The sequence below is a fragment of the Bos indicus genome, chromosome 19 (genome assembly GCF_029378745.1).
Source record: "Bos indicus isolate NIAB-ARS_2022 breed Sahiwal x Tharparkar chromosome 19, NIAB-ARS_B.indTharparkar_mat_pri_1.0, whole genome shotgun sequence".
Taxonomy (NCBI): Eukaryota; Metazoa; Chordata; class Mammalia; order Artiodactyla; family Bovidae; genus Bos; species Bos indicus.
This window is the reverse complement of record NC_091778.1, coordinates 852,359-924,447: the sequence shown is the minus strand read 5'-3', so window position 1 is coordinate 924,447 and position 72,089 is coordinate 852,359. Positions and strand designations below refer to the sequence as shown.

The following is a 72,089-nucleotide window of genomic DNA, read 5'->3' as shown; positions in this document are numbered from 1 at the left end:
AAAAAGAGGAAAACAATAGAATGGGAAAGGCTAGAGATCTCTTGAAGAAAATTAGGGATACCAAGGGACTAATTCATGCAAAGATTGGCAAAATAAAGGGCAGAAATGGTATGGACCTATCAGAAGCAAAAGATATTAAGAAGACGTGGCAGGAATACACAAAAGACCAAGACAAAAAATATATTAATGACCCAGATAATCACAATTGTGTCATCACTCATGTAGAGCCAGATATCCTGGAATGGGTAGTAAGTGGGCCTTAGGAAGCATCACTATGAACGAAGCTGGTGGAGGTGATAGAATTCGAGTTGAGTTATTTCAAATCCTAAAACATGATGCTGTGAAAGTGCTGCACTCAATATGCCAACAAATTTAGAAAACTCAGCAGTAGCCATAGGACTGGAAAAGATCAGTTTTCCTTCCAATCCCAAAGAAAGGTAATGCCAAAGAATGCTCAAACTACCGCACAATTGCACCCATCTCATACGCTAGCAAAGTAATGCTCAAAATTCTCCAAGCCAGACTTCAACAGTTCATGAACTATGAACTTCCAGATGTTCAAGCTGGATTTAGAAAAGGTGGAGGAACCAGAGATCAAATTGTCAACATCCGTTGGCTCATCAAAAAAGTTAGAGTTCCAGAAAAGCATATGCTTCTGCTTTATTGACTATGTCAAAGGCTTTGACTGTGTGGATCACAATATATTTTGGAAAATTCTGAAAGAAATGGGAATGCCAGACTACCTGACCTGCCTCCTGAGAAATCTGCATGCAGGTCAGGCAGCAACAGTTAGAACTGGACATGGAACAACAGACTGGTTCCAAATCAGGAAAGGAGTATGTCAAGCCGGTATATTTTCAACCTGCTTATTTAACTTATATGCAGAGTACATCATGATAAATGCTGGACTGGATGAAGCACAAACTGGAATCAAGATTGCTGGGAGAAATATCAATAACCTCAGATATGCAGATGACACCACACTTATGGCAGAAAGTGAAGAAAAGCTAAAGAGTCTCTTGATGAAAGTGAGAGTAGAGTGAAAAAGTTGGCTTAAAGCTCAACATTCAGAAAACGAAGATCATGGCATCCGGTCCCATCATTTCATGGCAAATAGATGGGGAAACAGTGGAAACAGTGGCTGATTTACTTTCTTGGGCTTCGAAATCACTGCAGATGGTGACTGCAGCCATGAAATTAAAATACACTTCCTACTTGGAAGAAAAGTTATGACCAACCTAGACAGCATATTAGAAAGGCAAGGCATCACTTTGCCAACAAAGGTCCATCGAGTCAAAGCTATAGTTTTTCCAGTAGTCATGTATGGATGTGATAGTTGGAGTATAAGGAAAGCTGAGTGCCGAAGAATTGATGCTTTTGAACTGTGGTGTTGGAGAAGACTCTTGAGAGTCCCATGGACTGCAGTGAGATCCAGTCAGCCCATCCTAAAGGTGATCAGTCCTGAGTGTTTATTGAAAGGACTGATGTTGAAGCTGGAATTCCAATACTTTGGCCGCCTGATGCGAAGACCTGACTCATTGGAAAAGACCCTGATGCTGAGAGAAGTTGAAGATGTGAGGAGAAGTGGATGACAGAGGTTGAGATGATTGTATGGCATCACTGACTCAATGGACATGAGTTTCGATAAACTCCAGGAGCTGGTGATGGACAGGTGGGCTGTTGTCCTGCAGTCAATGGGGTTGCAAAGTATCCGACATGACTGAGTGACTGAACTGAACTGAAGACATTCAGGGAAAAAAAAAAAAGTTTGTCCTTTCCTTCATGAAAGCCCCAGACCCATTTCTCCTTGGGTATTCTGGATTTCTTATCTACCTACCTAGGAATTGACTCTCTCAGTGGTTACTACTAGCATTTTTATGCTCATTTTAAACATTGGGAGCAGGTCCCTACCCCAATACAGGCAGCTAAAAAGGGCAGAGCTGAGATTAGTTTAGATTATGCTTTTGTTTTGTTTTGTTTTGTTTTGCTTCAAATTCTTAATTCAAGCTCTATGTCATTATTAGACAATGTTGAATTAGTATTTTTTTTAAATAGGACTGGAATGCTCATATTTATTTTAATATTACTTCACAGACAGTTATATATATAAAGCTATTTCAGCATCCTATGAACAGACTCTGAGACATTCACACACAGTACAACTTACCAGAATCCCCAAATATTAGTAACTATGTGGTACTGCTTTCTAGAGAAGGAAATGGCAACCCATTACAGTATTCTTGCTGGGATAATCCCATGGACAGAAGAGACTGGCAGGATACAGTGCATGGGGTTGCAAAGAGTCAAACATGACTGATCCACTAAGCATGGATGCACTGCTTTCACTGAGGGTCCATTTTATCTTTCTCTCTTCACACATTTTTCTTCCATCCACAATTTCCCTATCATGGCCCCACAGACTCTTCTGAAACATGTTGAAATGATGATCCCAGTGGTTGAGCATATTAGTTTGGGAATCAGAAAAATCAGGTTAGAATCTTGCCGTTTCCTACTTGCAACGTTTTAATCTGAAATGTATTTCTTATCAACTTACATTCTTATTTCTTCTACAATCGACTGAGAAAAGTGATCCACCTCACAGGCTGTTATGATATCTGATCGAATAAACATTCAGGAAACAGCACACTGCTGTGGATATGCACAAGACCCTCACCTATTTTTATGATTATTTATACACTAAGGATTAGGAAGAATTGACATTTTTTAAATAATACAGAAAAACATGTAATCATGCATAAAACAGAGAAAGAATCATCTCGTTTCAGGGAAGGCTGATATTCTGCAGTCCATGGGGTCACAAAGAGTCCGACATGACTTAGCAATTGAACAAAAACAACAACTCTTTACTGACATCACTTGCAGAAAAGTTTATTCAAGTCCTATGGAATGGTACTGACAAGCTTATAAAAACACAACTGAAAAAAATATATATATGCTTACTTCTGGACTTTATATTTTTTGGTCTATGTTTGTCTTATTTTAGTACCCTTTGGAGCCTATTATACAGAGTGAAGTAAGCCAGGAAGGAAAACACCAATACAGTATACTAACGCATATATATGGAATTTAGAAAGATGGTAACAATAACCCTGTATACGAGACAGCAAAAGAGACACTGATGTATAGAACAGTCTTTTGGACTCTGTGGGAGAGGGAGAGGGTGGGATGATTTGGGAGAATGGCATTGAAACATGCATAATATCATATGAAACGAGTCACCAGTCCAGGTTCGATGCACAATACTGGATGCTTGGGGCTGGTGCACTGGGACAACCCAGAGGGATGGTATGGGGAGGGAGGAGGGAGGAGGTTTCAGGATGGGGAACACGTGTATACCTGTGGTGGATTCATGTTAATATATGGCAAAACGAATACAATATTGTAAAGTTAAAAAATAAAATAAAAAAATATATAAAAACTTTAAAAATAGAAAAAAAATATGGTAGCTTTTGTTAAATTCAGTTTAGAAATATGAGTTTTCCAAATGTGTTCTTAATTTGCCATTACTGGATCTTTGGTGTTCTTTACAGAGTATATGAATTTTAGGTTCACTTTCTTTTTTTGCAAAAAAAAAAAAAAAAAAAGCTATTTGTATCTTAACAGGAATTGCTTTGAATCTGTAGGTCCTTCTGGGCAGTGTTGTTAATTTTTGCTTAGTCACTAAGTCATGTCTGGCTCTTTTGTGACTCCATGGAGTGTAGCCCTCTTGGCTCCTCTTTCCATGGATTTCCCGAGCAAGAATATTGGAGTGGGCTGCCATTTCCTCCTCTAGGGAATATTCCTGACTCAAGGATTGAACCCGCACCTCCTATACTGGCAGACAGATTCTTTAACACTGAGCCACCAGGGAATCTTTTAACCCATAAATATGGGGTATCTTTCTGTTTATAAATCTTTAACTTCCTTAAAAATATTTCATAGTTTTCAGTGTAAAAATCTTCATACGTATGGTTAAATTCTTTTTTTTTTTTTTTTTTTTTTGAGCATATGAAAATGATCACTTTTTGGAGTACAATATTTTTTTTTTTAAACTTGCTATTTTATATTGGAACATAGTTGATTAACAGTGTTGCTCATTTTAGGTATACCACTAAGTTGCTCAGTTACACATAAGCATGTACCCTTTATTAAATCCTTTTCCCATTTAGGCTATTAAGGAATATTGAGCAGAGTTCCCTTTGAAATAGAGAAGGTCCTTGTTGATTACCCATTTTAAGTATAGAATTACATGCATCTTTCAGCGTTTACACTAGAACCAAGGACTTTCCATAGTATTATTACAGAAGTGTTCTGTATCTGTCTTGATATGTGACCACATAAAACAAGTGTTAGAGCTTCATTGTATTCACATTGCTGTCTACTGTCCTTTTAACTAGAAAAAACTGCTTTAGCATTTGTTATAAGGCAGATGTGAAAAGTTAAAGTGTTGTTCACCCAGTGGTATCTGACTCTTTGTGAACCCATGGACTGTATCTGGATAGGCTTCTTTGTCCATGAAATTCTCCAGGCAAGAATACTGGAAGGAGGATCCATTCCTTTCTCCAGGGGATCTTCCTGACCCAGGGATCAAACCCTGGTCTCCCACATTGCAGGTAGATTTTTCACCACTGAGCCACCAGGGAAGCTCAAAGCAGATGTGGTGGTGAGTTACAAATTCCATCAACTTATGATTGTGTCGAAATATCTTTATATCCTCACCATTAAAAATATATATATTGAAGTATAATTGATGTACAATATTATATGTTTCCAGTGTACAAAAGAGTGATATAATTTAAAATATTATATTCTATTTATAGCTATTATAGAATATTGACTATACTCCCTGTATATGAAAATTGAAGAGACTGTACCTATTTGAATTAGTGTTCTCATCTTTTTGGGACAAGTACTAGAGTGCAATTTCTGAGCCATGTATGTGTGTGCTTAGTCACTCAGTCATGCTTGACTCTCTGCATCCCCATGGACACCCACCAGGCTCCTCTGTCCATGGAATTTTCCAGGCAAGAATACTGGCATGGGTTGCCATTTCTTCCTCCAGGAGATATTCCTGACCCAGGGATCAGAACCCATCCATAGTCCTATGTCTCCCACATTGGCAGGTGGATTCTTTACTGCTATTCCCTTCTGAGCTGTTTTCCATAGTGATGGCACCAATTTAACTTCCCATCAGTGTACAAAGGTTCCTTCTTCTCCACATCCTTGCCTACACTTTTTGTCTGTGTTCTTTTTAATGATAGCCATTTCTAGATGTGTGAGATAATACCTTGCTGTGGTTTAATTTGCCAAAAACAATCTTGAGAAATAACAGAACTGAAAGTTCCAACTTTCAAGATTTCAGGCTATTTCAAACTACAGTGATCAAAACAAGGAACAATAGCAGACACATAGGTCAATGTAACAAAACAGGGAACCCAGAAATAAGGCCACATACTATGGTCCACTAATCTGTGATCTTAAAAGTGGCAAGAATATGCAGTGGAGAAGACATCCTTTTCATTAAATGATGCTAAAAGAATTAAAAAGCTACATGCAAAAGAATGAAATTAAAACATTTTCTAACTCCAGTTACTTTTAAAGATATACTCAGAATGGATTAAAGACCTGAATATAAGACTGAAAGCCATAAAACTCCTAAAAGGAAGTATAGGCAGAACACTCTATGCCATAAATCATAGCACTATTTTTAAATCAGATTTATTCTGGTTCCTAAAGCAAAGAAAACAAAAATAAAGAAATAGATCATAATTATAATTATTTTCACAGCAATGGAAGCTATCAACAAGATGAAAAGATCACCTGAGCAGGTGAATATATTTGCCAATAATATGTTTGATAAGGAGTTAATATCTAAAATACATGCATAGCTTAAACAACTAAAAAAAAAAAAAAAAGATTCAAATTGAAAGAAGACCTAATAGAACTTTTTCCAAAGAAGACATGAGGTTGGTCAAAAGGCACTTAAAAAGATGCTTAAAGTTGTTAATCTTTAAAGTCATGCAAATTATATCCTCTTCTTTTTTAAAATACACTGCTTTATGTATTAAATTATTGCTTGGAATTTTTTTTCATTTAATAATTTGACTATATTGTTGTTGTTAAGTCAGTCACATTAGACTCTTTGCAACCCCATTGACTACAGCACACCATGCTTCCTTGTCCATTATCTCCCAGAGTTTGCTCAAATTCATGTCCATTTGGACTGAGATGCTATCTAACTACCTCGTCTCACTGACTATATTACACCACACTTTTCTGTTCTGCTAAGTTTCTAACACCAGGGAGAATAATTTAGGTTCTAGTTGGTAGAAGAGTTGTTTCTGGATGACACACTTTCTTTTTACTGAATAACTGTTTTTATTCTTTTTTTTTTTTTTTAACCTGCTCTCTCTACCATTCATTTGCTTTATTTGTCTTCTTCCTTGTTAATGTTCAATGTGAAGGACCTAAGAATTCCAAAGCCTTGTTTCTATGGGATTAATGAAATTGAGAAAAGTTGACTTGTTTTCCTAATAAGCTAAATAGACAAATGAAAGCTGCTTATTACACATGAGATGTTTCTGACTAGCATAGTAGGGAAAACTTTAGGTAGAACACTCTCTATGATGCCAATAACTTATGCCACTATTTCTTAAAATATTCCCCCTGGAATTCAGACAAGAGAGTTTTTGTTTTTGTTTTATTTTTCACTGCTCTCTGACAAGATTATTATCAAAAAGATGGTCAGAATTGACACTTATGCAGTATCTTCTAACAGGTAAGTGAAAAACATTTTCTATCTTTTACTCAGAGAGGCATCATTACAAAATTAGCCATCATTTTTCTAATATATATCTAAGGAGTGATGATTCTATATTGTGAATATATCTAAATCACTCCATCAATTTTCTAATATAATTCCATATTTATTTTGAATGCACTTTTTACCACATAACTCTGAGAAATAGAAGGTTGTTTTTTTTTTTTTTTAAGATTTATTCTTAATATAAGAAATAAAATGAAAACAAATGTTGAGGAAAAATGATGTTATGAACTCAATAAATCTTGACGTGTTAAAACTCATTATTGTAATGAAATAATAGAGGAATGTATTTCATGTGTTATTGTTTTTATTACAGATTCTAGAGATAGCAGAGTGAAAGAAAGTTCATATATAATGTTAATGTAAGGTAGTGTAACAAGATTCATCCTCACTAGGAGCTAGAGATGCTAGAAAGTTTGAAGAGATTCTGTAAGAGGGCAGACAAAAGGTTTATGGAGACAGTGACCTTCACATAGCCTTGGGAGAATAGCAACTTTGCCATCTCCATGTGACAACTTTGCACAGAATATTGTGTATTATAATATAGAATCATCACTCCTTATATTCTCCCAAAATAACATCATAGGTTTATAATTGCAAAGTTCCACATTTCAAAGGTTTAATTTGGAAAGGTGAATACCTGTCTCTCAGAAAACTTTTGGAGGAAACATGGCAATGAAGAGCCTGAAAACTATAATTAAGGTGAAAGATAATGTGTCATTTATGTGGGACAAGCACTCCTGAAAAATACTGGGTAGAAATATTTCCTTTTCATCAATATTTGTACCTGTCAGTGTTCTTCCACATTTGGTCTCATTTATCCTTACCCCTCCACCAGGCACCAGTTCCATGTCTAATAAGATTTGAACAGAAAATAAATATTAATTTATCTGTATATATGGAAAACATATATATATATGTATATGTGTGTGTGTGTGTATATATGTATATGTGTGTGTGTGTGTGTGTGTGTGTGTGTGTGTGTGTGTGTGTGTATATATATATATATATATATATATATGTATGTATGTATGTATATATCTCAAGCATGAATAATGAGCACTTTTGGGACCAATCTGATTCAAAGCCAGGCTGTTTACTAAGGTGTCTGTGGGTTGGATAATCAGAAATCATGGGGACAGAGTGAGGAGCTCAACGAGGGTAAATTATATTCTCTTTTACTTGGACTGTCAAATGATAAATAATCTTGGGACAATCTGTTAAACTTTACACAAAGAATGATAAATTCTGCAAAGAAATAAAATGATTGCAGAATTTCCTCTAAAGATGGACATCTAGGGTAACTGAGTCAGGGGGAAGTGGACAAAGAGCCTCCTTAAATTAAGCAATGCTTCTCCATGTGGCCTCTGCCATAAGACAGCTCTTTAAGAACAGAAGAATCTGCCTAACACTAAAGAGATAATTTTCCACCCTTATCTATTTTTCAGCTTGGCCTGCCAGCTTTTCTTTTAGCTCTGCTCTCCTAGCCCCACATCAAAAGATTATCTGTTTGTTTTTGACAAATCTAGTCATTTTAAATTTGTGACATCGGTTTAAAGAGTAGATGTGAACACAGTATCTATTGAAAATTAGCATTGGTTCTTTTTATTTTATTTTATTTTTTTAGATCTATCTAAACTTTTGTGACTCAAAATCCCCAAGTCATAAATTATTTTATTGGTAAATTTGGACATACAAGATTTTTTTTTTAATTAGAAGGAAAAAATTATGAACAAAATTTTATTTTTTTTTTATTTTTTAACTTTACAATATTGTATTGGTATTGCCATATATCAACATGAATCCACCACAGGTAAACATGTGTTCCCCATCCTGAACCCTCCTCCCTCCGCATACCATCCCTCTGGGTCGTCCCAGTGCACAAGCCCCAAACATCCTGTATCATGCATCGAACCTGGACTGGCGACTCGTTTCATATATGATATTATACATGTTTCAATGCCATTCTCCCAAATCATCCCACCCTCTTCCTCTCCCACAGAGTCCAAAAGACTGTTCTATACATATGTGTCTCTTTTGCTGTCTCATATACAGGGTTATTGATACCATCTTTCTAAATTCCATATATATATGTGTGTGTTAGTATACTTATTGGTGTTTTTCTTTCTGGCTTACTTCACTCTGTATAATCGGCTCCAGTTTCATCCATCTCATTAGAACTGATTCAAATATATTCTTTTTAATGGCGGAGTAATACTCCATTGTGTATATGTACCACAGCTTTCTTATCCATTCATCTGCTGATGGACATCTAGGTTGCTTCCATGTCCTGGCTATTATAAACAGTGCTGCGATGAACACTGGGGTACACGTGTCTCTTTCCCTTCTGGTTTCCTCAGTGTGTATGCCCAGCAGTGGGATTGCTGGGTCATAAGGCAATTCTATTTCCAGTATTTTAAGGAATCTCCACACTGTTCTCCATAGTGGCTATACTAGTTTGCATTCCCACCAGCAGTGTAGGAGGGTTCCCTTTTCTCCACACCCTCTCCAGTACTTATTGCTTGTAGACTTTTGGATGTCAGCCATTCTGACTGGCGTGAAATGGTACCTCATTGTGGTTTTGATTTGCATTTCTCTGATAATGAGTGATGCTGAGCATCTTTTCTTGTGTTTGTTAGCCATCTGTATATCTTATTTGGAGAGATGTCTATTTAGTTCTTTGGCCCATTTTTTGATTGGGTCATTTACTTTTCTGGAGTTGAGCTGTAGGAGTTGCTTGTATATTTTTGAGATTAGTTGTTTGTCAGTTGCTTCATTTGCTATTATTTTCTCCCATTCTGAAGGCTGTCTTTTCACCTTGCTTATCGCTTCCTTTGTTGTGCAGAAGGTTTTAATTTTAATTAGGTCCCATTTGTTTATTTGTGCTTTTATTTCCAATATTCTGGGAGGTGGGCCATACATTGAGGATCCTGCTGTGATGTATGTCAGAGAGTGTTTTGCCTATGTTCTCCTCTAGGGGTTTTATAGTTTCTGGTCTTATGTTTAGATCTTTAATCCGTTTTGAGTTTATTTTTGTGTATGGTGTTAGAAAGTGTTCTAGTTTCATTCTTTTACAAGTGGTTGACCAGTTTTTCCAGCACCACTTGTTAAAGAGATTGTCTTCAATCCATTGCATATTCTTTCCTCCTTTGTCAAAGATAAGGTGCCCAGAGGTGTGTGGATTTATCCCTAGGCTTTCTATTTTGTTCCATTGATCAATATTTCTGTCTTTGTGCCAGTACCATACTGTCTTGATGACTGTGGCTTTGTCGTAGAGCCTGAAGTCAGGCAGGTTGATTCCTCCAGTTCCATTCTTCTTTCTCAAGATTGCTTTGGCTATAAGAGGTTTTTTTGAATTTTCATACAAATTGTGAAATTATTTGTTCTAGCTCTGTGAAGAATACCGTTGGTAGCTTGATAGGGATTTCATTGAATATATATATTGCTTTGGGTAGTATACTCATTTTCACTATATTGACTGTTCCAATCCATGAACATGGTATATTTCTCCATCGATTAGTGTACTCTTTGATTTCTTTCACAAGTCGTTTATAGCTTCCTATATATGCATAGGAACCTGGAATGTCAGGTCCATGAATCAAGGAAAATTGGAAGTGGTCAAACAAGAGTTGGCAAGAGTGAATGTCGACATACTAGGAATCAGCGAACTGAAATGGACTGGAATGGGTGAATTTAACTCAAATGACCATTATATCTACTACTGAGGGCAGGATCCCTCAGAAGAAATGGAGTGTCCATCATGATCAACAAAAGAGTCTGAAATGCAGTACTTGGATGCAATCTCAAAACCGACAGAATGATCTCTGTTCGTTTCCAAGGCAAACCATTCAATATCACAGTAATGCAAGTCTCTGCCCCAACCAGTAATGCTGAAGAAGCTGAATTTGAATGGTTCTATGAAGACCTACAAGACCCTTTAGAACTAACACCCAAAAAAGATGTCCTTTTCATTATAGGGGACTGGAAAGCAAAAGTAGGAAGTCAGGAAACACCTGGAGTGACAAGCAAATTTGGCCTCGGAAGACGGAATGAAGCAGGACAAAGACTGATAGAGTTTTGCAAAGAAAATACACTGGTCATAACAAACACCCTATTCCAACAACATAAGAGAAGACTATATATGGACATTACCAGATGGTCAACACCAAAATCAGATTATATTGTTTGCAGCCAAAGATGGAGAAGCTCTATACAGTCAGCAAAAACAAGACCAGGAGCTGACTGTGGCTCAGATCATGAGCTCCTTATTGCAAAATTCAGACTTAAATTGAAGGAAGTAGGGAAAACCACTAGACCATTAAGGTATGACCTAAATAAAATCCCTTATGATTATACAGTGGAAGTGAGAAATAGATTTAAGGGACTAGATCTGATAGATAGAGTGCCTGATGAACTATGGAATGAGGCTCGTGACATTTTGCAGGAGACAGGGATCAAACCATTTCCATAGAACAGAAATGCAAAAAAGCAAAATGGCTGTCTGAGGAGGCCTTACAAATAGCTGTGAAAAGAAGAGAAGAGAAAAGCAAAGGAGAAAAGGAAAGATATCAACATCTGAATGCAGAGTTCCAAAAAATAGCAAGAAGAGATAAAAAAGCCTTTCTTAGTGATCAATGCAAAGAAATAGAGGAAAACAACAGAATGGGAAAGACTAGGGATCTCTTCAAGAAAATCAGAGATACCAAAGGAACATTTCATGCAAACATGAGCTCGATAAAGGACAGAAATGGTATGGACCTAAAAGAAGCACAAGATATTAAGAAGAGATGGCAAGAATACACAGAAGAACTGTACAAAAAAGATATTCACGACCCAGATAATCACAACTGTGTGATCACTGACCTAGAGCCAGACATCCTGGAATGTGAAGTCAAGTGGGCCTTAGAAAGCATCACTACGAACAAAGCTAGTGGAGGTGATGGAATTCCAGTTGAGCTATTCCAAATCCTGAAAGATGATGCTGTGCAAGTGCTGCACTCAATATGCCAGCAAATTTTGAAAATCAGCAGTGGCCACAGGACTGGAAAAGGTCAGTTTTCATTCCAATCCCAAAGAAAGGCAATGCCAAAGAATGCTCAAACTACCGCACAATTGCAATCATCTCACACGCTACTAAGGTAATGCTCAAAATTCTCCAAGCCAGGCTTCAGCAATATGTGAACCGTGAACTTCCTGATGTTCAAGCTGGTTTTAGAAAAGGCAGAGGAACCAGAGATCAAACTGCCAACATCCGCTGGATCATGAAAAAAGCAAGAGAGTTCCAGGAAAACATCTATTTCTGCTTTATTAACTATGCCAAAGCCTTTGACTGTGTGGATCACAATAAACTGTGGAAAATTCTTCAAGAGATGGGAATACCAGACCACCTGACTTGCCTCTTGAGAAATTTGTATGTAGGTCAGGAAGCAACAGTTAGAACTGGACATGGAACAACAGACTGGTTCCAAATAGGAAAAGGAGTTTGTCAACGCTGTATATTGCCACCCTGTTTATTTAACTTATATGCAGAGTACATCATGAGGAACGCTGGACTGGTAGAAACACAAACTGTAATCAAAATTGCCGGGAGAAATATCAATAAGCTCAGATATGCAGATGACACCACCCTTATGGCAGAAAGTGAAGAGGAACTAAAAAGCCTCTTGATGCAAGTGAAAGTGGAGAGTGAAAAAGTTGGCTTAAAGCTCAACATTCAGAAAACGAAGATCAAGGCATCTGGTCCCACTACTTCATGGGAAATAGATGAGGAAACAGTGGAAACAATGTCAGGCTTTATTTTTCTGGGCTCCAAAATCACTGCAGATGGTGACTGCATCCATGATATTAAAAGGCGTTTACTCCTTGGAAGGATAGTTATGACCAATCTAGATAGCATATTCAAAAGCAGAGACATTACTTTGCCAACAAAGTTTCATCTAGTCAAGGCTATGGTTTTTCCTGTGGTCATGTATGGATGTGAGAGTTGGACTGTGAAGAAAGCTGAGCACCGAAGAATTGATGCTTTTGAACTGTGGTGTTGGAGAAGACTCTTGAGAGTCCCTTGGACAGCAAGGAGATGCAACCAGTCCATTCTGAAGGAGATCAGCCCTGGGATTTCTTTGGAAGGAATGATGCTAAAGCTGAAACTCCAATACTTTGGCCACCTCATGCGAAGAGTTGACTCATTCGAAATGACTATGATGCTGGGAGGGACTGGGGACAGGAGGGGAAGGGGACGACAGAGGATGAGACGGCTGGATGGTACCAGTGACTCAATGGACATGAGTCTCAGTGAACTCCAGAATTCGGTGATGGACAGGAAGGCCTGGAGTGCTGCGATTCATAGGGTCGCAAAGAGTCGTACACGACTGAGTGACTAATCTGATCTGATCTGATATATAAGTCTTTAGTTTCTTTAGGTAGATATATTCCTAAGTATTTTATTCTTTTCATTGCAATGGTGAAAGGAATTGTTTCCTTAATTTGTCTTTCTATTTTCTCATTATTAGTGTATAGGAATGCAAAGGATATCTGTGTGTTGATTTTTTATCCTGCAACTTTACTATAATCCTTGATTAGTTCTAGTAATTTTCTGGTGGAGTCTTTAGGGTTTTCTATGTAGAGGATCATGTCATCTGCAAACAACGAGAGTTTTACTTCTTCTTTTCCAATTTGGATTCCTTTTATCTCTTTCTGTTCTTATTACTGTAGGCAAAACATCCAAAATCATGTTGAATAGTAATGGTGAAAGTGGGCACCCTTGTCTTCAATATCCACAGATCAATCAATGTAATACACCACATTAACAATTTGAAAAATAAAAACATATGATTATCTCAATAGATTCAGAGAAAGCCTTTGACAAAATTCAACATCCATTTATGATAAAAAAAAAAACTCTCCAGAAAGCAGGAATGGAAGGAACATATCTCAACAGAATAAAAGCTATATATGACAAACACACAGCAAACATTATCCTCAATGGTGAAAAATTGAAAACATTCTGATATTTGGCAAAACTAATACAATTATGTAAAATTTAAAAATAAAATAAAATTAGAAAAAAATAAATAAATAAATAAAAACACCAAAAAAAAAAAAAAAAAAAAAGAAAGAAAGAAAACATTCCCCCTAAAGTCAGGAATAAGACAAGGGTGCCCACTTTCACCATTACTATTCAACATAGTTTTGGAAGTTTTGGCCATTGCTTCTTTTTTAAAGTACATCTTCAGCCTTCTCCTTCTTTGCTTTTTTCTGACTTGCAGATTTTCAGATATTTGAACAATGCAAATTCTCTGGGAAATTAAACCATGATTGGATCCTATACCAACAACCTGATGACAAACAACGATCTCCCAAAATTACTCCAGATCTAAGATGCTTAAATTCATGCAAAGATGGGTTAGATAAAGGAAAATAATGCTATGGACCTAAAAGAAGCAGAAGATATTAAGAAGAGGTGGCAAGAATACACAGAAGAACTGTACAAAAAATATTTTCACGACCCAGATAATCATGATAGTGTTATCACTCACCTAGAGCTAGACATCCAGGCATGTGAAGTCAAGTGGGCCTTAGAAAGCATCACTATGAACAAAGCTGGTGGAGGTGATGGAATTCCAGTTGAGCTATTCCAAATCCTGAAAGATGATGCTGTGAAAGTTCTGCACTCAATATGCCAGCAAATTTGGAAAACTGAGTAGTGCTCACAGAACTGGAAAAGGTCAGTTTTCATTCCAATCCCAAAGAAAGGCAATGCCAAAGAATGCTCAAACTACCGCACAATTACACTCATCGCACATGCTAATAAAGTAATGCTCAAAATTCTCCAAGCCAGTCTTAAGCAATACATGAACCGTGAACTTCCAGATGTTTAAGTTGGTTTTAGAAAAGGTAGAGGAACCAGAGATCATATTGCCAATTTTCGCTGGACCATTGACAAAGGAAGAGAGTTCAAGAAAAACATTTATTTATGATTTATTGTCTATGCCAAAGCCTTTGACTGTGTGGATCACAATAAACTGTGGAAAATTCTGAAAGAGATGGGAATACCAGACCACCTGACATGCCTCTTGAGAAACCTATATGCAGGTGAGGAAGCAATAGTTAGAACTGGATATGGAACAACAGACTGGTTCCAAATAGGAAAGGGAGTACAAAAAGGCTCCATATTGTCACCCTGTTTATTTTATTTCTATGCAGAATACGTCATGAGAAACTCTGGGCTGGAGGAAGCACAAGATGCAATCAAGATTGCTGGGAGAAATATCAATAACTTCAGATATGCAGATGACACCACCCTTATGGTGGAAAGTGAAGAGTGACTAAAAAGCCTCTTGATGAAAGAGAAAGAGGAGAGTGAAAAAGTTGGCTTAATGTTCAACATTCAGGAAATGAAGATAATGGAATCTGGTCCCATCACTTCATAGAAATAGATGGGGAAACAGTGTCACACTTTCTTTTTTTGGACTCCAAAATCACTGCATATGTTGATTGCAGCCATGAAATTAACAGACGCTTACTTCTTGGAAGGAAAGATATGACCAACCTAGATAGCATATTCAAAAGCAGAGACGTTACTTTGCCAACAGAGGTCTGTCTAGTCAAGGCTATGGTTTTTCCAGCGGTCATGTGTGGATGGGAGAGTTGGACTGTGAAGAAAGCTGAGCACTGAAGAATTGATGCTTTTGAACTGTGGTTTTGGAGAAGACTTGAGATTCCCATGGACTGCAAGGAGATCTAACCTGTCCATTCTAATGGAGATCGATCCTGGGTGTTGATTGGAAGGAGTGATGCTAAAGATGAAACTCCAATACTTTGGCCACCCCATGTGAAGACTTGACTCATTGGAAAAGACTCTGATGCTGGGAGAGATTGGGGGCAGGAGGAGAAGGGGACGACAGAGGATGAGATGCCTGGATGGCATCACCAACTCGATGGACACGAGTTTGAGTAAACTCCGGGAGTTGGTGATGGACAAGGGAGGCCTGGCGTGCTGCAAATCATGGAGTCGCCAAGAGTCGGATACGACTGAGTGACTGAACTGAACTGAACTGAAGATGCTTAAGAGAAAAATATTAACTTTTGAGTAATAACCCACCATCCTTCATTTAGTACCATAGCTCAAGGAATTCTGAGTATTCTAAATGATGCTTTTTAGTAGTTGGAAAAAATGATAAACTGGGACATTTGAGATAATGGCGTATGAAATTAAATTTATTTATGATCATTCAGTTCAGTTGCTCAGTCGTGTCTGACTCTTTGTGACCCCATGAACCACAGCACGCCAGGCCTCCCTGTTTATCACCAACTCCCGGAGCTGACTCAGACTCACGTCCATCGAGTCATTCAGATCAAATCAGATCAGATCAGTCACTCAGTCGTGTCCGACTCTTTGTGACCCCATCAATTGCAGCACGCCAGGCCTCCCTGTCCATCTCCAGCACCCGGAGTTCACTGAGACCCATGTCCATCGAGTCAGTTATGCCATCCAGCCATCTCATCCTCTGTCATCCCCTTCTCCTTTTGCCCCTAGTCCCTCCCAGCATCAGAGTCTTTTCCAATGAGGCAACTCTTTGCATGAGGTGGCCAAACTACTGGAGTTTCAGCGTTAGCATCATTCCTTCCAAAGAAATCCCAGGGCTGATCTCCTTTGGAATGAACTGGTTGCATCTCCTTGCAGTCCAAGGGACTCTCAAGAATCTTCTCCAACACCACAGTTCAAAAGCATCAATTCTTCAGTGCTCAGCATTCTTCACAGTCCAACTCTCACATCCATACATGACCACAGGAAAAACCATAGCCTTGACTAGACAAACCTTTGTTGGCAAAGTAATGTCTCTGCTTTTGAATATGCCATCTAGGTTGGTCATAACTTTGCTTCCAAGGAGTAAGTGCCTTTTAATTTCATGGCTGCAGTCACCATCTGCAGTGATTTTGGAGCCCAGAAAAATAAAGTCTGACATTGTTTCCACTGTTTCCCCATCTATTTCCTATGAAGTGATGGGACCAGATGCCTTTAGTATTTGTCTAATCCAGAATATTACATTCATGATGATAACAGCAGATTATTTAAATGACATATTTCCTGTTCCATTCCTCAAACTGCAGTAATTGGAGCAAAAGTGAAGGGAAGAGGTGGGACATATTAAATATATATCTATGTATAGCAATTATATGGCACATAAGTGTTTATGTATCATGGTTTTAACAGAGTTAAAGGTGTAATGTGACTTTATATCATGAACCCCCAAAGGCAGTCATGTATATTCTAAATCCCAAGTGATGTACCATGAAAAACATGTGCCATAAAAATTTTGAATATGACAAGTGAAAGAAATAACAAAGACTTATCTCTTAACTACACATTCAACAAATTGGAAAATTTAATCAATAATGATATCAAACTTTCTAAAAAGCTTTCTGAAAAGAAAATCTTATGGGAAATTATTACTTTCAGAAGCTTATTTGAAACCCACAGTAAACCTTTGCAGTGGTCATTAAAAGTTATCACACTAAGTTTTAACATGAGTTATTAAGAAATCACAGGCACAATGGCTCCCAAAAGCAATATTCCATAATATCATGTAACATCATATGAATTATTCCCTTATTTTTTACAGATTGATCATTTCACACTAATCTCTTCTCCTCTTTCATGAAATCATGCAACTGAAAAATAATGTGACTGAGTTTACTTTGTTTGGGTTGACACAAGATCCTGTTAGGAAGAAAATGGTGTTTGTTATTTTCTTGATTTTCTATTCAGGGACATTGGTGGGTAACCTGCTGATTATTGTTACTGTCAAGACCAGCCGGGCACTTGGGAGTCCAATGTACTTCTTCCTTTTCTATCTATCCTTATCTGATGCCTGCTTGTCTACTTCCATAGAAGCTCCTAGAATGATTGCTGATGTCCTTTTGAAGAAAACCACTATCTCTTTCAGTGAGTGCATGATCCAAGTCTTTGCATTCCGTTTCTGTGGCTGCCTGGAGATCTTCATCCTTATTCTTATGGCTGTTGACTGCTATGTGGCCATCTTCAAACCCTTACACTACACAACCATCATGAGAAATCAAGTCTGTGGTATGCTAATGTCCCTGGCCTGGTTGGGGTCATGTGTGCATTCATCATCTCAGGTTTTTTCTAGCCTTGAGTCTCCCTTTTTGTGGTTCCAATGTAATTGATAACTACTTCTGAAATGGCACACCACTTGCCTTGAAAGCCCTATGGACGGAGATGTATTGTAGGCTACAAATCCATGGCGTCGCAAAGAGTCGGACACGACTGAACGACTTCACTTTCACTTTCTTTCTGTGACTTGCAGCCTTTGTTGAAACTTGCCTGTACAGACACCTGTGTAACCAAACTACTCTTGGTGTCCAACAGCGGGGCCATCTGTACAGTGAGTTTGGTCATGCTGATGTTCTCCTATGCTATTATCTTGCATTATCTGAGAAACCACAGTGCTGATGGGAGGAAAAAAGCTCTCTCCACCTGCATCTCCCATACCATCGTGATCATCTTGTTCTTTGGTCCTTGCATATTTATATACACATGCTCTATCACCACCTTCTTCACAGATAATATGATAGCTGTGTTTTATACAATTGGAACACCTTTGTTCAACCCCCTGATTTATACCCTGAGGAATGCAGAAGTGAAAAATGCCATGAGGATATTATGGCAAAAGAAGTTGATTTCAGATGACAAAAGATGAGTAGAAATTTCAAAATTTATTCACTGCTTGCATTGACCTAGAAAAAGTCCTTAGAGACCATTCTTGTCTTATTTTAAATTTAGTATAATTCCATCTTAGGGTGTGACAGCCACTGCCCTTAAGACTAAAAATCAGTTTGCACACAAATACTTGTTAATGTTGAGTCAATTTTATGTAGAGGAAGAGAGGACACTAGGTATAAACAGGTTTTAAAGCCCAATATCTTAAATGTTGTGTCTGTATATCTCTAGCTTACCTGGCATTAAGATCTCTGAGGTTTTCATCTAATCTGTTTCCTGTCCTTCTTCACCTTGCTGTCTACTGTTTTGCTCTGATGTAACCTTGCCTTATATTCTTATATACACAGCTTAGTAATCTTTTTTGTTTCCTCAACATTTTATTAAAAGCATCTGTTTCTTGTATATTTTTGAGATTAGTTGTTTGTCAGTTGCTTCATTTGCTATTATTTTCTCCCATTCTGAAGGCTGCCTTTTCACCTTGCTAGTAGTTTCCTTTGTTGTGCAGAAGCTTTTAAGTTTAATTAGGTCCCATTTGTTTATTTTTGCTTTTATCTCCAATATTCTGGGAGGTGGGTCACAGAGGATCCTGCTGTGATGTATGTTGGAGAGTGTTTTGCCTATGTTCTCCTCTAGGAGTTTTATAGTTTCTGGTCTTACGTTTAGATCTTTAATCCATTTTGAGTTTATTTTTGTGTAAGGTGTTAGAAAGTGTTCTAGTTTCATTCTTTTACAAGTGGTTGACCAGTTTTCCCAGTACCACTTGTTAAAGAGATTGTCTTTAATCCATTGTATATTCTTGCCTCCTTTGTCAAAGATAAGGTGTCCATAGGTGCGTGGATTTATCTCTGGACTTTCTATTTTGTTCCATTGATCAATATTTCTGTCTTTGTGCCAGTACCATACTGTCTTGATAACTGTGGCTTTGTAATAGAGCCTGAAGTCAGGTAGGTTGATTCCTCCAGTTCCATTCTTCTTTCTCAAGATTGCTTTGGCTATTCGAGGTTTTTTGTATTTCCATACAAATTGTGAAATTATTTGTTCTAGCTCTGTGAAGAAAACCGTTGGTAGCTTGATAGGGATTGCATTGAATCTATAAACTGCTTTGGGTAGTATATTCATTTTCACTATATTTATTCTTCCGATCCATGAACATGAAGCAACGGACAAACAACTAATCTCAGAAATATACAAGCAACTCCTACAGCTCAACTCCAGAAAAATAAATGACCCAATCAAAAAGTGAGCCAAAGAACTAAATAGACATTTCTCCAAAGAAGACATACAGATGGCTAACAAACACATGAAAAGATGCTCAACATCACTCATTATCAGAGAAATGCATGTCAAAACCACTATGAGGTACCATCTCATGCCAGTCAGAATGGCTACGATCCAAAAGTCTACAAGCAATAAATGCTGGAGAGGGTGTGGAGAAAAGGGAACCCTCTTACACTGTTGGTGGGAATGCAAAATAGTACAGCCACTATGGAGAACAGTGTGGAGATTCCTTAAAAAACTGGAAATAGAACTGCTTTATGATCCAGCAATCCCACTGCTGGGCATACACACTGAGGAAACCAGAAGGGAAAGAGACACGTGTACCCCAATGTTCATTGCAGCACTGTTTATAATAGCCAGGACATGGAAGCAACCTAGATGCCCATCAGCAGATGAATGGATAAGAAAGCTGTGGTACATATACACAATGGAGTATTACTCAGCCATTAAAAAGAATACATTTGAATCAGTTCTAATGAGATGGATGAAACTGGAACCTATTATACAGAGTGAAGTAAGCCAGAAAGAAAAACACCAATACAGTATACTAACACATATATATGGAATTTAGAAAGATGGTATTCAGCAGCGTGTTGTTCAGCCTCCATATGTTGGAATTTTTAATAGTTTTTCTCCTGTAATTGAGATCTAATCTTACTGCATTGTGGTCAGAAAAAATGCTTGGAATGATTTCTATTTTTTTGAATTTACCAAGGCTAGCTTTATGGCCCAGGATGTGATCTATCCTGGAGAAGGTTCCATGTGCGCTTGAGAAAAAGGTGAAATTCATTGTTTTGGGGTGAAATGACCTATAGATATCAATTAGGTCTAACTGGTCTATTGTATCATTTAAAGTTTGTGTTTCCTTGTTAATTTTCTGTTTAGTTGATCTATCCATAGGTGTAAGTGGGGTATTAAAGTCTCCCACTATTATTGTGTTATTGTTAATTTCTCCTTTCATACTTGTTAGCATTTGTCTTACGTACTGTGGTGCTCCCGTGTTGGGTGCATATATATTTATAATTGTTATATCTTCTTCTTGGATTGATCCTTTGATCATTATGTAGTGACCTTCTTTGTCTCTTTTCACAGCCTTTGTTTTAAAGTCTATTTTATCTGATATGAGTATTGCTACTCCTGCTTTCTTTTGGTCCCTATTTGCATGGAAAATCTTTTTCCAGCCCTTCACTTTCAGTCTGTATGTGTCCCCTGTTTTGAGGTGGGTCTCTTGTAGACAACATATATAGGGGTCTTGTTTTTGTATCCATTCAGCCAGTCTTTGTCTTTTGGTTGGGGCATTCAACCCATTTACATTTAAGGTAATTACTGATAAGTATGTTCCCGTTGCCATTTACTTTATTGTTTTGGGTTCGAGTTTATACACCGTTTTTGTGTTTCTTGTCTAGAGAATATCCTTTAGTATTTGTTGGAGAGCTGGTTTGGTGGTGCAGAATTCTCTCAGCTTTTGCTTGTCTGAAAAGCTTTTGATTTCTCCTTCATACTTGAATGAGATCCTTGCTGGGTACAATAATCTGGGCTGTAGGTTATTTTCTTTCATCATTTTAAGTATGTCTTGCCATTCCCTCCTGGCTTGAATCACAGAAGAAATCAAAAAAGAAATCAAAATTTGCATAGAAACGAATGAAAATGAAAACACAACAACCCAAAACCTGTGGGACACGGTAAAAGCAGTCTTAAGGGGAAAGTTCATAGCAATACAGGCACACCTCAAGAAACAAGAAAAAAGTCAAATAAATAACCTAACTCTACACCTAAAGCAACTAGAAAAGGAAGAAATGAAGAACCCCAGGGTTAGTAGAAGGAAAGAAATCTTAAAAATTAGAGCAGAAATAAATGCAAAAGAAACAAAAGAGACCATAGCAAAAATCAACAAAGCCAAAAGCTGGTTCTTTGAAAGGATAAATAAAATTGACAAACCATTAGCCAGACTCATCAAGAAACAAAGGGAGAAAAATCAAATCAACAAAATTAGAAACGAAAATGGAGAGATCACAACAGACAACACAGAAATACAAAGGATCATAAGAGACTACTATCAACAATTATATGCCAATAAAATGGACAACGTGGAAGAAATGGACAAATTCTTAGAAAAATACAACTTTCCAAAACTGGACCAGGAAGAAATAGAAAATCTTAACAGACCCATCACAAGCATGGAAATTGAAACTGTAATCAAAAATCTTCCAGCAAACAAAAGCCCCGGTCCAGACGGCTTCACAGCTGAATTCTACCAAAAATTTAGAGAAGAGCTAACACCTATCCTGCTCAAACTCTTCCAGAAAATTGCAGAGGAAGGTAAACTTCCAAACTCATTCTATGAGGCCACCATCACCCTAATACCAAAACCTGACAAAGATCCCACAAAAAAAGAAAACTACAGGCCAATATCACTGATGAACATAGATGCAAAAATCCTTAACAAAATTCTAGCAATCAGAATCCAACAACACATTAAAAAGATCATACACCATGATCAAGTGGGCTTTATCCCAGGGATGCAAGGATTCTTCAATATCCGCAAATCAATCAATGTAATACACCACATTAACAAATTGAAAAATAAAAACCATATGATTATCTCAATAGATGCAGAGAAAGCCTTTGACAAAATTCAACATCCATTTATGATAAAAACTCTCCAGAAAGCAGGAATAGAAGGAACATACCTCAACATAATAAAAGCTATATATGACAAACCCACAGCAAACATTATCCTCAATGGTGAAAAATTGAAAGCATTTCCTCTAAAGTCAGGAACAAGACAAGGGTGCCCACTTTCACCATTACTATTCAACATAGTTTTGGAAGTTTTGGCCACAGCAATCAGAGCAGAAAAAGAAATAAAAGGAATCCAAATTGGAAAAGAAGAAGTAAAACTCTCACTATTTGCAGATGACATGATCCTCTACATAGAAAACCCTAAAGAGTCCACCAGAAAATTACTAAAAATAATCAATGACTACAGTAAAGTTGCAGGATATAAAATCAACACACAGAAATCCCTTGCATTCCTATACACTAATAATGAGAAAACAGAAAGAGAAATTAAGGAAACAATTCCATTCACCATTGCAACGGAAAGAATAAAATACTTAGGAATATACCTACCTAAAGAAACTAAAGACCTATATATAGAAAACTATAAAACTCTGGTGAAAGAAATCAAAGAGGACACTAATAGATGGAGAAATATACCATGTTCATGGATTGGAAGAATCAATGTACTGAAAATGAGTATACTACCCAAAGCAATTTATAGATTCAACGCAATCCCTATCAAGCTACCAACAGTATTCTTCACAGAGCTAGAACAAATAATTTCACAATTTGTATGGAAATACAAAAAACCTGGAATAGCCAAAGCGATCTTGAGAAAGAAGAATGGAACTGGAGGAATCAACCTACCTGACTTCAGGCTCTACTACAAAGCCACAGTTATCAAAACAGTATGGTACTGGCACAAAGACAGAAATATTGATCAATGGAATAAAATAGAAAGCCCAGAGATAAATCCACGCACATATGGACACCTTATCTTCGACAAAGGAGGCAAGAATATACAATGGATTAAAGACAATCTCTTTAACAAGTGGTGCTGGGAAATCTGGTCAACCACTTGTAAAAGAATGAAACTGGACCACTTTCTAACACCATACACAAAAATAAACTCAAAATGGATTAAAGATCTAAACGTAAGACCAGAAACTATAAAACTCCTAGAGGAGAACATAGGCAAAACACTCTCCGACATACATCACAGCAGGATCCTCTATGACCCACCTCCCAGAATATTGGAAATAAAAGCAAAAATAAACAAATGGGACCTAATTAACCTTAAAAGCTTCTGCACATCAAAGGAAACTATTAGCAAGGTGAAAAGACAGCCTTCAGAATGGGAGAAAATAATAGCAAATGAAGCAACCGACAAACAACTAATCTCAAAAATATACAAGCAACTCCTACAGCTCAACTCCAGAAAAATAAACGACCCAATCAAAAAATGGGCCAAAGAACTAAATAGACATTTCTCCAAAAAAGACATACAGATGGCTAACAAACACATGAAAAGATGCTCAACATCACTCATTATCAGAGAAATGCAAATCAAAACCACTATGAGGTACCATTTCACACCAGTCAGAATGGCTGCGATCCAAAAGTCTACAAATAATAAATGCTGGAGAGGATGTGGAGAAAAGGGAACCCTCTTACACTGTTGGTGGGAATGCAAACTAGTACAGCCACTATGGAGAACAGTGTGGAGATTCCTTAAAAAACTGGAAATAGAACTGCCTTATGATCCAGCAACCCCACTGCTGGGCATACACACTGAGAAAACCAGAAGGGAAATAGACACGTGTACCCCAATGTTCATCGCAGCACTGTTTATAATAGCCAAGACATGGAAGCAACCTAGATGTCCATCAGCAGATGAATGGATAAGAAAGCTGTGGTACATATACACAATGGAGTATTACTCAGCCATTAAAAATACATTTGAATCAGTTCTAATGAGGTGGATGAAACTGGAGCCTATTATACAGAGTGAAGTAAGCCAGAAGGAAAAACATAAATACAGTATACTAATGCATATATATGGAATTTAGAAAGATGGTAACAATAACCCGGTGTACGAGACAGCAAAAGAGACACTTATGTATAGAACGGTCTTATGGATTCTGTGGGAGAGGGAGAGGGTGGGAAGATTTGGGAGAATGGCAATGAAACATGTAAAGTATCATGTGGGAAACGAGTTGCCAGTCCAGGTTCGATGCATGATGCTGGATGCTTGGGGCTGGTGCACTGGGACGGCCCAGAGGGATGGTATGGGGAGGGAGGAGGGAGGAGGGTTCGGGATGGGGAACACATGTATACCTGTGGTGGATTCATTTTGATATTTGGCAAAACTAATACAATTATGTAAAGTTTAAAAATAAAATAAAATTGGAGAAAAAAAAAAAATAGAAAGATGGTAACAACAACCCTGTGTACGAGACTGCAAAAGAGACACCGATGTATAGATCAGTCTTATGGACTCTGTGGGAGAGGGAGAGGGTGGGGAGATTTGGGAGAATAGCATTGAAACATGTATAATATCATGTATGAAACGAGTCGCCAGTCCAGGTTCGATGCACGGTACTGGATGCTTGGGGCTGGTGCACTGGGACGACCCAGTGGGAGGGTAGAGGAGGGAGGAGGGTTCAGGATGGCGAACGCGGGTATACCTGTGGCAGATTCATTTCGATATTTGGCAAAACTAATACAATATTGTAAAGTTTAAAAATAAAATAAAATTAAAAAAAAAAAGCATCTGTTTCATTATATCTACTCAATGCTCTTCACTTAGATTTTTCCCCCTAATACTAATTCAAATAATTGCAGAAGCTTCAAGTAGTAAGAGACAGTATATAATCTAGTATTTCTTTCAATTATTCATTGTTCACTCCATATTCTTACCATATACTTAACCAGATTCTTCCTCTCAGATGGAAAGTTAACATTCTGATGTCATTTTTTTCAATATTAATAAATGTTTTAATTGTGAAGTTTAGCATTTTTAATAAAATCTACATTATGGTCCTGACATGACTGAAGTGACACATTGTGCTCCTAATTTGATTTCTTCCAATTTGGGGACAATATTAAGATTTTTCTTCAGTTATGCCAATCATGATATTGAAAACAAAATAACAGTGGACTATTATAAATATAGGATAGATGTTATAAATTAAATAGTTTTATGTGGGGCTGGAGATAGAGTGTAGACAGTTGATGATACTGAATTTCAAAATATTAATATATATTTAGCATTTAATGAGGTAAGTTAGAAGTTATTTATGCTTGTGAAAGAGTTATTTATGTACACATAAGCCTCTTGATGAAAGTGAAAGTGGAGAGTCAAAAAGTTGGCTTAAAGCTCAACATTCAGAAAATGAAGATCATGGCATCCGGTCCCATCACTTCATGGGAAATAGATGGGGAAACAGTGGAAACAGTATCAGACTTTATTTTTCTGGGCTCCAAAATCACTACAGATGGTGACTGCAGCCATGAAATTAAAAGATGCTTACTCCTTGGAAGGAAAGTTATGACCAACCTAGATAGCATATTTCAATAACAGAGATATTACTTTGCCAACAAAGGTTCGTCTAGTCAAGGCTACAGTTTTTCCTGTGGTCATGTATGGATGTTAGAGTTGGACTGTGAAGAAGGCTGAGTGCTGAAGAATCGATGCTTTTGAACTGTGGTGTTGGAGAAGACTCTTGAGAGTCCCTTGGACTGCAAGGAGATGCAACCAGTTCATTCTGAAGGAGATCAGCCCTGGGATTTCTTTGGAAGGAATGATGCTAAAGCTGAAACTCCAATACTTTGGCCACCTCATGTGAAGAGTTGACTCATTGGAAAAGACTCTGATGCTAGGAGGGATTGGGGGCAGGAGAAGGGGACGACAGAGGATGAGATGGCTGGATGGCATCACTGACTCGATGGATGTGAGTCTCAGTGAACTCTGGGAGTTGGTGATGGACAGGGAGGACTGGTGTGCTGCGATTCATGGGGTCGCAAAGAGTCAGACACGACTGAGCAATGATCTGATCTAATATTAGTTATGAATTTCCTTTTTTTGAAACGGAAAACTGGGAATCAGGAAAAAGTATAGTGGTTTCTAGAAATTCCAAAGGAGAAGTAATGGGTTAAATAGGTAGTGCACAGGCCAATTTTAGGGAAGGAAAGCAATTTGTTTTAGATACTTCAAGGACAAGATACAAATGAATGAGGCACATTAAAGATACTCAATATTGCTAAGTATTAGAGAAATGCAAATTAAAGCTACAGTAAGATGTCACCTCATAGCTTTCAGAACCATTCTGAAAATGGTCATCATTAAAAATGTCTACAAATGATAAATGCTGAAGAGGGTATGGGGAAATGGAAACTTATTCTCATTGCTGGTATGAATGTAAAATAATACAATAGCTAAGGAGAACAACATAGACGTTCCTTAAAAAACTCAATATACCTACTGTATGACCCAGCATACAGATCCTGGATATATGTTAGGAGAAAACCAGGATTCAAAAGGTTACATGGAGCCTGATGTTCATCACAGTTCCGTTTACAATAGCCAAGATTTGGAAGCAACTTAAATGTCATCAACAGATGAATGGAGAAACAAGATACCGTATGTGTATATATGTATATATATATATATATATATATATACACACACACACACACACACATACACACACAATGGAATATTACCCAACAGTTAAAAAGAAGAAAATATACCAATTACAGCAACAAGGTTGGATCTGAGATTATCATACAAAAGTGGAGTAAGTCAGAGAAAGACACATATCATATGATATGGCTTATATGCCAGAATCTTAAAATGAAAGATAGAAACAGACTTACTTATAAAACAGGAACACTCAGAAAACAAAAGTATGATAGCCAGGGGAAAAGGGGAGGGATAAACTGTGAGTTTAATATGTACATGCTTCTATATTTAAAATAGATAATCAAGAACCTACTGTATAGCACAGGGATCTCTGGTTAATATTCTGTAATAATCTAAATGGGAAAATCATTTAAAAACAAAGGATAATTGTATGGGTATAACTGAATCACTTCGGTGCATATATGCAATGAAAAAATTATTGTTAATCAACTGTATTGTAATATAAAATAAAAATACAAGAACAACTAAATGAACAAAAGCAAGGTTGTAAAATATTAATAAAAGAATAAACATAAAAATCATTGAAAAATAATTTAAAGCTCAGAAATAGACTTAAATAGATGAATTGTTTTACAAATATAAAGTAATTAAAGCAGAAAGAATATATATAATGGCCAAGCACACCGTGTCTGAGGGCACTAAGGCTGTAACCAAGTATAACAGCTCCAGGTAAATATAATATGTCTAACCACTGTTAACAGAGAAGGCAATGGCACCCCACTCCAGTACTCTTGCCTGGAAAACCCCATGGACGTAGGGCCTGGTGTGCTGTAGTCCATGGGGTCGCTAAGAGTTGGACACAACTGAGTGACTTCACTTTCACTTTACTATATTATATATTATATTATATATATATTGTTCATATAATATATATTATATAATAGATATAATATATATACTATAATTAATATTATATATTATATATACATTATATATAATATAATATATGTTATATATAGTATAAATTTACATATAAAGTTTAACACATAAATTTATATATAATCTAAAATGTTGTACATATGAGCATAGATACAATGTTTTTCTACTCTGTGGATAGCCTTTTTATTTTTAAAATGTATGATCTCTAATGATCAGAAGTTATATATATCACTTACAATTTAGTGATAAGACACCCAGAATTCCCATTTTAAATTGCACAGAGGTCTTAAAAAAAAAAAAAGTTCGACAAAAAGGTATAGAAATTGTGTAAAATATAATAACATTTAAAATAATCAGCTTCAGTAGGTATCAAGAAAGCAAACTAAAACCTCAAACGTTTATCACTGATACTTCTTTGAATGACCAAAATGATACCAAGTGACAGAGATGTCAAATAACTCACTTTGTGTTTTTTTTTTTCTTATCAGTATTTTTTATTTTATTTTTTATTTTACCAAACATTATTTTTAAATTTTTATTTATGTATTTTTTTTTTTTTTTTTTTACTTTACAATATTGTATTGGTTTTGCCATACATCAACATGCATCCACCACGGGAGTCTTCTAATGATTGTGCAAAACAAGTTTTGTATTCAAATACTTTTAAATGACTGTCATTAGTTTTATGGCCTCACTGCTCCAGCTCTCAAGAAATCAGTACTAGGTTCCCAGGAACTTTGATACTGATAATAAGAAAAGAGTTATTTCTCTGACTTGAGTGCACAAATTAACTACATCGCAGGCCCCAAGGCTGGAATACTGCTCTCCTTGTCATTCACATGGCATTTGTCCTTAGAAAACTAGACTTGTATAAGTGAGATTCACCTATTTTAGCTGCAAGTGCAGGGAATACAATTCCCCACTCAAGAATTAATGTTTCTCAAGCATATCTCTTCAGAATACCTGCTTCTAAGAAAAAGGCTTTCCGTCAAAGCAGAAAATTAGCTCCTGGGAAAGAAAAGAGCAGCTATAAGACAAAGTCCTTGAACCTGTATTGGAACCTTGTTAAATATCCACACATGCAATTGAAAATGTCTTTATCTGTTATTTACATTTCCAGAGTACTTGTCAAGAGTTGAAAGACCCATTTGGAGGTGTTTCCACCACATTTTCTGCCTGCTGACTTTTGAAGTAGACAGCAGGAGAAAGGAACAGCAGAGGATGAGATGGTTGGATGGCATTACCCACTCAATGGACATGAGTTTGGGTAAACTCCGGGAGTTGGTGATGGACAAGGAGTCCTGGCATGCTATGGTTCATGGGGTTGCAAAGAGTGGGACACGACTGAGTAACTGAACTGAACTGAACTGATCCATGGATGATCATTTCTCTATGGTTTTCTAAATCAATTTATTCTAAATTCAAGTTCCAGGTTGTGTGTGTGTGTGTGTGTGTGTGTGTGTGTGTGTGTGTGTGTGTGTGTGTGAAATTTCTTTGGCTCTTTAGGCTAGAAGGAAATATGTAAACATATAGAATGGTTTATATACTATTGATTTGATATTGATTTATCAGAATAACTTCTTGCTGAATGTGTCACATCTTTCATAAAAAGTTCCTTATCCTAAAATTAGGTCAATTTGAAGATGGGATTAGTTCTGAATATCCTCAAATATCATTAATATCATCTAAGACAAGAAGGTAAGTTCTTCAAAAATGGTGATGCTTAGTAAAGATTGTTACTTATGTATATTTTGGTTGTTGAGCCACTCAGTCGTGTCTGAGTTGTTGTGACCCCATGGACTGAAGCACGCCAGGCTTCCTTATCCTTCACCCCTTCACGATCTCCTAGAGCTTACTCAAACTCATGTACATTGGAATGAGTTTATATATATATATATGATATATACACATATGCATATACATATATATATACACACTAATTATGTTTTAACACTGTTCAAAAACAATAGCAATTTTAAATAGTTAAGTTTAATTTTAATTGCAAAAGAAAGAATTCACCTCATTCTGCAAAACATTGAAAATGACAGTTCCAGTGACTGAGCATATTAGATTGGGAATCAGAAACACCAGACAAGAATCTTGACTTTTTCAACTTGCAACATGATCTGGGGAGAATTTCTTGGAGACTTTACATTTTTATTTCTTTTAATATCAAGTTAGAAGGATAATCCACCTCATAGGCTGTGAGGAGAATACAAATGTATCAAGCACACTGCTGAAGACACACAGTGGAACTTTACCTATATTTATGACTATGTATCCAGAATTAGGAAGACTTGACTTATTTTTTTAAATAATACAGAAAAAAAAAAAAAACCCTACATTAAACTGGAATGTTAGGTCCATGAATCAATGCAAATTGGAAGTGGTCAAACAGGAGATGGCAAGAGTGAATGTCAACATTCTAGGAATCAGGGAACTAAAATGAACTGGAATGGGTGAATTTAACTCAGATGACCATTATATCTACTACTGTGGGCAAGAATCCCTTAGAAGAAATGGAGTAGCCATCATGGTCAACAAAAGAGTCTGAAATGCAGTACTTGGATGCAATCTCAAAAATGACAGAATGATCTCTGTTCGTTTCCAAGGCAAACCATTCAATATCACAGTAATCCAAGTCTCTGCCCCAACCAGTAATGCTGAAGAAGCTGACGTAGAATGGTTCTCTGAGGACCTACAAGACCTTTTAGAACTAACACCCAAAAAAGATGTCCTTTTCATTATAGGGGACTGGAATGCAAAAGAAGGAAGTCAAGAAACACCTGGAGTAACAGGCAAATTTGGCCTTGGGATATGGAATGAAGCAGGGCAAAGAATAATAGAGTTTTGCCAAGAGAATGCACTGATCATAGCAAACACCCTCTTCCAACAACACAAGAGAAGACTCTACACATGGACATCAACAGATGGTCAACACTGAAATCAGATTGATTATACTCTTTGCAGCCAAAGATGGAGAAGCTCTATAGAGTCAGCAAAAACAAGACAGGAGCTGACTGTGGCTCAGATCATGAGCTCCTTATTGCCAAATTCAGACTTAAATTGAAGAAAGTAGGGAAAACAACAAGACCAGTCAGGTATGACCTAAATCAAATCCCTTATGATTATACAATGGAAGTGAGAAATCGATTTAAGGGCCTAGATCTGATAGATAGAGTGCCTGATGAACTATGGACGAAGGTTCGTGACATTGTACAGGAGACAGGGATCAAGACCATCTGCATGGAAAAGAAATGAAAAAAAGCAAAGTGGCTGTGTGAGGAGGCCTTGCAAATAGCTGTGAAAAGAAGAGAAGTGAAAAGCAAAGGAGAAAAGGAAAGATATAAGCATCTGAATGCAGAGTTCCAAAGAATAGCAAGAAGAGATAAAAAAGCCTTCCTCAGTGATCAATGCAAAGAAATAGAGGAAAACAACAGAATGGGAAAGACTACAGATCTATTCAAGAAAACTAGAGATACCAAGGGAATATTTCATGCAAAGATGGGCTCAATAAAGGAGAGTAGTGGCATGGACCTAACAGAAGCAGAACATATTAAGAAGAGGTGGCAAGAATACACAGAAGAACTGTGTAAAAACGATCTTCAAGACCAAGATAATCATGATTGCATGATCATTCACCTAGTACCAGACATCCTGGAATGTGAAGTCAAGTGGGCCTTAGAAAGCATCACTATGAACAAAGCTAAAGAACGTGATGGAATTCCAGTTGAGCTATCTCAAATCCTGAGGGATGATGCTGTGGAAGTGCTGCACTCAATATGCCAGCAAATTTGGAAAAGTCAGCAGTGGCCACAGGACTGGAAAAGGTCAGTTTTCATTCCAATTCCAAAGAAAGGCAATGCCAAAGAATGCTCAAACTACTGCACAATTGCACTCATCTCACACGCTAGTAAAGTAATGCTCAAAATTCTCCAAGCCAGACTTCAGCAATATATGAACTGTGAACTTCCAGCTGTCCAAGCTGGTTTTAAAAAAGGCAGAGGAACCAGAGATCAAATTGCCCACATCCGCTGGATTATCGAAAATGCAAGAGAGTTCCAGAAAAACATCTATTTCTGTTTTATTGTCGATGCCAAAGCCTTTGACTGTGTGAATCACAAAAAACTGTGGAAAATTCTGAAAGAGATGGGAATACCAGATCACCTGACCTACCTCTTGAGAAATTTGTATGCAGGTCAGGAAGCAACAGTTAGAACTGAACATGGAACAACAGACTGGTTCCAAATAGGAAAAGGAGTACAGCAAGGCTGTATATTGTCACCCTGCTTATTTAACTTGTACACAGAATACATCTTGAGAAACGCTGGGCTGGAAGAAGCACAAGTTGGAACCAAGATTGGCAGACGAAATATCAATAACCTCAGATATGCAGATGCCACCACCCTTATGGCAGAAAGTGAAGAGGAACTAAGTAGCCTCTTGATGAAAGTGAAAGAGGAGAGTGAAAAATTGGCTTAAAGCTCAACATTCAGGAAATAAAGATCATGGCATCTGGTCCCATTACTTCATGGGAAATAGATGGGGAAACAGTGTCAAACTTTATTCTTTTGGGCTCCAATATCACTGCCGATGGTGATTGCAGACATCAAATTAATTAAAAGACAATTACTCCTTGGAAGGAAATTATGACCAAGCTAGCAGAGACATTACTTTGCCAACAAAGGTCCGTCTAGTCAAGGCTATGGTTTTTCCAGTGGTCATGTATGGACGTGAGAGTTGGACTGCGAAGAAAGCTGAGCATTGAAGAGTTGATGGTTTTGAACTGTGGTGTTAGAGAAGACTCTTGCGAGTCCCTTGAAATGCAAGGAGATCCAAGCAGTCCATTCTAAAGGAGATGGGTCCTGGGTGTTCTTTGGAAGGTATGATGCTAAAGCTGAAACTCCAGTACTTTGGCCACATCATACGAAGAGGCCACTCATTGGAAAAGACTCTGATGCTGGAAGGTATTGCGGGCAGGAGGAGAAGGAGAGGACAGAGAACGAGATGGCTGGATTGCATCACCAACTCTATGGATGTCAGTTTGCGTGAACTCCCGGAGTTGGTGATGGACAGGGAGGCCTGGCGTGGTGCAGTTTATTGGTCGCAAATAGTCAGACGTGACTGAGTGACTGAACTGAACTGAAATTGAGAAACAGTCATCTCCAATTTTAAAGAAGCCAAAGAGACCCATATTATGCACTGCAGTTGCTCCAAGGATGTGTTCTACATACCCATTTTTGGACTAAACAATTGATGGTTTGTATCAATCAATACTTATTTATTTTCACGTGTGAAGTATATTTAAATTTTATTTTCATTTTCATAATGAGTCTTAAATACTAAAAGAAGATCTGATGGCAAAATAATTTTGTCAAAGGTTAGAGTACTGTGTCTTGCAAATTTCATCTTGATCAGTCAAATTTTTCATCTCTCAAATTAGGTTAATGACATAATTAATAGTATTATGTACTATGATTGTTTCTTATCTGTCATATGGATGGAATGATACCATTCACATAGATTTAGTCCAGATCATTTCTCTACACAGATGTAGATGCTCTCACAGGCAGCTCCATCTGTGTTTTAAAGCCAAAAGTTCCATTATATATATATATATATAGATATATAGATATATAGATAGATAGATATATAGATAGATATATAGATATATATGCACCCTTTGCAAGGACTTATTTCTTCATTTTGCAGTTTATTAATATATCACATTTCACCTCTGATTATCTGTGGCTTGGTGTACTAACAGTCCAGAAGTGTACTCTTTGAAAAGGAACTGGCTTTTTCTTCTGACCACCCACCTCCAAATCCCCCATTATTTTCTCCAGAGATAATGAACTGCAGTTAATTGCTGTGTGTGCATTTATTTGCTTATTTAACTTATATGCAGAGTACATCATGAGAAATGCTGGGCTGGAGGAAGCATAAGCTGGAATCAAGATTGCTGGGAGAAATATTAATAACCTCAGATATGCAGATGACACCACCCTTATGGCAGAAAGTGAAGAAGAACTAAAGAGCCTCTTGATGAAAATGAAAGAGGAAAGTGAAAAAGTTTTCTTAAAGCTCAACATTCAGAAAACTAAGATCATGGCATCTGGTCCTATCACTTCATGGAAAATAGATGAGGGAAGAGTGGAAACAGTGGCTGACTTTATTTCTGGGGGCTCCAAAAATCATTGCAGATGGTGATTGCAGCCATGAAATAAAAGACACTTACTCCTTGGAAGAAAAGTTATGACCAACCTAGACAGCATATTAAAGGGCAGAGACATTACTATGTCAACAAAGGTCCATCTAGTCAAGGCTATGATTTTTCCAGTGGTTGTGTATGGATGTGAGATTTAGGTTGTGAAGAATGCTGAGCGCCAAAGAATTGATGCTTTTGAACTGTGGTGTTGGAGAAGACTCTTTAGAGTCTCTTGGACTGCAAGGAGATACAACCAGTCCATCCTAAAGGATATCAGTCCTGGGTGTTTATTGGAAGGACTGATGTTGAAGCTGAAACTCCAACACTTTGGCTACCTGATGTGAAGAGCTGACTCATTTGCAAAAACTCAGATGCTGGGAAATATTGAGGGCAGGAGGAGAAGGGGATGACAGAGGATGAGATGGTTAGATGGCATCACCAATTCAATGGGCATGGTTTTGGGTGGACTCTGGCAGTTGGTGATAGGGAGGCCTGGCGTGCTGTGCTTCATGGGGTAGCAAAGAGTTAGACACGACTGAGAGACTGAACTGAACTGAACTGATTTGAATAACTGTATTTTTTGAATGACAATGGGTCATACTTACATCTGATTTTTAAAGTGTTACTTAATAGTGTTGGCTTCCCTGGTAACCCAACTTGTAAAGAATCTCCCTGCAATGCAGGAGACCCAGTTGGATTCCTGGGTCAAGATCCCCTGGAGAAGGGATAGGGGACCCACTCCAGCATTTTTGGATTCTTTGGTTGTTCAGACAGTGAAGAATCTGCCCATAGTGATAGAGACCTGGGTTTGATCCCTGGATTGGGAAGATCCCCTGGAGGAGGTCATGGCAACCCACTCCAGTGTTCTTGCCTGGAGAATCCCTATGGACAGAGGAAATGGTGGTCTACAGTCCATGGGGTCACAAAGAGTCAGACATGACTGAGTGACTATGCACAACACAACACTTAATAGTGTGGGCATCTTTGTGTGTGAGTATGTGTGCTTCTGCCTCGTCATTTTCCTGTTGTCTGGTCTGTCTATCTGTGTTCATTGCTTTAATAGCTGCCTCCTATTCTGTGAGTCATTAAACCTAATCCTCATGATGGGATATGTCCTTATCTTGTAAATAACTGTACAACCAGCATTGTTGCACACAATTCTTCGTGCCTTTATCTGTTTCCTCAGGATAAACTCCTAGAAATGGGGTTGTTAGAGCAAAGGTAGATGGAGGGCCCAGGAATCTTTGCCAGCCTGAAACTCTCTTTGGGAGTTATGAGAACCCATATCCTTTCAGCTGTCCCCAATGTTCATTGCCCATATGGGCTTGCCTGCCAATATTAAGTCACACATCTTGGGCTGAAGCTCTACACTTAAATTTGCATTGTTCTTTATTTGCTCAATGTGTCCATTCTTTTTCTATCACCACAAAGTATGAAGTAGTGATAGTGGTAAAGAACCCGCCTGCCAATTCAGGAGATGTAAGCTATGTGGGTTCAATCTCGATGTTAGGAAGATCCCCTGGAGAAGAAAGTGGCAATCCACTCCAGTATTTTTGCCTGGAAAATCCCGTGGGCAGAGAAATCTGTTTGGATACAGTCCATGGGTTTGCAAAAAGTCGGACATGACTGAAGCAACTTAGCATGCACACAGTCATACCATGTGTATAGTAATCTATCATTAGAGTGTATTTATAAGTTGTTACAAAGTTACTGGATTTAGGAAACATGTTAATTCCTTTTCAGTACCTCCTGCATCTTTTCAGTACTTTCCCATTACCAATGCTCTGTTACACTTTATGTCAACTCATATACAGTGATTCTAGTGTTGTTGTTTTATCCCCTTATACAAAATCACACAGATATCCTTATTGGAATTCTATGCAACATTCCCTCTTTTACAAATCTCTCTCATCCTTATACTCACAGTCCCAATTACCTTGCATGGTTTCCTATTTCCTAAGAGTAACAGAAAAATCCATTGGCTTTACATTCATAGCCTTTACATTCATTTTCAACTTCTTGGGCTTAGCTATTACTATGTGCTCACTCAGTCATATTTGACTCCTTGCAACCCCATGGACTGTAGACTACCAGGTTCCTCTCTCTACGGGATTTTAAAGGCAAGAGATGCAGTGGGTTGCCATTTACTTTTACAGGGAATCTTCCTAACTCAGGGATTGAAACTGCCTCTCCCCTATCTCTTGCATTGGTAGGCAGATTCTTTCCCACTGAACCACCTGGGAAGCCCTGCTACTACTATGTGTAAGACCTGTTGATTCACATTAGGTTTTGGGTCATCTCTCATGATTAAATGAGCACAGATGGTCTCCAATCTGTGTGTTCATATAGTTCCTCATATCTCCAACTATAAACATATGGTAGGAGAGAATTTGAGTTAACTTTAAGAGATCAGACATATTTTTGCCTATATCAAGAGAAAACAACAACAACAACAACAAAAAAAAAAACTTCACAACTCACAGCTGAATAGAATTTGACATTTGTTACATGGAAAGGATAATGAATTCAAGATTGAGCTAATATGTTTTTTTTTTTTCAGGTAATGTAATTAACTATGATATACATGGAGAATAGGAACAACGTGACAGAGTTCGTTCTACTGGGACTCACACAGAATCCAAAGATGCAGAAAATAATATTTTCTGTGTTTCTGGCCATGTACATTGTTTCTATGGTAGGGAATGTGTTCATCTTCGTCACCATCACAGCCAGCCCATTATTGGGGTGCCCAATGTACTTTTTCCTGGCTCATCTCTCTTTTATTGATGCTTATTATTCCTCTGTAAATAACCATAAATTGATTGTAGATTCACTCCATGAAACAAAAAACAGCCCTTTCAATGAATGCATGACTCAGATCTTTGGGGAACACTTATTTGGAGCTGCTGATGTCATCCTGCTCACTGTGATGGCCTATGACTGCTATGTGGCCATCTGAAAGCCCTTGTAGTACACAAGCATCATGAACTGGAGGGTGTGTTGGCTGCTAATCAGAGTGGTATGGGTCGGAGGCTTTCTTCATGCAACCATTCAGATTCTTTCATCTTCCATTTACCTTTCTGTGGCCCTAATGTCATAGATCACTGTATGTGTGATCTCAAGCCTTTGCTTGATCTTGTATGCATTGATACCCACATTCTAGGACTCGTTGTTGCTGCCAACAGTGATTTTCTCTGTCTGTTAAACTTCCTCCTCTTGATGGGCTCCTATATGGTCATTCTGTGCTAAGGAACCACGGTTTGGAGACAAGGCACAAGGCCCTCTCCACTTGTGTCTCCCACATCACAGTGGTCATCATACTCCTTGTGCCCTGCATTTTTGTGTACCTGAGACCAGCAGCTACTTTTCCTATTGATAAAGCAGTTACTGTGTTTTACCCTATGATAACTACCATGTTAAATCCCTTAATCCATACCTTGAGAAATGCACAGATGAAAAACGCCATTAGAAATTTGTGTAACAGAAAAGCTATTTCAGGTGATAAAAAAGTGGTACACAGAGATGAGCATTGATTCTCCTGGTGAAAAGTTCAAAAGGACATTGCTGATGCTTTCAGCAAGACTATCTATGAGATAAGATGAAGGTAAAATAAATAGCCACCACAAATCATAGATCCTGCAAGAGGCAGAATAAATGAGTGCAAGAAAAGTCAGGAAAAACTTAGCAGACCACTTTTTCATGTTTGGAACATTCTACCAAGTTGAATCTTAGTTTTTCTAGTTTAATCAGTGTATATGACTTAGTAAACTTCTAATAAAGCAAAATAAACTTAAAAAGCACTGATATTGAGCAGTAATCTCTGTAAAAATCCAATGAAGTGGACATTGCTACTATCCTCATTTTACAGGTGGGGAAGCAAGCAGAAAGTTCCAAAAGATAAATACTGAAGAATGATTAACCTGTATCTAGCTGACACCTCAGACCATGTTCTTAGCTGCCAAGATTTGTTGCCAGACAATGATGACAGATAGGAAATGGAATTATACTACTTCCATTTACTGAAACAGGAACTCTGCTGAAACACACACACACACACACACATAATTTTATATATGGTATGTAATACTATGGTTTGTAACTACCTTAAGAGTTTAAAGTAATGGGCCATTTAACCTCAAAGGGATATGTAAGTTATGGTACACGGTATTTCCAAATTTTCTTTGGAAAAAAAAATTGTTTTAAGAATCATTTTGTTTTGCTTATGTCATGATCTTATCCTGATTATCCATCAAAAAATACGATGATTCAAGTAAAAGAATAGCTTAATGTCAGGCAGATTTTTTAAAAATTAAATCAACTAAAAGTCAAACTGTCTATAATACTTACCTGCACAATAAACTGTGGAAAATTCTGAAAGAGATGGGAATACCAGACCACCTGACCTACCTCTTGAGAAACCTATATGCAGGTCAGGAAGCAACATTTAGAACTGGACATGGGACAACAGACTGGTTCCAAATAGTAAAAGAAGTGTGTCAAGGCTGTATATTGTCACCCTGCTTATTTAACTTATATGCATAGTACATCATGAGAAATGCTGGGCTGGATGAAGGCCAAACTGGAATCAAGATTGCTGGGAGAAATATCAATAACCTAAGATATGCAGATGACACCACCCATATGGCAGAAAACAAAGAGGAACAAAAGAACCTCTTGGTTAAATTAGAAGAGGAGAATGAAAAAGTTGACTTAAAACTCAAAATCCAAAAAACAAAGATCATGCCATCTTGTCCCATCACTTCATGGCAAATAGATGGGGAAACAGTGGAAAAAGTCAAAGGCTTTATTTATTGGGGCTCCAAAATCACTAGAGGTGGTGACTGAAGCCATGAAATTAAAAGATGCTTGCTCCTTGGAAGGAAAGCTATGACCAAGCTAGACAGCATATTAAAAAGCAGAGACCCTAATTTACCAATACCAAGGTCCATATAGTCAAAGATATGGTTTTCCAGTAGTCATATATGAATGTGAGAGTTGAACCATAAAGAAAGCTGTGTGCTGAAGAATTGACGCATTTGAACTGTAGTGTTGGAGAAGACTTTTGAGAGTCCCTTGGACTGCAAGGAGATTAAACCTGTTCATCCTGAAGGAAATCAGTCCTGAATATTCATTAGAGGACTAAAGCTGAAGCTGAAACTGAAACTCCAATAATTTGACCATCTGATGCAAAGAACTGACTCACTGGAAAAACTTCAAAGCTGGAAAAGATTGAAGGCAGTAGGAGAAGGGGACAACAGAGGATGAGATGGTTGGATGGCATCACCGACTTAATGGACATGAATTTGAGAAAACTCCTGGAGTTGGTGATGGACAGGGAAGCTTGGCAAGCTGAAGTCCATTGGGTCACAAGAATCGGACATGATTGAGGGGCTGAAATGAACTGAACTGAGGAATGGAGTCGTCTCTTTGGCAAGTGATGCCAATAAACAGGTATCAAAAACAAAATGAGCTTGGAACCTTACCTCCCTTTATATGAAGGTTAACTCAAAATAGGTCAAGAACAAAATGTACAATTGACACTATGGAATTCATAGTAGAAAACAAAGGGAGAAATTTTCAAGACCTTGGATTAAGAAACAGTTTCTCAAATATAGCAATAAAATAACAGGTAACAAAAGAAAAATAGATGAATTTGATTTCCCTAAAGTTAAAAACTCTTGTGCATCAAAGGAAACCATCAAGAAATTGAAAGCTGGAGAACATTTCTGATGGTTATGTAACGTGATGTCATGTAGTGAATACACAGTTATTACTCATAAAGTTAAATACAGAATTGCCACAGGATCTAGGAATTCCTCTCCTAGACAATCAAACAGAAAAATTGCAAACAAGTATTCAAACAAGTTTGTATAAATACTTGCAGTAGCACTATTTGCAATAGCCAAAATACCCCCAAATTACTAATAACCCATGAATGAATAATAGACTTTTGCTCTATCCATGCAATAGGATATTAATTCATGGCAAAAATGAATGGAGTACTAATATGTGCTACAATATAAATAAACTTCGAAAACATGTTAGGACAAATAACCAAAAAGACCATATATTATTTGATTCTACATATATAAAATGCCCAGAATAAGCAAATTCAGAGAAAACAAAAATTCCTTAGTGGTTTCCAGGTCCTAGGGGTAAGGAGAAATGGTAATATGATAACTGACTTAACTGACAAGTGATGATGAGAATATTCTGCAACAAGAGTCCTCTGATGATTGCACAACATTACTGATGTGTTGAGTCAAAGAATTCCATAGTTTTAAAATTTTAAAATAATGAATTTTGCCCCAACAAAAATCACTAATACACATTTTTAAGTAAATGAAATTGAATTAATCACAAATTGAAATTTCTGGAAAGGAGTAAAATCTTAACAGGTAATTCTAGATATATTTCTTTTCAAATTTATGAAAAAATAGCAAGAGAGTAAGAGATACTGTGAACAAATTTAAAAGCCAGATAATTTGACAACTTAAAATCTAATCTATCATAAAATTATTACAAAATCTAACTAAAGAAAATTAAAAAAGAATAGTTCTATGACAATTGAATACATTAACTGTGTTTAACGTGTACAAAAAATAAGTGAAGAGGAATTGACAACTAATGCCCATGGAAAAAAACTACCTCACAGCCTGCTTTGGTTATTAAAAGTTTATCCAAAAAAAAAAAATCACTCCATGCCCAATAAATTCAACTTTTGAATTTCAAAATACATTTTTAAAATAAGTAACAAAAATTCTCAAAAAAATTTTTCAGAAAATAGAGAATTCTCAGGACATCATTTTTATGAAACTACCATAACCTACATACCAAGTTGTATTATTACAAAGAATATAAAATATATACATTATGAACATATTAAGCAAAATGCCAATGAATGAGTTCTGTCATTTTAAAAAGTAATTATTCAGCATGATTGTATAATCTATTCCAGTAATAAAACACTGTTTAACTTTCAAAAATTGATCAATGATATTTACTAAATTTAAAGAATAAAGGAGAAGAATCTCATGACCAGTTCAATAGATGTATGCAAATTGAAAACTTTCAATTTAAATTTAAGAATTAAAATAAGAGAAAATGAAGGATGAAAGGAATTGATTCAATCTGAGAGAGTATCTGAATAATACCTGCATCTATCATCATACTTAACTGAATTCTAATACTGGAAACAAATCATGTCTGCCCTCTGCTAATTTCTGTTCTGCATTGTACCCCAAATTCTAGTCATTAAATGTAAAACAAAAGAAAAACAGAATAGAAAAGCAGCAATATTATATAAACATCTATGTGCATTACTTTGTCAACAATGGTCAGTCTATTCAAGGCTATGGTTTTTCCAGTGGTCATGTATGGATGTGAGAGTTGGACTATAAAGGAAGCTGAGTTCAGAAGAATTGATGCTTTTGAACTGTGGTATTGGAGAAGACTCCTGAGAGTCCCATGGACTGCAAGGAGATCCAACCAGCAAAGGAAATCAGTCCTGAATATTCATTGAAAGGACTGATGCTGAGGTTGAAACTCCAGTACTTTGGCCACATGATAAGAAGAGCTGACTCATTTGAAAAGACCTTGATGCTGGGAAAGTTTGAGGGCCGGAGGAGAAGGGGGCGACAGAGGATGAGATGTTTGGATGCTATCACTGACTCAATGGACATGGATTTATGTGGATTCCGGGAGTTGGTGATGGACAGGGAGGCATGGCATGCTGTGATTCATGGTTTTGCAGAGTTGGACATGACCGAGTGACTGAACTGATACTGATATGCATAATTATATGGATAGAAAATGCTAAAGTGAAAGTGTTAGTCACTCAGTCATATCTGACTCTAGATCATCACATGGACTGTAGCCCACCAGGCTCCTCTGACCATGAAATTCTCCAGGCAAGACTACTTGAATGTGTTGCCATTCCCTTCTCCAGGGTATCTTCCTGACCCAGGAATTGAATTCAGGTCTCCTGTATTTCAGGAAGATTCTTTACCATCTGAGCCACTAGGGAAGCTCAGACATTGCTAAGGTCTCTACAGAAAATCTAATAGATATAATCTGCACTGGGATGATCCAGAAGGATGGTATGGGGAGGGAGGTGGGAAGGGGGTTCAGGATGGGGAACATGTGTACACTCATGGCGGGTTCATCTTTATGTATGGCAAAACCAATAAAATATTGTAAAGTAATTAGCCTCCAATTAAAATAAATAAATTTATAATGATACTGGATGCTTGGGGCTGGTGCATTGGGACGACCCAGAGGGATGGTACGGGGAGGGAGGAGGGTGGGGGGGTTCAGGATGGGGAACACGTGTATACCTGTGGCGGATTCATGTTGATGTATGGCAAAACCAATACAATATTGTAAAGTAATTAACCTCCAATTAAAATAAATAAATGCATATTAAAAAATCTAATAGATATAATCAGTTAATTTAATAAAATTACAGTACAGAAAGTCAACATAGTATATCAAATGTATTTCTATGAAAGCAATAGTTAGAAATAGAAATTAGAAATAAAAATCTATTAAAATACTACTAAAATGTGACTTTTGAAGCACATATTTAAAAATATATATTAAAGAGTTTTATATATAAACCAGAAAACACTACTGAAAGAAAGTAAATACATCAATAAAGGGAACAATATGGCATATTGATGATTAACAGATTTTATGTTTTCATCATATCAATTATTATAATGTCAATACAATTCCAATAAATATCTCATAGGCTATTTGAAGAAACCGACAATTATATTTTGAAATTTATGTATAAACATACAGTTTTAAAGGAACCTAGAATAGAAAACAACTCTCAAAAAAAGATAATGGTAGAAGAACTTATTCTACCTAAATTCAGGACCCACTATTAAGTTCCCATAAACAAGACTGCATGTACAGTTCTTTTGCCTCCTTAAGAAAACTTATTCCCAAGTGTTTTATTCTTTTTAATAAGGAGGGGAAAGACCTATGCACTGAAAACTAAAAGACACTGATTAAACAAATTGAAGATGACACATAGATGGAAAGATATATCATGTTCTTGGTTTGGAAGAATCAATATTATCAAAATGACCATACCACACAAGGTAATCTACAGATTCAATGCAATCCCCATCAAATTACTAATAGAATTTTTTGCAGAACTAGAACAAAAAGACGTCTTAAAATTTGTATGGAAACACAAAAGATACTGAATACCAAAAGCAATTTTAAGAAAGAGAAATAGAGCTAAAGGAATGAAGCTCACTGGTCAGATTATACTACAAAGTCCACTCATGCAAATATGGTCACTTAGTCTGCAAGAAAGAAAGCAATGGAAAGAAAACAATCTCTTCAATAAATGAAGCTGTGAATACTGAACGGCTCTATGTAAAAGAATGAAATGAGAACATTACCGACATCACACACACACACACACACACACACACACACTTTAAAATGGATTAAATACCTAACCTAGCATAAAAATATCAGTAGAATACTGTCTGACATAAATTAGAGCAAAATATTTTTCTATTCATCTCCTAGAGTAATATAAATTAAAAAAAAAAAAAAGAACAGTGCCTAACTAAATTCAAATCTTTTTCATGGTGAGAGAACATGTAAACAAGACAAAACAAAACAAAACACACAGAAGGAGAGAAAATATTTGCAAATGACACAGCTGACAAGGGATTAGATCCCAAGATTTTCAAATACCTCATATTTACAAATATCTCAATGAAAAAAATACAAAAATGAACAAAAGATATAAATAGACATTTCATCAATGTAGACACAGATGCCAGGAGGCACATAAAAAGATGCTCATATTGCTAAGTATTACAGAAATTCAAATTAAAACTGCAAAACTAATACAATTATGTAAAGTTTAAAAATAAAATAAAATTGGAAGAATAAAATGAAAAAAAAATAAATGTAAATCCACAAAAAAATAAATAAATAAATAAAAAGTAAGGAAAAAAAAAAAAACTGCAATGAGATATCAATTCACACCTGTCAGAATGACCATCATCAAAAAAATCTACATCCAGTAAATAGTGGAGAGGATGTGGAGTAAAGAGGACTCTCTAACACTGTTGAAGCTAATGTAAATTGATACAACCAGTATGGAGAACAATATGGATTTTTCTAAAAAAAGAAAACTAAAAACTACCATTTGATCCAGCAATCCTACTCCTGGATATATATCTGGAGTAAACATAGCTCATAAGGATACATGCACTCCAATTTTCATCACAGTACTGTTTACAATAGCCATTGCACAGAAGCAATTGTGTCCATCAATAGATAAATGGATAAGAAAGATACAGTACATATATGTAATGGGAGTTTTCTCTCTGACGTGAGCTCACAAGGTAACTACATCACAGATATTACTGGGATAGAATTACACCATCTTTGTTATTCATACAACAATCAGCCTACTTAAAAAGCCAGGTTCAGATAGAGAAAGGACACTCACATCTCTTGGCTGTAAGTGCAGGGAATATAATTCCCTACTCAAAAATGAGTGTTTCCCAACCATGTCCCTAGAGAATACTTGCTGCTAAGACAAAATCTTTCCATCAAAGCAGATAATTCCTGAGAGAGAAAACTGCAGCTATAGACCAGGTCCTAGAACCTGTATGGCAAATTTGGTAAATAACCATGCATGCAATTGAAAATGTCTTTTCTTGTTGTTTAGATTTCCAGAGAAAGATTTGTCAAGAGTGCAAAGACCCATTTGAAAATGTTTTCACCACACATTCTGCCTCCTAGCTTTTGGATCAGACCATTTATGGAAGATCATTTTGCCTTGGTATTCTAAGTGAATTTACTCTAAATTCAAGTCCCATGTTTTCTGTGAAAGCTTTTTCAGTCTTTAGGCTAGAAGAAAAGATTTAGACCTATAGAAAGATTTACTTAGCTTCTATTGGCTTGATATTGAATTATCTGAATAACCTCTTTCTGAGAGTGTCACATCTTTCATATTGGAAGTTTCTTATCCAAAGAGGAGGTCAATTTTAAAATGGAATTAGTTCTGAACACCCTCCAATATAATTAATATCATCTAAGACTAGAAGGTAAGTGCCGGTGCCAGCCGGCAAAGTCGATCAGGTCCCAAGAACATGCACGGCGCGGCTGAGAAAGAAAACTACAGTAAAAGAATTCTACAACAAAGATGGGGTTGAGAGGTTCAGACACGTCTCCACGAAGGGACACAGTCTGACCACGACTTTATTCAGCATCTTATATTTATACAGGGGAGCGTGAGAAAGACAAGACAGTATTTTTCTTGGTTGACCTACACATCTTACAAAAAGTCACAAGAAATCTTGAGAGCATGGGAATGGCACCCTGTTATTATTTCTTACACCAGATAACATTTCTCTGTGCGTGAGAAGTTTGTCCAGAACTCCAGGTGTCTGCAGTAAATAATCGCCTAATCTCTGGGGTGGCGGGACAGAGAGCTATGTTTGCAAGCAAACCCTCAAGGACTGAAGCAGCTCCTAGAGCTGTATCCTTTAGATAAAGGACCCCGTTCTCATGGGCAGCTCCCCGCATCTCCCCCTTTCTTTTTATATAGGCGCACGCTTATGTTCCTTTAACCACAGACCATTTCCATAGATGGAAGCCTTTATCATCCATAGATCATCAATCAGTTTTTCAATTAAACAAGGTGCAAGAAATGAAACAGTTAAAATTATTAAGAATAGTCCTCCTATGGCCGCTCCCAAGTACCAAATACTATTGACAGTAGGTACATGTCGAAAAAGTTATTTAGCAAAAGACTCAGCTCTTTTTGCAACATCCAAATCAGGTCTGGGTGCATTTTCAATGTTCATTATTTCCTGATGTAGATGCAGCAAATCTAAGGAAATATTTTCATTATGCTAAATACCTTCTAAATGAGCTTTCACCTTATCCCAAGCAGTTATACTACAATTATATATTTTGGGGGTAACACAGATCCATCGAAAATCAGCATGACATTGTACCCATAATCTCAACTTTATACTTTGAACCTCTTCACCTAAAAATTTTACAACATCATAAAGGGCATTCAATCGGTCCTCTAGCTTTTTGTCAATATCTTCTTGAGTCCCCAGGGTAAAGGATACATTTTGTGCCAGCTTATTAACAAAAGTTGCAGTTTGCACTGATTGTGTCAGGGACAGGGCTGCAGTAATCAAGGAGGCAATAAAGGTTACCAAAGCTATAAATCCCAGAATTATTAACCCTATTCCCCTGGGATAACGCATTAAAGTGCCCTCTACTTCTCTCCAACGTTCAAGTCCTCTTTCATCATATTAAGACCCATTAATCTTTGCAGGAACCATAACAAAAGCAGGCCGTCTTAAGACTAGAACCCTAGTTTGATTAGTAATTCCCCTAACGCAGTTAGTCGAAGTACAATTGTTACAAGTTACATTATAATTCCGTAACCCAGCTTGTATTTTTACAGATCCTACTAGTAAAGCATAAGGGTGAGGCACACATGCACGAGGGTACCTCATGGTGAGATTCCATAAATAACCATGTCTCACTTTTGATCCCATCTGAAGGTAGGAACCCTCACATCCAAGGGCAGCAGCTAGTTTCCAGATTTCTGTTTGGAACACTTTAGAGCCGCCCAAGTTCCAAATATGGGATGCAAAGTTTCTATTATCCTGAGCTCCAGGGTTTTGGGCCGAGTCTGGAGACCAGTCCCACAATGACTCGTTTGTCCCAAATATGTTATAAACCATAGCAGTTCCATCTCGACACAGTTTCCATGGTGCAGCAGTGACTCTTCCCCTTGTTCCAAAGTCGCAGAAAGGAATAGCTAAAGGACCAGTTCCATTACGATGTTGAGGAATTCCAGATTCTTTCGTTACTTCAGGAATATATAGGCTCCAACCATTGTCATAATCAGCATATCCTGACTCCCCAACAAAAAGACATCCTGTTGAATTAAAATATCTAGACAGACAAATAGGTAAATGATCAAACACTCCATGATAAGAGAAATTAACTTGATTAGGAATAATATGTTTATCTGAAAAACCACCTAAAGCCACAGTATCATTAGTGTATATAGGAATGGACCAACCCTCCCAGCCCACCAGTTGGAGAAGGGGAGGGTCGGGGAAATAAGCCCAGTAAGCATTTGAATATTCTTCAGAGTGTGCAGTATTAATCTGATTTAAGATAATTAATAAGGTTATCAGGAAGCTTAAAGGCGATATCGGATCGCCCTGCACAGCAACACAATTCTGTGCCTCTCGCATCAATGTCTGGAGTTGTTGCCGAGACGGTAATTCATCATGTTCTTGAATCGTCAATCTCCTCATCTGATTTATTAGAGATCATCTCCGCCGTGCGTACCAACCTTTCCGGCAGCCAGCGTGGCGCTTCGGCATCCTGTGGGAAAACACAAACATGCCCTCATCCCCAAATTATTACTGGATCTGGTCCATACCATTTTCCCACAAGTGGGTCTTTCCAAAAGACTTTAGGTCTTATTGTTTGCACATCTAAATTCTAAAATCGTTGTGCTGCTGAACAGCCACATATATCCAATTGTAAAAAAATTTTGAACAAATAAAGCATGGTTTAGAGAGTTGGAGGGGGTATTGAGATACAATTCCCCCTTTTTTAGTTTTTGTAATTGATGTTTGAGAGTTTGATGTGTCCGTTCAATAATTTTTTGACCTTGAGGATTATAAGGGATACCTGTTTTATGTGAGATAGACAACTGTGTACAAAATAGTTGAAGATTTTTTCCAGTGTATCCTGGACCATTGTCTGTTTTTATGGTCTTAGGGGTTCCCATAACAGCAAAACATTTAATGCAATGAGCTATACAATGTTTGCTAGCTACTCTGGATTGTAGAAAGGCATGTAAAAAGCCAGAGAAGGTGTCAATAGTAACATGAACAAATTTTTGTTTACCAAATTCAGGAATATAGGTAACATCCATTTGCCATATGTCATTTGGCAACAATCCTCGGGGATTAACTCCATAATGGGGGACACTAAAAAATTGAGGGCATGTTTGACACTGCTTAACAATCTGTCTGGCAGCTTCTCAAGTAATGTCAAATTGAAGTCTCAAGCTATTGCTGTTTTGATGGTGTAAGCTGTGAGAAGTTTTTGCCATTTGTTCTAAGGAAGGAAATATCATACGTGTAGCTTCATCAGCCAAAGCATTGTCTCGTGCTAAAGGTCCAGGAAGTCCAGAGTGAGCACGAATATGACCAAAATAGCATTTATTAACTCTGGAGCAAATTAAATGTTGTATATCACAAAAAAGAGTTTGGATAGTAGAATTCAGGGTACCCATAAATGGAACAGTCTCAATAGTGTTTAAGGCTCTTATGATATATTGACTGTCAGAATATAAATTAAATGGAGCAGAGATTTGTAATAGAGCCTGAAAAACGGCAAATAGTTTTACTTATTGAGCAGACTTATAATTAGTACGCCAGGTGGCAGTATTGTCCTGTATAATCAGACTAGCTATTCCATTAGAAGAGCCATCAGTAAATACAGTTAGGGCATCGGCAAGGGGCTGAGAAACAATGATTTTTGGAAAGAGAAATTGGTGATAGTGAGCAAATTGCAAAATTTTATCCCTTATCCCGCTTTTGTTGCTGATACAGTACTTCTTTGACTGTCTTTCCTTGTAATGCCACGGCCAAAGTTATGCCTTGAACGTACGAAGGGCTGATATCGGCACAAATCTGTACATAATCGGATAAGCCTCCCTTTTTTCTGTAAGGTCTCAGGGCAGCTTGACAAGCTGAATTGGCATTCTCATAAGCAAGCTGTTTAGCCAACATCATTCCTGCCTGCTCATCCCCTATCATTTTACTAATTGCCTCAAGCAGGCGGGCAACAAAATCCTGATATGGTTCATCTGGCCCCTGGCGAATTTTAGATAAATCTTCAGTCTTTTTATCAGAATTTGGAAGTTTTTTCCATGCTCGTAGAGCCGCAGCACTAATCTGAGGGTAGGCTTCGGGCAAATAATTAAGTTGATTATTAGTGTCTGGATAATCCCTCTCTCCCACCATCATTTCATAAGTGGTGTTCAGTCCCTGTCGCCTATTGATATCAGCTGTGATCCCACACTGCTCAGCAAACTCAGATTTCCATAGTAAATAATATCCTCCAGATAAGCAAGACCAAGCAACCTGTTTCCAATCATTAGGTGGCAGATTTTGATTTCCTAAAGCCTCTATAATAGCCTGAGTAAACGGCGCAGTCAGGCTGTATTGTGCACAAGCCATTTTTAACTCTTTTAGTTGTTTAAAGGGTAGCGGTTTATAATACCTCTGTTGTTGAGCATTTTCAAATACTGGATAGATTCTTGAAAACCCAGGAATATGTTCTCTTTCTTCATTAGCTCGCTTAATCGCTTGTTGAAGAGGAGATAATAATATCTCACTTCTAATTTTTATGTTCTCACTGGGATATAGAAGCAGGGATAGATATAAGCTCTCGCGGTTCTACGAAAGGTGGAGTTGGATCGAGCCCAGCAAGAATCGAGGGAAGATACGCTGGAGGCGCAGGCTGGCTGGAGTGGGAGTCTCCCTGTGCTTCCTTTTTTACTGTTATAACAATTTTCTGAATTAAATTCTCCAGCTGTTCTTTGGAAAGCCCTGAATATTTTTTTTTTTTTTTGCCCTGAATACTTTAATTCCCCTTTTCCTGAGGGGGATTACATGCTAACCATCATCTCCCAAGGCATATCCTCTCTATGGTACTGAGCCACTTGTTCATTTAACTCTTCCTGTTCATCAGAGCTTAACACATCATCATTTCCTCCAGCCTTACAAGCTGCTCCCTCAGGCAGGGCATAAAGCGGCCTGGGGGGGGGGGGGGCGGGCAGGGGGCGGCAGGCTCTGCAACTTCAGGTTCTGTGGAATCCCAAAGGGCCGTTTGAATCTTATGTCTCTCATGTTTAGGATCCAGACAGTCTCTTATGAGAGTCCACAAAGAGAAAGCATCCACAGGGACACAATTGGGACCATGTAAGGAATAATATGTCTGCAATTGTTTTCCTACTTTCTTCCAAGTTTCCAGACTAACTGTTCCTTCCTCTGGAAACCAGGGATAAACTTCTTCTATAAAAAGTAAAAACTTCTCTAGCTGTAACTTATTTACATGAATTTACCTACATTTTAACATAGTTTTCAACATATGTACAAATAACTGGGGGCTATTGCCTTGTCCCATGATTTATTACTCTTGACAATAACACTCCCTGCCCTTTATTTCAAATAATTAGGAATTCCTTGTTACTTAACTTCAATCTTGGTGGGCAGTGGCCGTCGTCGCGCTCCGATTCCCAAGTCCGTTCAGGCGCCACCTGCCGATGCCAGCCGGCAAAGTTGATCAGGTCCCGAGAACGTGCACGGCGCGGCTGAGAAAGAAAACTACAGTAAAAGAATTCTACAACAAAGATGGGGTTGAGAGGTTCAGACACGTCTCCACGAAGGGATGCAGTCTGACCACGACTTTATTCAGTATCTTATATTTATACAGGAGAGCGTGAGAAAGACAAGACAGTATTTTTCTTGGTTGACCTATACATCTTACAAAAAGTCACAAGAAATCTAGAGAGCATGGGAATGGCACCCTGTTATTATTTCTTACACCAGATAACATTTCTCTGTGCGTGAGAAGTTTGTCCAGAACTCCAGGTGTCTGCAGTAAATAATCGCCTAATCTCTGGGGTGGCGGGACAGAGAGCTATGTTTTCAAGCAAACCCTCAAGGACTGAGGCAGCTCCCAGAGCTGTGTCCTTTAGATAAAGGACCCCGTTCTCACGGGCAGCTCCCTGCAGGTAAGTTTTTCAATAGTTCTGTTGCTTAGTAAAGATTGTTGTTTTCCATATATAGTAATTGTTATATTTTAATACTTTTTGAATACAGTAGTAAATACATTCAGCACCTTCTTCAAAAGATATCATAAACCTAATTTAACAGAAGAAAATACTAGTCTCACTGAGATTAAGAAACTTGTTAAGACCCTTTTCTCTAACCCCAGATATACTTATTTTTAATAATTAAGACTACTCATGAGTATGAAAACAAAACTTAAACACATTTCACACACAAAAAGATATCAGATGATATGAAGCATTACTTTTTTAGTTCAAACATGCATATGAAGAACTTCCTGGGAGTAAATGCTGAACATAATATGGATCCCTGTGACTTCTTTAAAAGTAAAATTGGAGATGATTCTTCCTCAGTCTATTGTATGGTCAACTGTTTAGATGTATCATTGCCAAAAATATCAATTATTCCTAATCTTGAGTGCATAAATATCCATACAAGTGAGGAAGGTCCTCCGTGTATCTCCAACAGTGTGGTGTATACATTTATACATTTCTTCAATCAGTTCTCATGATAGCCTGTGATGTGAGGTGGATTATACTTCTCACTTGATATTGAAAAACAAAAATATAAGATGCCAAGATTCACCTCAGATCAACAAGGAGCAAGTGGAAAAAGGTAAGATTCTAATCTGGATCTTCTGATTCCCAAATCAATATGCTCTCCCAATGGGATTGTCATTTTCAACATCATTTGCAACATTTTGCAGAAGAGTGTGGGTTCATGCTTTATAGGGATATTTTTGATGGAGGAAGTGTAAGTAGGGAAGAGAAAAAAAAAATGTACCTTTAATGAAAGCAGTACCATATAGTTATTAATACTGGGGGATTTCAGTAAATTATACTGTGTGTGTACATCTCTGATCTTTGTATAGGTTGTCTCTGAAGTAGGGTAAAGATAAATATGACTATATTGGTTCTATTTTAAAAAGTTTACTAATTGTTTATTGTAATAATATTATAAGTTATGGTTTAAGAATTTGGAAAAAAAAAAAGTGTAATTTAAACTAATCTTAACTCTGTCCTTTGTAGCTGTCTGAGTTTTGATAGAATTCTTAACTTCTCTAAACTTCTACATCCTAATGTGGAGGAAACCAGAATTGAAAGAGACACGTGTACCCCAGTGTTCATCGCAGCACTGTTTATAATAGCCAGGACATGGAAGCAACCTAAATGTCCATCAGCAGATGAATGCATAAGAAAGCTATAGGACATATACCCAATGGAGTATTACTCAGCCATTAAAAACAATACATTTGAATCAGTTCTAATGAGGTGGATGAAACTGGAGCCTATTATACAGAGTGAAGTAAGCCAGAAAGAAAAACACCAATACAGTATACTAACGCATATATACGGAATTTAGAAAGATGGTAACGATAGGCCTATATGCGAGACAGCAAAAGACACAGATGTATAGAACAGTCTTTTGGACTCTGTGGGAGAGGGAGAGGGTGGTATGATTTGGGAGAATGACATTGAAACATTCAGAATATCATATAAGAAATGAGTCGCAGGTCCAGGTTTGATGCAGGATACAGGATGCTTGGGGCTGGTACACTGGGATGACTCAGAGGGATGGTATGGGGAGGGAAGTGGAAGGGGGTTTCAGGATGGGGAACACGTGTACACCCATGGCAGATTCATGTTGATGTATGGCAAAACAAATACAATATTGTTAAGTAATAACCTCCAATCAAAATAAATAAATTTAAATTTTTTAAAAAAGAAAATTAATAATAGTAGTAAACACAAGGTTTTTTTTTTTTTTTTTTAATTTTATTTTATTTTTAAACTTTACATAATTGTATTAGTTTTGACAAATATCAAAATGAATCCACCACAGGTATACATGTGTTCCCCATCCTGAACCCTCCTCCCTCCTCCCTCCCCATACCATCCCTCTGGGTCGTCCCAGTGCACCAGCCCCAAGTATCCAGTATCGTGGATCGAACCTGGACTGGCAACTCGTTTCTTACATGATATTTTACATGTTACAATGTCATTCTCCCAAATCTTCCCACCCTCTCCCTCTCCCACAGAGTCCATAAGACTGTTCTATACATCAGTGTCTCTTTTGCTGTCTCGTACACAGGGTTATTGTTACCATCTTTCTAAATTCCATATATATGCGTTAACACAAGTTTTTAATGAAGTTTAACTAATGAAATATCTTCAGTTCAGTTCAGTTGCTCAGTTGTGTCTGACTGTTTGTGACTCCATGGACTGCAGCACGCCAGGTCTCCCTGTCCAGCACCAACTCCAGGAGTTTACTCAAACTCATGTTCATTGAGTCGGTGATGCCATCTAACCATCTCATCCTCTGTCATCCCCTTCTCCTCTAGCTTTCAATCTTTCCCAGCAACAGGGTCTTTTCAAATGAGTCAGCTCTTTGCATCAGGTGGCCAAAGTATTGGATGGCCTCTTCAGTTCAGGTCAGTCGCTCAGTCGTATCCGACTCTTTGTGACCCAGTGAATCACAGCATGCCAGGCCCCCTGTCCATCACTGACTCCTGCAGTTCATTCAGACTCACGTCCATCGAGTCAGTGATGCCATCCAGCCATCTCATCCTCTGTCGTCCCCTTCTCCTACTGCCCCCAATCCCTCTCAGTATCAGAGTCTTTTCCAATGAGTCAACTCTTCGCATGAGGTGGCCAAAGTACTGGAGTTTCAGCTTTAGCATCATTCCTTCCAAAGAAATCCGAGGACTGATCTCCTGCAGAATGGACTGGTTGGATCTCCTTGCAGTCCAAGGGACTTTTAAGAGTCTTCTCCAACACCACAGTTCAAAAGCATCAATTCTTCTGCGCTCAGCCTCCTTCACAGTCCAACTATCACCTCCATACATGACCACAGGAAAAACCATAGCCTTGACTAGACGGACCTTTGTTGGTAAAGTAATGTCTCTGCTTTTCAATATGCTATCTAGGTTGGTCATAATTTTTCTTCCAAGGATCAAGCATCATTTAATTTCATGGCTGCAGTCCCCATCTGCAGTGATTTCGGAGCTCCCCAAAATAAAGTCTGACACTGTTTCCACTGTTTCCCCATCTATTTCCCATGAAGTGATGGGACCGAATGCCACGATCTTCATTTTCTGAATGTTGAGCTTAAAGCCAACTTTTTTACTCTCCACTTTCACGTTCATCAAGAGGCTTTTTAGTTCCTCTTCACTTTCTGCCATAAGGGTGGTGTCATCTGCATATCTGAGGTTATTGATATTTCTCCCGGCAATCTTGATTCCAGATTGTGCTTCTTCCAGCCCAGCGTTTCTCATGATGTACTCTGCATATAAGTTAAATAAGAAGTGTTACAATATACAGCCTTGATGTACTCCTTTTCTTATTTGGAACCAGTCTGTTGTTCCATGTCCAGTTTTAACTGTTGTTTCCTGACCTGCATACAGATTTCTCAAGAGACAGGTCAGGTGCTCTGGTATGCCCATCTCTTTCAGAATTTTCAACAGTTTTTTGTGATCCACACAGTCAAAGGCTTGGGCATAGAAAATAAAGCAGAAATAGATGTGTTTCTGGGACTCTCTTGCTTTTTCCATGATCCAGCAGATGTTGGCAATTTGATCTCTGCTTCCTCTGCCTTTTCTAAAACCAGCTTGAACATCAGGAAATTCACGATTCATGTATTGCTGAAGCCTGGCTTGGAGAATTTTGAGCATTACTTTACTAGCATGCGAGATGAGTGCAATTGTGTGGTAGTTTGAGCATTCTTTGGCATTGCCTTTCTTTGGGATTGAAATGAAAACTGACCTTTTCCAGTCCTGTGGCCACTGCTGACTTTTCCAAATTTCCTGGCATATTGAATGCAGCACTTTCACAGCATCATCTTTCAGGATTTGAAACAGCTCAAGTGGAATTCCATCACCTCCACTAGCTTTGTTCGTAGTGATGCTTTCTAAGGCCCACTTGACTTCACATTCCAGGAAGTCTGGCTCTAGGTCAGTGATCACATCATCATGATTATTTTGGTCATGAAGATCTTTTTTGTACAGTTCTTCTGTGTATTCTTGCCACCTCTTCTTAATATCTTCTGCTTCTGTTAGGTCCATACCATTTCTATCCTTTATCGAGCCCATCTTTGCATGAAATGTTCCCTTGGTATCTCTAATCTTCTTGAAGAGATCTCTAGTCTTTCCATTCTGTTGTTTTTCTCTATTTCTTTGCATTGATCGCTAGGAAGGCTATCTTATCTCTTCTTGCTATTCTTTGGAACTCTGCATTCAGATGCTTATATCTTTCCTTTTCTCCTTTGCTTTTCACTTCTCTTCTTTTCACAGCTATTTGTAAGGCCTCCCCAGACAGCCACTTTGCTTTTTTGCATTTCTTTTCCTTGGGGATCGTCTTGATCCCTGTCTCCTGTACAATGTCAAGAACCTCCATCCATAGTTCATCTGGCACTCTATCTATCATATCTAGGCCCTTAAATCTATTTCTCACTTCCACTGTATAATCATAAGGGATTTGATTTAGGTCCTACCTGAATGGTCTAGTGGTTTTCCCTACTTTCTTCAATTTAAGTCTGAATTTGGCAATAAGGAGTTCATGATCTGAGCCACAGTCAGCTTCTGGTCTTGTTTTTTGCTGACTGTATAGAGTTTCTCCATCTTTGGCTGCAAAGAACGTAATCAATCTGATTTCGGTGTTGACCATCTGGTGATGTCCTTGTTTAGAGTCTTCTCTTGTGTTGTTGGAAGAGGATGTTTGCTACGACCAGTGCATTCTCTTGGCAAAACTCTATTAGTCTTTGCCCTGCTTCATTCTGTATTCCAAGGCCACATTTGCCTGTTACTCCATGTGTTTCTTGACTTCCTACTTTTGTGTTCCAGTCCCTTATAATGAAAAGGACATCTTTTTTGTATATTAGTTCTAAAAGGTCTTGTAGGTCTTCATAGAACCGTTCAACTTCAGCTTCTTCAGCATTACTGGTTGGGGCATAGACTTGGATTACTGTGATATTGAATGGTTTGCCTTGGAAACGAACAGAGGTCATTCTGTAGTTTTTGAGACTGCATCCAAGTACTGCATTATGGACTCTTTTGTTGACTATGATGGTTACTCCATTTCTTCTGAGGATTTCCTGTCCACAATAGTAGATAAATTGGTCGTCTGAATTAAATTCACCCATTCCAGTCCATTTGAGTTCACTGATTCCTAGAATGTCGACATTCACTTTTGCCACTGCCACTTTTGACCACTGCCAATTTGCCTTGATTCATGGACCTGACATTCCAGGTTCCTATGCAATATTGCTCTTTGAAGCATTGGACCTTGCTTCTATCACCACTCACATCCACAGCTGGGTATTGTTTTTGCGTTGGCTCCATCCATTCATTCTTTCTGGAGTTATTTCTCCACTGATCTCCAGTAGCATACTGGGCGCGTACTGACCTGGGGAGTTCCTCCTTCAATATCCTATCATTTTGCCTTTTCATACTGTTCATGGAGTTCTCAAGGTAAGAATACTGAAGTGGTTTGCCATTCGCTTCTCCAGTAGACCACATTCTGTCAGATCTCTCCACCATGACCCACCCATCTTGGGTGGCCCCACAGGCATGGCTTAATTTCATTGTGTTAGACAAGGCTGTGGTCCTAGTGTTATTAGATTGACTAGTTTCCTGTGAGTATGGTTTCAGTGTGTCTGCCTTCTGATGCCCTCTTGCAACACCTACCATCTTACTTGGGTTTCTCTTACCCTGGGCGTGGGGTATCTCTTCATGGCTGCTCCAGCAAAGTTTAGCCACTGCTCCTTACCTTGGATGAGGGGTATCTCCTCACCGCCACCCTTCCTGACCTTCAATGTGGGATAGCTCCTCTAGGCCCTCTTGTGCCCACACAGCCACTGCTCCTTGGACGTGGGTTTGGTCCTCTTGGCCGCCGCCCCTGGCCTCGGGCATGGGGGTGTGGGGCAGCTCTTCCCTGCCACTGCCCCTGGACTCAGACGTGGGTTAGCTCCTCTCCACCATCACCCCTGACCTCGGACATGGGGTAGCTCCTCTAGGCTGCTGCCCCTGACCTCAGACGCAGGGTAGCTCCTCTCAGCTGCCACCCCTGACCTCCGACTTGGGCAGCTCTTCTCGGCCGTTCCTGCACCGTCACAGCCTGGCACTCTCAACCGCTGCCCCTGACCTCGGCGGACATGGGGTAATTCCTCTTGGCTGCTGCCTTTCGGGCATTGGTCCTCCGGGCTTCTGCCCCTGACTTTGGATGTGGGGTAGCTCCTCTCAGCTGTGCTTAGTGCCTCTTAGAGCACAGTAAATGATCAGCAAGTTTTAGCTAATATTATTATTACTACTATATTTTTACTATTATATACTAAGATTGTTTCTCATCTGCTATATGAAAGAAATATACATAGACTGTAATAATGCTGTGAATATAGCATATTATCATTAGAGTATATTTATCAATTATTTTAAAGTCATTGTATTTAGAAAACATGTTTATTTTATTGGTCTTCCCCAGTGTCTCAGCTAGTAAAGAGTCCGCCTGCAGTGTGGGAGACCTGGGTTCAATCCTTGGGTTGAGAAGATGCCCTGGAGGTGGGAACGGCTACCCACTGCAGCATTCTGGCACAGTAGCTTCTTTACCTTTTCATTACTTTTCTATTCCCAAAGCTCTGTTACACTTTATGTGAACTATTATAAAGAGTATGATACTAATGTTTTTTCTGTCTTCCCTCCCCTTACTAAACCTCATCCCACTTCATACACGTCAGAAAAAGATCATTTTTGGAATTAAATCCAACACACCCTCTCTCTCACATCCCTCTTCATCCTTACTCTCACATTTTCATTTAACTTACATGGTTTCTAATTTCCTAAGAATAAAGGAAAAATCCCTTGATTTTGCATTCGTAGCTCTTACATCCATATTCTACCTTTCATCTCTGGTTTGGCTGCCACTGTATGTGAGATCTATTGATTCATATTGGGCTTGCATCATCTCACATGAATATATGTGCACAGAAAATCTCCTGCCTATGTGTTCACAGAGTCCCTCATGTCTCTAACTAAGCATTCTCTCTCCCCAGGGGTGTATACGAGTTACCTTTAAGAGATCAGAAACATTTTTCCTATATCAAAAAAATAACTTAAAAACTCAGAACTCCATAGAATCTGTGCATTTATTTTTTTATTCCATGGAGAGGCTCAATGAACTCAAGGTTAAGGTGCTTAAAAGTAACTTTTTTTTTTTTCAGGTAATATAATGAACCATAATACAAAATACATGGAGAATAGGAACAATGTGACAGACTGTTCTCTTGGGGCTCACACAGAATCCAGAGTTGCAGAAGATCATATTTTGTTTGCAGAACAATCATAGTTTTTGTTTGCAGAACATACATAGTTTGCAGAAGATCATGTTTTTGGTCATCTACATCATCTCTGTGGTAGAAAATTTGTTCATAATGGTCACCATTATAGTCAGTCCATTACTGGGTTCCCCCATGTACTTTTTTCTGGCCTATCTCTCTCTTATTGATGCTTGCTACGCCTCTGTGAATACCCCTAAACTGATTGTTGATTCCCTCTGTGAAAGGAAGACCATCCTGTTTAATGGATGCATGACCCAAATCTTTGGGGAACATTTCTTGGGAAGTGCTGAGGCCATCCTGCTCACTGTGATAGCTTGTGACCGCTATGTAGCTATCTGCAAGCCCTTGCACTACACAAGCATCATGAAATGGAGGGTGTGTTGGCTGCTAATTGGAGTGGCATGGGTGGGAGGCTTTCTTCATGGAATCATATAGATCTTTTTCATCTTCAGATTATCCTTCTGTGGCCCTCATGTCATAGACCATTTTTTATGTGATCTGAAAAGTGAAATTGAAGTCACTCAGTCATGTCCGACACTTTGCGACCCCATGGACAGTAAGCTACCAGGCTCGCAGTCCACAGGATTTTCCAGACAAGAACACTGGAGTGGGCTGCCATTTCCTTATAAACCTCGCCTGCACTGATACTCACACTATAGGATTATTTGCTGTTGCCAAAAGTGGTTTCATCTGTCTAATAAACTTTATCCTCTTAATGAGCTCCTATGTGGTCATTCTGCGTTCCCTAAGGAACCACAGTTTGGCAGCAAGGCGCAAGGCCGTTTCCACTTGTGTCTCCCACATCACAGTTGTCACCATGCTCCTTGTGCCCTGCATTTTTGTATATCTAAGACCAACAGTTTCTTTACCATTTGATAAAGCAGTGGTTATATTATACAGTACGATAACTTCCATGTTAAATCCCTTCATCTATACCTTAAGAAATGCCCAGATGAAAAATGTCATTAAGAATTTGTGTAATAGAAAAGCTATTTCAGGTCATAAGAGTTACATGGAGACTAGCATTTATTCTCCTGGTGCAAATTTCAGAAGGACATTTTTGATTCTTTCAGCAAAGAAGACCTTTGGCATAAGGGGGAAAAATAGCCACTACAAATCATAGATTCTGAAATGGGGAAAGAAAATGGTTCATGAAATGTAAGACAAACTGGCAGGAGATTACTTTTTCATGTTTGGAACCTTCTACAAAGTTGAGACTTAGTTTTTCTAGCTTTATCTATCTATATGCCTTAATAAATTCATTCTAATGCAAGTCAGGAAGCAACAGTTAGAACTGGACATGGAACAACAGACTGGTTCCAAATACGAAAAGGAGTATGTCAAGGATGTATATTGTCACCCTGCTTATTTAACTTATATACAGAGTACATCATGAGAAAGGCTGGGCTGGAAGAAGCACGAGCTGGAATCAAGATTGCCAGGAGAAATATCAATAACCTCACATATGCAGATGACACCACCCTTATGGCAGAAAGTGAAGAGGAACTAAAAAGCCTCTTGATGAAAGTGAAAGAGGAGAGTGAAAAAGTTGGCTTAAAGCTCAACATTCAGAAAACTAAGATCATGGCATCCAGTCCCATCATTTCCTGGGAAATAGATGGGGAAAAGTGGAAAGAGTGTCAGACTTTATTTTGGGGGGGCTCTAAAATCACTGCAGATGGTGATTGCAGCCATGAAATTAAAAGACACTTATTCCTTGGAAGGAAAGTTATAACCAAACTAGATAACATATTGAAAAGCAGAGATATTACTTTGCCAACAGAGGTCCATCTAGTCAAGGATATAGTTTTTCCAGTGGTCATGTATGGATGTGAGAGTTGGACTATAAAGAAAGTTGAGCACTGAAGTATTGATGCTTTTGAACTGTGATGTTGGAGAAGACTCTTCTGAGTCCCTTGGACTGCAAGGAGATCCAACCAGTCCATCCTAAAGGAGACCAGTCCTGGGTGTTCATTGGAAGAACTGATGCTGAGGCAGAAGCTCCAACATTTTGGCCACCTCATGCGAAGAGCTGACTCACTGGAAAAGACCCTGATGCTGGGAGGGATTGGGGGCAGGAGGAGAAGCGGACAACAGAGGATGAGGTGGCTGAATGGCATCACTGACTCGATGCACGTGAGTTTGGGTGAACTCTGGGAGTTGGTGATGGACAGGGAGGTCTGGCCTGCTGTGATTCATTGGGTGGCAAAGAGTCAGACACAACTGAGGAACTGAACTGAACTGTATAAAACAAAAAATAAACACAATGATATTGAGCAGTAATCTCTGTAACTATCCAGATAAATAGGCATTGCTATTATCCTCATTTTACAGGTGATTAAACAAATAGAATAGGAAAATTCCAAAACTGAAATATTGAAGAACCATAGTTTTAGCTGCTGTCTTAGACCATGTTCTTAACTGCAGAAATACATGGTCAGACAATGATCCCAAATTAAAAAAATTATGTTGTTCAGTTGCTAAATCATTTCTGACTCGTTGGGAACCCATGGATTGCAGCACCCCAGACTCCTCTGTCCTCCACTCTCTGAGTTTGCTCAGACTCATGTCTGTTGAGTTGGTGATGCTATCCTATGATCTCCCTGCCTCCCCTTCTCCTTTTGCCTTCACTCTTTCACAGCATGAGGATCTTTTCCAATAAGTCAGCTCTTTGTATAAAGCGGCCAAAATATTGGAACTTCAGCTTCAGCATTAGTCCTCCTAATGAAGAGTCAGGGTTAATTTCCTTCAGAAAAGGCTGGTTGGATCTCCTTTCAGTCCTAGGGACTCTCAAGAGTCTTCTACAGCACCACAGTTTGAAAGCATCAATTCTTCAGTGCTCAGACTTCTTTATAGTCAAAATCTCACATCTGCACATGACTATTGGAAAACCATAATGAAACTACTTACCATTTATTGAGACAGGGACTGTGCTGAAATTGTATATATGGAGTGTGCTAAGTCGCTTTAGTCATGTCTGACTGTGACCCTGTGGACTGAAGCCCACCGGGATCCTCTATCTACCTATATCTACCTATATCTATATCTATATATATAGTATGTGGTATGTAACACCATGCTACATAACTCCCCTCTAGGTCATCACAGAGCACCAAGCTAAGCTCCCTGTGCTGTACAGAAGCTTTCCTCAAATGATTTTACACATGGTATTTTCAATGCTATTCTCTCAGTTCATCCAGATCCTCTTTCCTCCTCTGTGTCCACAAATCAATTCTCAACATCTGCACCTCTGGTCCTACCTTACACATAGGTTCATCTTTGCCTTTTTTCTAGATTCCATATATATGCATTAATATGTGATAAGCAATGGAACATATAAACTCTAAGGGGAATTTAAGGAATGTTGCACAATATTCCAAATTTTCTTGTTGTATTAAGAATCATTTTACAAAGTGATACAAAGCAATATGTTGCTCATGTTACAATTTTATCCTGATAACCCATCAAAAAGAGTTAAGATCCAAGTAAAAGAATGATCTAATAACAGACAGGAATTTCAATTTATTAAAAAAATTAAGTCATACCCTGTAAAATATTTACCTACTTGCCAATAATATTATCTTCAAGGCACAATGTCTAAATTATGATAAATGTTAGATGAATAAATGTAAGTATAAGCATATATGAATAAATTCAATAAAATAGTGGGCAAAATGTAATATTGCCAACTAGGAAATGTTTTCTACCTTTACCTGTTTCAGACTCAGAGAAGTAATCTAGGTATATGTCTTTTGAAAACTAAGAATTGGTTTTATTCCTGGATAAACCAGGAATAAGGAAGAAACTGAAAATAAACTCGTTATCTTTTGACCATATACTTTAACTTGATAATCTCCCAGCCCTAAGCATGATATCATCATTCTGTTTTCCCCTATATTTCTCTGTCACTATTTTTTCAATATTTATTATTTTATATTGATTATTTCATATTTATTGGTTTTTATATTTTTATTTAAAAAATCAAAAAATATTTTCCACATTTCCTTTTTGTTAAAATTTCACTATAATTTTTGTTTGTTTGGTTGGTTTAAATTTGTAGCCCCATTTACAAAAAAAGCAACACCAGCATAAGTATATTCCATTCATTTCACCCACCCTACACTCATTAAACAACAAATATTTTTTCAGCCCAAGGAATGTATCAAATAGTGACAGTTTCTGGGGCTTCACCAGTGAATAAAGAAAAACCTGAATGATGTCTTCACAGACCTTAGACTCATAGACTCACAAAAGAGAGCAATAAATTAAAACACAGTACTATAAAGAATAAGATAGTGGGAAAAAGGGTACTTACTCTGAAAGCCTTTTTGAGGGACACACAACAAATACCTGGGGTTCAAGAAACATTCCAAGGTGAAAAGACATCAGAAATGGGACTCAAGAGTCAGAGGCATGAATAGACATTAAAAAAAGCAAGAATGTTTTAGGAGAGGAAATATGCAACAAAGTCCAGAAGGTGGAGTGTGTACACAGACTGCTCATAAATGTCACATAGCTGTGGTTGCTAAACTTTTTATTCAACAACTATTTATTGAATATGCACTTCATTCCAGGAAGCATGCTAGATAGTTTCTAAAGGGTAAATGGCAAGATAGGGAGCAGGTGTGTCTAAGTCTGTGACGAATCAGGCTTGACTGAGGGACTGAACTGTACTGAAGCTGGAGTGATTGGAACAGGAAAGACTGGGAAGGGCCTCATCATTGTGTTAAGGCTTAAAACTAAAAACTATGTGCTGTGCTGAGTCACTTAGTCATATCTGGCTCTGTGACACCATGGACTCTAGCCCTCCAGGCTTCTCTGACCGTGGGGATTCTCCAGGCAAGAATACTGGAATGGGTTGCCATATTAAAAAAAAAAAAAAAATATATATATATATATATATATATTCATATTGAAGTATAGGTAATTTCTGACATTGTGGGTTCCAGGTGTACAGTGAAGTGATTTCAGATATATATATATATATATATATATATATATATATATATATATATATATTTAGATTCATTTTGGAAGGTATTTTAAGATAGCACATGATGCAGTTAGATTTAAAATTTTAGAATAAAAACTTTGGTTATAGTGAAAAAGTGTTAGTTACTCAGTCGTGTCTGACTCTTGTTATCCCATGGACTGCAGCACACCAGGCTCCTGTGTTCATTGGATTCTCCAGGCAAGCATACTGGAGTGGGTTGCCATTCCCTTCTCTATGACATCTTCCCAGCCCAGGGATCAAATCCAGGTCTCCTGCATTGCAGACAGATTCTTTGCCATCTGAGCCACTGGGGAAGGTGTTTGGCTATAGTAGAGAAAATAAATTGAAGAGTACAAGTAACAGAATGGTAGGGAGGCTACTGTAATAATTTGGACGTGAAATGATAGAGGTGTGACTTCAGGTGGTGCCAGTGATGGTGAAGAATGTTGTAGATCCTCTGCATCTGGTCAGAACTCATTCACTGCACAGATGCACCTAGAACACAGCTGTTGTTTGCCTGGGCTGCTAAAAGCTCACAGCCCCATTCTTTCTGGACAGCTGCAAGAGACATACTTGGAACTGCCTCTTTGGGGATTATACCCACCATCCAAGAGACCAGGAGTTCATTGTGAATGACAGGAGCAGCACTGAAAAGGCTGGTCCCCTTGATGTATGGTGGAACCAGTACTGCAGGACAACATATATTCCAGGGCTCCATGGCTCTAGGCTAAAGCTAAACTCTAATTGTTTACCCCTACCATAGGCCACTTCTTTCTGTCTCTCTCTTGTAAATTGCATTCATGAAAATTTCATCTCAGTGTCTTCATCTTGGGGAACCCAAAGTAAAACTGAGAGATAGAGAAGAGTTCAAGCAATATTTAGGAATTATAAACAGCAAAGGAAAAAAAAAACAGAACTTAATATAGGATGAAGATATGAGAAGAGTCATGAATAAATTTCAGATTCCAGCTTAGATCACCAAAGGTTTGAAGAAACTTAAAAGATGAAACAAGGAAAAGGTGAGTGTTCTTTACAAGTAAAGTGGTCTCTCCAAACCCAGAAGACATGGCTACATGTCCTATCTGTAGAATTAACCCTACCTTGGCTGAAGAAACTGTAATTGTTTCCCCTACAGCAGTTGTCGTGAAAGGCCATGCTGATTCTCCTGTGGACCCACCTCAGCTCCCCTCATTGTTTCTGATTCTGTAACGATGGCTCAGGCCTCAGCAGGCATCTGAAAGCAAGGTACAGACACTGATATTGGAGGAGGTGAACTACGCTCCAAAAGAGCTATTTGAGTTTTCTAATTTATACAGACAGAAATACAAGGAATATATGTGGGGATAGAGATAACCAGTATGGGACAATTATAGGAAAAAAAAAAAAAAAAACTTTGATCAGACCTGATTGCTGATTGAGATGTGCTTGCCAAGCAGAGATTTTACACTTCATGTTGCAGCTGGAAGGAAGTAAAGAAAGGCTTTAAACCTTTGTGATATAAATCTAGGTAATGCATATGAAACTTGAAAGAAGTAGAAAAATCATCAAATTTGATCAGACCTAATTTACTGAAATAGGCTCATTAAGCAGATATCTCCATTTAATGTTGCAACTGGATGAGGTAAGAAAACCTCAAATAGCTCGTGGTGGCTAATACATGACAAAATGATTACCCATTGTGAGTTGCATAGAAATCCCCCCGCCCTACTTTGGTTAATGTAGCAGAGGTGATTAAAATGTAGGTAGACAAAAAGATCTTCATGATCCAGATAACAACGGTGGCATGATCACTCACCTAGAGCCAGACATCCTAGAATGCAAAGCCAAGTGGGCCTTAGGAAGCATCACTACAAAGCTAGTGGACATGATATAATTCCAGTTGAGTTATTTCAAGTCCTAAAAGATGATTCTGTGAAAGTGCTACACTCATTATGACAGCAAATCTGGAAAACTCGTCAGTGGCCACAGGACTGGAAAAGGTTAGTTTTTATTCCAATCCCAAAAAAGGCAATGTCAAAGAATACTTAAACTACTGCACAATTGCACTCATCACACACACTAGTAAAGTAGTGCTCACAATTCTCCAAGCCAGGTTTCAACAATATATGAACTGTGAACTTCCAGATGTTAGAACTGGATTTAGAAAAAGCAGAGGAACCAGAGATCAAATTGCCAACTTCTGTTGGATCATTAAAAAAGCAAGAGAGTTCCACAAAAACATATATTTCTTCTTTATTGACTATGCCAAAGCCTTTGACTGTGTGGACCACAATAAACTGAGGAAAATTCTGAAAGTGATGGGAAAACTAGACCACCTTACCTGCCTCTTAAGAACCCTTCATGTAGGTCAGGAAGCAACAGTTAAAACTGGACATGGAACAACAGACTGGTTCCAAATAGGGAAAAGAGTATGTCAAGGCTATATATTGTCACCCTGTTTATTTTACTTATATGGAGAGTGAAAGTGAAAGTGAAGTCGCTCAGTCGTGTCTGACTCTGCAACCCCATGGATGGTAGCCTACCAGGCTCCGTGATCCATGGGATTTTCCAGGCAAGAATACTGGAGTGGGCTGCCATTTCCTTCTCCAGGGGATCTTCCCAACCCAGGGATTGAACCCGGGTCTCCTACATTGCAGACAGACGCTTTATTGTCTGAGCCACTACATCATGAGAAATGCTGGCTTGATGAAGCACAATCTGGAATCAAGATAGTCAGAGAAATATCAATGACCTCAGATTTGCAGAAGCCAACAGCCTTATGGCAGAGGAAGAAGAACTAAAGAGCTTCTTGATGAAAGTGAAAGAGAGTGAAAAAGTTGGCTTAAAACTCAACATTCAGAAAACTGAGATCATGGCATCTGGTCCCATCACTTCATGGCAAATAGATGAGGAAACCGTGGATACAGTTGCTGACTTTATATTTTTGGACTCCAAATTCACTGTAGATGGTAACTGCGGCCATGAAATAAAAAGACACATACTCCTTGGAAGAAAAGCTATGACCAACCTAGACAACATATTAAAAAGCAGAGACATTGCTTTGCCAACAAAGATCCATCTAGTCAAGGCTATGGTTTTCCAGTAGTCATGTATCGATGTTAGAGTTGGACTATAAAGAAAGCTGAACACTGAAAAATTGATGCTTTTGAACTGTGGTTTTGGAGAAGACTCTTGAGAGTCCCTTGGACTGCAAGAAGATCCAACCAGTCCATCCTAAAGGAAATCAGTCCTGAATATTCATGGGAGGGAGTGATGCTGAATCTGAAACTCCAACACTTTAGCCACCTGATGCTAAGAACTGACTCATTTGAATAGACCATGATGCTGCCAAAGATTGAAAGCCAGAGCAGAAGAGGACGGTAGTATGAGATGGTTAGATGGCATCACCGATTCAATGGACACGAGTTTGGGTAAACTCTGTGAGTTTGTGATGGACAGGGAGGCCTGGCATGCTACAGTCCATGGGGTCGCAAAGAGTCAGACACGACTGAGTGACTGAACTGAACTTTACTGAAATTGAAATATTAGAATGGATTTGCTATTAAAAATCTACTAAACCTCCCTGAGAGGGTCCAAAACATTCACCATTCATCACGACAATGAGAAGTAAATCTGAAGAGGATGCTTCAGCATCCTTGAAAAGCTGAGATGCCTATTTTTTAAAGCCCAGGTGTCTAACAAAAACTGGTTGCTGGTTTGTGAGATGCAAAGGTTTTAAGAGTGATTTGATCTTAGGGAGCAGCCAGTAGTCAAGTGATGGTACTTAATCTGAAAGGCAAGGTGACCTTAGTTACCCAAATGGATAGTAGAGTCAAAATGACAATCTAAATAATCAGTATAAGAAATGCCTAGCTGATCATGGTGCTTCTAGGGTAAAAAGAGAGGAATTTTACTAAATTTTCAGTTGACCTGTGTCAACAGAAAAGTTTTAAATAAAGTAAAACAAATTCTAACTCAAATCATGAATATAGAAACTCGTGTCATCAAAATGAAATCCAAGACTTGGGCAAGCTTACAGATTCTGAATCCTAAGGAAAAAAAGGGGGAGATCCAGTGCCCTTGAAGCAGGACTCTGGTACCTTGCTAAAAATGTATAATTCATCTTTACCTTATATTTCCCTAGAGGGACCTCTGACCTTTTATCAGGCTAACTATGCACTGTGGAAAAGTAAATAATCAGAAGTTTCAGGACACTGACTTTAACATGAAAGTTATTCCCGTAGGTCCAAAACACTGTCGTAGTCCCACAATTAGAGTTAGAAATAAATGAGGTCTGGTGATCAATCAAAGTTTGGCTCAGGTCTATTTACAGTAGGTTCTGTGATCATGGAACCCATGCTGTGGTTAGTTCTCCAATTTCAGAATGGACAATTGGAGCAGATGTAATTAGCGACTGACAGAATTCTTACATTGGTTCACTGACCTGGGGAATAAAGGGTATTATGTCAGAAAAGCCTCAGTGGAAGGCATTACTACTGTCTGTCCTTAGGAAACTAGTAAACTAAAAGTTGTACCATATTCTTGGAGGGACTGTAGAGATTAGTGTACCATCAAACTTTGAAAGATGTGGGATGGGAGTTACCACCACATATGTTCAGCTCTCCTATTTTTGCCTGTTGCCAGGTACGTATGGCTCTTGGAGAGTGACAATGGATAATTTTAAGGTTAGCCAGCTTCTGTGCCAGATGTATTTCAATGCAAGAACATATTGTCAGAGCTGCTGGTACCTGATATTTAGCTAGAAATGTGATTTTCATTACTGTGTGAGAAGTAGCAACTACTTTAGTTTTTTTGGTAAGCCATTTCCTTATAAACTAGAATTAGGAGACCCGAATTCATTGGCCTTCCCTTATAGCTCAGTCAGTAAATAATCTTCCTGCAACACAGAAGATCTGGGTTTGATACCTGGGTTGGGAAGATCTCCTGGAGAAGGAAACTGCAACCCACTCCAGTATTCTTGCCTGGAGAACCCCATTGACAGAGGAGCCTGACAGGCTACAGTCCATGGGGTTGCAAGAGTCAGACATGACTTAGCAATTAAACTACTAATAAACTCCTTGGAATTTCCAGGAGACCAGTAGTATGGGGCAGATAATGCTATCTCTCCTAAGATAAAGTATAACTTGTTCCATCTGGCCTCTTCTATAGCCAAAAATGATGTTCAATGCCTCTTTGCCTTACTGGACTTGAGATTCATCATATCATTCATTTGGGTGTATTCCTCTGACTGAATTGTAAAGTTACTCAAAAAGATTCTACTTTTAAATGAGTTCCAGAAATAGAAAAGGCTCTGGTACAGGTTCAGCCTGACATGCAAGCTTCTCTGAGACTGAGGACAAATTTTATAGACCAGTAGATCTATGGTACTTGGTGTCAATCGCAGGTAAGAATGTTGGAAAACTTGCCAGGCTTCCGTATGTGAATTTCAGTGCAGACAAGTAGGATTTTGGAAACATAGTCTTGCCATACTTCCAAGATAACTACTCTCCTTTTATAACATAGTGCTTGGCCTGCCACTGGGCCTTAATGGAAACTGAATGCTTCACCATGGGTCACCAAGTCACTATGCAACCAAAGCTTCTTTCATGTGCTTGGTATTATCAAAACCATCTAAGCCATAAAGATGGGTGTGCATAGCAGCATTCCATCATCAAATAAAGTGATATAGGCATGATCTGGCCCAAGTAACTCCTGAAGGCAAATTTTCAGGGAAAAGTGGCAACAATGATCATGGTCCCCACTCCCATTACACTTCCTTCTCTCTCCCTGCCTTCACCTATACATTATGATGAATTAACAGAGGAATATAAGACTTTGGACTTGTAAAGGAATAGTTCTGAAAAGATCTTTAAAATTGGCAGCAGCATAAATGCAACCTGATCCTGAAAAGTACCTGAACAATAGTAGTGAAAGGAAATCCTCCCAATGGGTACATTTCAAGAGGTTCAACTAGTTAATTATTTAACTTGGAAGGAGTGTCGAAATGAAAAATATATACTGATTCATGGGTTTTGGCTAATAAATTGGCTGGATAGTCAGGAATTTTGGGGGGCGGGGGGATATGGTTAGAAGACTGGTGACAAGGAAATTTGATGAAGAGATATATGTACCATAGATAACTACAATGGTGTGATGACTCACCTAGATACAGACATCCTGAAATGCAAAGTCAAGTGGGCCTTAGGAAGCAACACTAAGAACAAAGCTTGTGGAGGTGATGAAATTCCAGTTGAGCTATTTCAAATCCTAAAAGATGCTGTGAAAGAGCTGCACTCAATTCACCAGCACATTTTGAAGACTCAGCAGTGGCCACAGGACTGGAAGAAGTCAGTTTTCATTCCATCCCAAAGAAAGGCAATGCCAAAAATTATTTAAGCTACCATACAATTCCACTCAACTCAGATACTAGCAAAGTAATGATCAAATTTCTCCAAGCCAGATTCAACAGTACATGAATGTGAACTATCAGATATTCAAGCTGGACTAGAAAAAGCAGAGGAACCAGAGATCAAACTGCCAACATCCGTTGGATCATCAAAAAACCAAGACAATACCAGAAAAAAAATCTACTTGTGCTTTATTTAAAGTGCCAAAACTTTTGACTGTGTGGATCATGACAAGCTGTGGACATTTCTTAAAGAGATGGGAATACCAGACCACCTGACTTGCCTCCTGAGAAATCCATATGCAGGTCAAGAAGCAACAGTTATAACTGGACATGGAACAATAGACTGGTTCCAAATTGGGAAAGAAGTAAGTCAAGGCTGTATATTGTCACCCTGCTTATTTATGCTGGGCTGGATGAAGCACAAGCTGGAATTAAGATTGCCGGGAGAAATATCAATAACCTCTGCTATGCAGATGACACCACCCTTATGGCAGAAAGTGAATAAGAACTAAAGAGCCTCTTGATGAAAGTGAAAGAGGAGAGTGAAAAAAGTTGGCTTAAAACTCAACATTCAGAAAACTAAGATCATAGCAACCAGTCCCATCACTTCATGGAAAAATAGATGGGGAAACAATGGAAATGGTGACTATTTTGGGGGGGGGCTCCAAAATCACTGCAGATGGTGACTGCAGCCATGAAATTAAAAGATGCTTGCTCCTTGGAAGAAAAGTTATGGGTAACCTAGACAGCATATTAAAAATCAGAGACATTACTTTGCCAACAAACGTTCGTCTAGTCAAGGCTATGGTTTTTCCTGTGGTCATGTATGGATGTGAGAGTTGGACTATAAAGAAAACAGCACCGAAGAATTGATGCTTTTGAACCGTGGTGTTGGAGAAGACTCTTGAGAGTCTGTTGGTCTGCATTGAGATGTGACCAGTCTATCCTAAAGGAAATCAGTCATGAATATTAATTGGAAGGGCTTATGCCGAAGCTGAAATTCCAATACTTTGGCCCCCTGATACAAATAACTGACACATGTGAAAATAACCTGATCTAGGAAAGATTGAAAGCGGGAGGAGAAGGGCATGACAGAGAATGAGATTGTTAGATGGCATCACCAACTCAATGAGTTTGAGTAATCTCTGGGAGTTGGTGATGGACAGGGAGGCCTGGCCTGCTGCAGTCCATGTGTTCACAAAGAGTCAGACACAACTGAGCAACTGAACTGAACTGATATGTACCACTTGTTTGAATGGTCAAAAAAAAAAAAGAAAAGAAAAGAAAACATTTGTTTCCCACATGACAGTTTAAAAGTGGGAGTTATGGGGTACACTTCTAAGTCGCTTCAGTCTTGTCTGACTCTGTGCAACCCCATAGACAGCAGCCCACCAGGCTCCCCCATCCTTGGGATTCTCCAGGCAAGAATGCTAGAGTTGGTTGCCATTACCTTCTCCAATGCATGAAAGTGAAGCGTGAAAGTGAAATCGCTCAGTTGTGTCCGACTTGTAGTGACCCCACAGACTGCAGCCCACCAGGTTCCTCCATCCATGGGATTCTCCAAGCAAGAGTACTGCAGTGGGGTGCCATTGCCTACTACTAACCTAATTAAACTATTAGAAAAATTTGTGCTTCCTGTTCCCATTAACGTATGCTCTGCTGAGTTAGAGGCTTTAGTTACAAAGAGAGAAATGTTTCCAGCAGGAGATACAAAGAGATTCTTTTGAATTGTGAGCTAAGACTTTAGCCTGACAACTTCCAGCTTCTCCTGCCTTTGAATCAACAAGCATGTAGGTAAGTTAGGGTGATAATTGGGTTATTGATCCTGATTACTAAGGGGAAATTGACAGCTGCTTCTCAATGGAGATAAGAAAAAAATATGTCTGAAACTCAATAGCTCCCACAGATCCCCACTTACTATTATCAGTTCTGATGATTAAAATAAATACAAATCTACAATAACTCCATCTAATCAGAATTAACTATGACCCAGACTTTTCACCACTGAAGGCCTGTGCCACCCAACTGGTAAAAACACATGGCCAATTTAGGTTTTTCTTAAGGTACAGATAATAGGAGACAGGGATCAAGACCATCCCCATGGAAAAGAAATGCAAAAAAGCAAAATGGCTTTCTGGGGAGGCCCTACAAATAGCTGTGAAAAGAAGAGAAGCAAAAAGCAAAGGAGAAAAGGAAAGATATAAGCATCTGAATGCAGAGTTCCAAAGAATAGCAAGAAGAGATAAGAAAGTCTTCCTCAGCGATCAATGCAAAGAAATAGAGGAAAAC

General features: G+C 38.2%; 1 protein-coding gene and 3 pseudogenes across 1 annotated transcript; 3 read left to right on the top strand and 1 right to left on the bottom strand.

Annotated features, from left to right (window-relative positions):
* The first annotated feature begins 17,488 nt into the window (after positions 1-17,488).
* LOC139177736 (olfactory receptor 4C16-like) lies at positions 17,489-18,543 on the top strand (annotated as a pseudogene).
* An 18,236-nt stretch (positions 18,544-36,779) lies between these two features.
* LOC139177693 (olfactory receptor 4C46-like) lies at positions 36,780-37,728 on the top strand (annotated as a pseudogene).
* An 11,085-nt stretch (positions 37,729-48,813) lies between these two features.
* LOC139177692 (endogenous retrovirus group K member 7 Gag polyprotein-like) lies at positions 48,814-50,425 on the bottom strand. Its single transcript, XM_070774259.1, is given in 4 exon segments — positions 48,814-49,636; positions 49,692-49,873; positions 49,920-50,055; positions 50,091-50,425. Coding segments are annotated over 4 exon segments (1,476 nt in total).
* A 7,885-nt stretch (positions 50,426-58,310) lies between these two features.
* LOC139177691 (olfactory receptor 4C13-like) lies at positions 58,311-59,542 on the top strand (annotated as a pseudogene).
* Positions 59,543-72,089: the final 12,547 nt, after the last annotated feature.